We start from the raw sequence: 65,417 nt of genomic DNA, 5'->3' as shown, positions 1-65,417 counted from the left end.
TGATTTCTTTTAAGAACGAACTATGTGTGTGTTTACTGCGAAATTATAACCAGTGAGTAGTGACCATGAAAATCATGTCAGTTTCGTTCTTTTATATCTTTCCTATAGTTGGCTATTTTGCGTATGCAAATTTAATAAATATTCTCCATTGTTTTAATAATAGATTTGAATCACTTACAATATATGTTCCTGAATTAATTCTGTCACTAAATCAAATAGGTGACCTAGCTATAATTCTGTTGAAGGATGAGTCTTATTAAGGTTTCTAACGGTTTTATTGTCATTACTTTGTACATATATATTATTCTATCACTATTTCAGGATTGTTATTTATTTTCTGTTTCTGCATCAAACTGTATTGGCCAAGGTTTACACGGCGGGTGTCGTCGATGAAGTAGAAGACGCTTACTCTCCCGGAACATCTGGTCTTAATTCTTCTCGTACTTTATCAGGTGTCTCCGTGTAGCTCTTTATTTTGTTCATGTTTTATCCTAGTTCTATTGAATTTGAGTTTGGATTATAATCATATTGGCATGTTTGCATTCTCGTGTTGTCTTTACACTTAGTTAACAACATATGTCATTTTGTTCACGTTAGGTATACACGCAGGTTTCCAAGAAACAAAATAACCTTACAGACATCGGTAGAACAGCTGCGAGTTTAACTGAACAACTATATTATACCGAAACATCATTTTGATGTCTTTGGCAAGCGAATAGCAAGAAAATAGTTCCAAGAGAAAATAACTAAATCTATATTTTTATTTTGCAAATATTTCACATATATCATTTAACATTAATTATAGATGTTTAACATGTCCCTTAATACTGAACCCACATTTAGATCATATTACGGATGGTATCGAACATCTCACTTTGAGAACCGCGGTATAAACAATGGGTAAGCAACAAGATCATGTTTACTCATGCACAAGTCAAATCGCCATGTGTAAATACATGTGTGAGCTACATTAAGAGGCTATGCAAGTGTAAATGCTTATCTTGTTACTGCTAGATATGGTATGGGTAGAATGGGACAACGGAGGTCACAGGAACGTTTATCACTATGTACACGGGGCACATGACGTCACAGTTGTCGATGAGGAGAGGCAATTGGCTCCGTACCAAGATATAGCTGTCGGATGTAAAGTCAAACGAGGTATATATATATATGTGTGTGTTCTAACTTTAAAAAGCTAGTATCTGTTTACCATCAATACTACAATTCAGCAGCAAGGAAAAGATTTAAGTCTGCGTATCAACAATGAACCTGCTATAACACTAAACCAACAGGACCCTTTATCTGTCATGTTCAGATGATTGACCAGAGCTTTGGGAATAATGCTTCTTATAGTATAAACTTATTGAGATAATGAGTGTCTCCTGTCTCAGGAACACAGTAGTCTAACACCTTATTTATGTCCTTTTAAATTCAAAGGATGTTAAATTAATGTTCGTTGGTTTTCAAAACTTCAACAAAAATTTACTTTGAAAACATAGTTTTGTTTCAATAATTGGTAACGCAGATCTGATTGTATTAATATGATCGCAACATGGTATGCGGTTTGGTACCCAACAAATATGATCGAGTCTGCCCAGGTAGTGAACTTTGGTTATTCCAATGACATAAAGTGCCTCCGACAAGTATTCCAGTAATGAAAGAAGGGTTGGGGGATAACTATTGTTTATTGTCAGATTTTATTCTGTGTTGTGACAATTTTCTGCTGGGCAGGTAAGGATTGGATGTTTGAAGATCAGGATGGAGGTGAGGGCACTGTGGGCGTAGTTTGCCGAGTCATCAGCACTGCGAAAGTAGTCTATGTAAGTTAGTAGAATTAATAATGTATACTAGACTATTTCAAGTAGTTTTCTTTTTAAAATACGCATATTATCAAATAATTTCTTGATCTATCAATTAAAATATCTATGTTACATTACCAGTTACAAAAAGACAAGAAAACGCTACACTTTTTGGTGACATTTCTAAAGTCAATGTTACAGAAGTGATGCGATTTGTCAGTTTGTAAGCTCTTTTTACATTGCTGTGTATGCTCTGTGTAACAGGTACGCTGGCCCAACAAAGTAGTTGGAAATTATCGTTTCGGAGGTGGACTATTTGACGTACAGTTGGTGTAAGTATATGTAACAGAAAAACACTCTGTGATTTTGATTTGAACCTTGTCGGCGATGTTATACTCGTGTTCAGTTTTCATGTTTATAAAATATTTGGTTAAATTAATTTTGTTTCCATATTGAAAATAATTTTTGGTGCTATATTTGTACTACAGTGTTATTTATAGTGATTGTTAAATCTCTAGCATTTACTCTATTTTGTCTTGGGACCTGATTTCCAGTGACCGACAAGAATACAGTTCCTCTTCCGAGTCCATTTTACCACCCAAACGGAGTGTGAGGTCCAACGACAATCCACACCAGTCTGTTGAAAACATGAACATGCTTAATCAGAGGAGATAAACATTCACATCACAACAAAACACACATATGAGGCGTGTGGCTGGATCTGTCTTATTGTTTGTTTGTGTTGATTCGGGTTTTTTTTCTATAATGATAGTTTTACCGAGTTCGCGAGTAAGCGATTTACAAGTATTATTATCACATTATATGGCAAGTGATATAATATCTTCTACTTAGATATATATATGTATAATTTATATATATATATATTTCTCGTCGTCGCATTGATCCACATATCGTTACTGCTATGTGCACTGTCTATGAATTGGATGATAAAAGTGTTGTTATGAAGTCTTCAGCAGTTAGACCTAGCTGATGATCGCTAGTATAGCTGTTGGTACCGTTGTTCTTTACCACGTTCTCATCTGGGAAGATAACATCACTTACTTGAATTGAGCAAGATTTATATGGCGGATGTCGTCGATGAAGTAGAAGACTCCTGGCCTTATTCTTCTTCTAATTTTTAGGAGTCTCCGTGTAAATCTTTCTTTTGTTCCTATTTTCTCTTATTTTATCGAGTCTGAGTTTGTTGGATTAGGATTTTGTTGACATGTTGGTATTTTCTAATTTTTTCCCAATGGGACGTAGAAAGACGTCCGAACTTTAAACATGCAAATATTTATATGATTTCAAAATATTGTACCCATGTGATTCCCCCTACATACAACTTGTATAAACCAATGTTATAATTTGATCCTCTTCTATCATGAACACCATTTATTATCTTTGAAAATAGAGTTGGTAGACACAGCTGGTGGACTTTCCTTCTACAAGTTTTACTGTAACCTGCCGGCCACATTCATTCCAATAGCGTCACGGTTTGGCATGTACACAAGTACTTCAAGAACTTGACTTGAAAATTAATCATAATAACCAGTGTGTGAGGAAATTGAAATACATGATACTTAAATAAATGGTTAAATCATATAGGAGTGCACTTTCTGTACTGTTACCAGGAAATAATAACATCGCACAACGAAAAGCAAAACAGGACATGGCACACTGCGGTCTTCCTAATTCACATTAAATAACTGAGATGGATTGAGAGTATCAATTGAGAACTCCAGTATATGTTTATACATACAAGCACGTTGTATATAGTAATCTTAAAATATGAAACTTTCATATGTACATTTTATATCTAAGGTATGATATGCTCATATATCATATACTTGTTTCTATAAGTGCTAATTATAGCGTTTTATAGATGGTGGAGAAGGATAACTTAATATTATATGTATCTGTTGATAGATTAAATAATGTGTTCAGATGTGAAATGTGAGGGTGTGTCAATATCTTTATATATGTAATGAAATAAAAACGAACTCTTGATTGAATAAGGGAAATACGAAAAGATACTAAGTGTTATAACAGGTGTCGATTACAGGAAGACTGAAAAACAAACTGTTATAACAGGTGTCGATTACAGTAAGACTGAAATACAAAGTGTTATAACAGGTGTCGATTACAGTAAGACTGCAATACAAAGTGTTATAACAGGTGTCGATTACAGTAAGACTGAAATACAAAGTGTTATAACAGGTGTCGATTACAGTAAGACTGAAATACAAAGTGTTATAACAGGTGTCGATTACAGTAAGACTGAAAAACAAAGTGTTATAACAGGTGTCGATTACAGTAAGACTGAAATACAAAGTGTTATAACAGGTGTCGATTACAGTAAGACTGAAATACTAAGTGTTATAACAGGTGTCGATTACAGTAAGACTGAAATACTAACTGTTATAACAGGTGTCGATTACAGTAAGACTGAAATACTAAGTGTTATAACAGGTGTCGATTACAGTAAGACTGAAATACAAAGTGTTATAACAGGTGTCGATTACAGTAAGACTGAAATACAAAGTGTTATAACAGGTGTCGATTACAGTAAGACTGAAATACAAAGTGTTATAACAGGTGTCGATTACAGTAAGACTGCAATACAAAGTGTTATAACAGGTGTCGATTACAGTAAGACTGAAATACAAAGTGTTATAACAGGTGTCGATTACAGTAAGACTGAAATACAAAGTGTTATAACAGGTGTCGATTACAGTAAGACTGAAAAACAAAGTGTTATAACAGGTGTCGATTACAGTAAGACTGAAATACAAAGTGTTATAACAGGTGTCGATTACAGTAAGACTGAAATACTAAGTGTTATAACAGGTGTCGATTACAGTAAGACTGAAATACTAACTGTTATAACAGGTGTCGATTACAGTAAGACTGAAATACTAAGTGTTATAACAGGTGTCGATTACAGTAAGACTGAAATACAAAGTGTTATAACAGGTGTCGATTACAGTAAGACTGAAATACAAAGTGTTATAACAGGTGTCGATTACAGTAAGACTGAAATACAAAGTGTTATAACAGGTGTCGATTACAGTAAGACTGAAAAACAAAGTGTTATAACAGGTGTCGATTACAGTAAGACTGAAATACAAAGTGTTATAACAGGTGTCGATTACAGTAAGACTGAAATACAAAGTGTTATAACAGGTGTCGATTACAGTAAGACTGAAATACAAAGTGTTATAACAGGTGTCGATTACAGTAAGACTGAAATACAAAGTGTTATAACAGGTGTCGATTACAGTTAGACTGAAATACAAAGTGTTATAACAGGTGTCGATTACAGTAAGACTGAAATACAAAGTGTTATAACAGGTGTCGATTACAGTAAGACTGAAATACAAAGTGTTATAACAGGTGTCGATTACAGTAAGACTGAAATACTAACTGTTATAACAGGTGTCGATTACAGTAAGACTGAAATACTAAGTGTTATAACAGGTGTCGATTACAGTAAGACTGAAATACAAAGTGTTATAACAGGTGTCGATTACAGTAAGACTGAAATACAAAGTGTTATAACAGGTGTCGATTACAGTAAGACTGAAATACAAAGTGTTATAACAGGTGTCGATTACAGTAAGACTGCAATACAAAGTGTTATAACAGGTGTCGATTACAGTAAGACTGAAATACAAAGTGTTATAACAGGTGTCGATTACAGTAAGACTGAAATACAAAGTGTTATAACAGGTGTCGATTACAGTAAGACTGAAAAACAAAGTGTTATAACAGGTGTCGATTACAGTAAGACTGAAATACAAAGTGTTATAACAGGTGTCGATTACAGTAAGACTGAAATACTAAGTGTTATAACAGGTGTCGATTACAGTAAGACTGAAATACTAACTGTTATAACAGGTGTCGATTACAGTAAGACTGAAATACTAAGTGTTATAACAGGTGTCGATTACAGTAAGACTGAAATACAAAGTGTTATAACAGGTGTCGATTACAGTAAGACTGAAATACAAAGTGTTATAACAGGTGTCGATTACAGTAAGACTGAAATACAAAGTGTTATAACAGGTGTCGATTACAGTAAGACTGAAAAACAAAGTGTTATAACAGGTGTCGATTACAGTAAGACTGAAATACAAAGTGTTATAACAGGTGTCGATTACAGTAAGACTGAAATACAAAGTGTTATAACAGGTGTCGATTACAGTAAGACTGAAATACAAAGTGTTATAACAGGTGTCGATTACAGTAAGACTGAAATACAAAGTGTTATAACAGGTGTCGATTACAGTTAGACTGAAATACAAAGTGTTATAACAGGTGTCGATTACAGTAAGACTGAAATACAAAGTGTTATAACAGGTGTCGATTACAGTAAGACTGAAATACAAAGTGTTATAACAGGTGTCGATTACAGTAAGACTGAAATACAAAGTGTTATAACAGGTGTCGATTACAGTAAGACTGAAATACAAAGTGTTATAACAGGTGTCGATTACAGTAAGACTATAAATAATGACATGGATTTATATACTTGAAGATTCACTGAGTAAATGCCTAAATTTTAATTTGCAATCTATTGTAAATTGAAGATACTTTCGGATGTGACAGTTAATCACAACTTCTAGTATGGAGAATATATTGTCTTTATCGTGCTGTTTCTAACGATCATGTGTTCATTCAGTCACATCATCCGAATCTATAAATGCACTTCAATGGTAGTTTTACTAGCTCCAGTTTGGCTGTTTCAAAACGGGTTTTAATCATCTATAAGTAATGTTATGGTACAGTTGTTGACTGTGAGAGGGAAGTAATTACTATTTATTAGAAATAGTACATGTGTAATGCACATCCTTGTGTCGTCCCACTTTTTACATTGTACGACCACTTAACGTGGTGATTGAGATTAGGGAAGGAATCTTGAATACCTATCGGATATAGTATAGTGTCGATGTAGGACCTTGTTAAACTATACAATATGGTACATCAATACAGTCTTCATTCTAATCAAATGTTTGTAAAGTTTCTTGTTCTATTTTTACTGGATCTGAAATCATGTTATGGTTCTGTAAATGGAATGTTTTCTTCCGTGTGTTTGACTTTCTTATCACAATTTATTCACCAGAATACTGACATGAGACTAAATGGTCTACGGTTCTCGAGCGATTAGTATTAACGATTCCCCAGCAATGTTTCCTGTGAAGTTGGTATGTTGCATACAATGCAGGATTTTTTTAATCATTCTCCCGATTCCGCGTGATCAGTTCCACGGATTCTCGTCCTCGTCCGTTCCCGTCTAACATGTTTTGTTTGTGTGCATGTATGATTAGCTTGTCTCGTTATTGTTGGAAAATAAAGTGTAATTAGTTTTTTAATGCCGTATATTGTCGCCCCCCCCCCCCGGGTTTGGTGAAAATAGTGCACAGGATTAAGGAATAACATTTCAACATCAAATCCGATCGGATGATCTCAGCAGTTTTCAATATTTGTAATGGTACAAAGAACTACATTTTGTATTTCAATCTATTGGTCGTTCGATCTGGCCGATTTCTGACTGAATTGGTGATTTTAAAGTTTACGATCACGCCACAAGTTTATTACATTATGTATCTGTTGTACAGGTATAACATATGTATCGTTCCTGGGTGAGTAGTCAAGGATTCTATCTCAGACTCCGTATATCTTCTGGTACATTTCGTAGCTAGTTCGAGGTATTCTTTACATGTTGTAATTAATTTTACAGTGCATATTAGGGATTATACATGGTACAGAAATAAATAACAAGAACGTTACGGGCAAAATGTCAAGTAAATGTGATTTAGCAAGCACTTTTGAATATAAACAATATTTAAAAAAAAGAAAAACACTGCGGAGAGCGGCTTATTGGATCGATGCGGAATGAAAACAGAACCGAGTTGCTTCCCCTGTTGAAAATCTTTTGGGAGGGAAAAATCCGCGAATTTTGCATTTTTATTGCTGATTACTGGCTCAAGGTAATTCGGTTTCATTTGTCATTTTGTTGTACAAGTTTATGAAAGTTAATATGCGTATATGACTGCTTATTGATAAACTATGGTTTTGAATATGTTGACAGTGGATTTGTGACTATGAACAACAATATGTACGATATAGAGTTGATGAAAACTAATATGAGATGGACCACAGGCACTCGAGGCCAGGATATTATTTTTTAAACATGTATTTTTAATGACCGTGGACCTCGGATTTGTCAACCGGCACATAAACTTGAATTCTGCTGATATTTCGTTTAAATAACGTCAGTCATGAGTGCTAAAACAAAAATCAATGTTTAAAAAATAATATCCTGGCCTCGAGTGCCTGTGAGATGGACAACACAACTACAACATACTCACGTTTCCCTGAAAATCTCATTAAAATTCTCAGAATATGCTAAAGGCCCAAAACCATATCCAACCTTTTTTCTCCAAAACTCTTAATTTCTTTAATACATGTAGTGTTAATGACACAGAGCCTTTCCTGCGCGTGCCTATTAAATATTGAATATACAGGTGAAAGTATTTGACTTCTTACAAGATAAATACTGATTAAAACGTTGATTTCACTTTTATATAATTGTAGATATTTGTAATGTAACAGTATAGATGTAATGTGATTAAAGAAGAACAATCGTGACAATGCTGGGAGAAGATGGTTATGAAGATGACACAGAAGATGAGGAGGAAGAAAACTGGCTGGACACATCATGGGGTTGTACAGAAGATGGGAACATGCCAATTACAAAAAATCAGCCATATTCCAAGGGTATTAAACTATATATAATTATAACTGATGGCACAAGGATCAGGTTTTATCTAACTGTTTAACCTCATCTACTGATATGATAATCAATCATACTTTTTCATAATCCATCATCTATACCTTATGTTTAAGCAAGAACAGAATTAATACTTTGCATATTAAAGATAGTAATTGCCTCTAGCATTCATTCTGATGCAAATTCTAGGTAAGTGATTTATCTAAGATTGAGGTAAAAAAAAATATTAATGCAACTTGGAATGCATTCACTTTCTATGAATAATGAACACACAGTCAGCTGATAATGTATTCATGGATTTTTTCCAATTTCACATCACAAATATTTAAATATATACAGCGTTACTATCATGCATATGCCTAGCAAAGCAGTTTATATGTATAGATAAATAAACTCTATTTATTTTACAATAATTGCAAAACAAGCTTTAAACTTATATTAATCACTCTTGTTGGCTTGATTGGAACGAATTTTAAACAAATTTATGAAACATAAGTGAAAATATTGCTTTCTTTTTAAACTAATGATCACATCAATTTTACTTTACTCTTCACTTTCAACTGAGGAGTGTAATGTCCAGACAGGTACAATATATGTATATAAATCAATTTATAATCTTTATTTCAATTCATGGATATATCCTTTATCAATATAGAGTATATAAAATATTTGTCCTAACAATAAATCTATTTTCAAATTTTCAAAGTTTTGGAAGATTTTAAGAAATAAAATATGTACAATATCTGCAATAAAGATAATAAAAAATTCTTCTGAAAGGAAACGTTTTAGGCATTGAGAATTTTACACAGTGATGTGAAGTTTCATTCTCACATTTCAAACAGATTTGTTTATTATCCCATGGCAACCGTAGAGGGTATGTAGCATTACATATGTTCACTTTTTGTTATCACTCTAGCAACTTCATTTCCCAATTGATTTTAATCAAACTTAACATATCAGTCAAGTATCATAATGCCATAAACAAGTTTGTGTTTCAGCATGCTAGGGTCAACGCTAAGGTCACCATTACTATTTATTAAAAATCTTAGATGCAACATAGCTTGATTATAAATGAGAGATTTGTATCTTTTCTGATACCTTGTTATTTTTTGTTTCTTGTAGTTAAAGATGTATGCATGGGTCCACCTAACCCTAGCAGTACACTGAACAGCACCAATGAAAAGTTACCAGCTGGGATAAACGGTACCATGAGTACTGTGGAAAAGGATGGAGGCCTGATGAGCAGAATGCTTCTCAATGACAACAAGGCAGGGATGGAAGGTCTGGATAAGGAAAAAATAAACCAGGTTATACTAGAGGCGTCGAAAGGTATGCTCTCACGAAAAACTTTACTATCACCATGCAGGCACAGTAAAGTGAAATACTACCAAGTTATGTCCAGGGGGTCCCTACTGATAGAGGAGTGAAACACATGTTGTAGTATATTTATTGTTCTGGAATTTTCACTGTTATCAGTTAATGTGTGTATGAAGCATTACACCTGTTGTTACTTGTCGCAATAATATGAAACTTTAACATAAAAGGGCAATGTTATTATATTAGCATCAGTGGGATCAGAGATTCACATAATCTGTATCCCATTCTTAGAATTCTTGTAAAAACTGGTGTGGTTTCCTGTAGGGTCAAAGTATTTTGAGAATGAAAAGAAGAAGGAAGAACAAGTGAATAAAAAGATAGAAGAACAGATGGTAAAACTGAGAAAGATTGGTGATGTCCAACTCCATCAAGGATTGACTGAGGTATGGTACACAATATGCCGGATTTTTTTACAGATGAAAAAACAGTATTTGTGAGGTTTTACTGGACACATCAACTTCTATGACTTATAAACCAGTACACATCATATTACTTATAAACTAAAATAGAAACTTTGATAAGTTGTATATATGTATAAGCTATACATACAGTTGAAACTCACTCAAGATATTGAGTTTCAATTGTAGATTTGATATGCTTTCATGTATATATTTTCACTTTGTAATCAGTTCAGCAAAGTTTATCATGTGCAACGTAAAAAAAAGTAAATCTGTTTTCATTCATATGTAATTTTATTGGCAACTTAACTAGTGTTATAATGTCTATTAAATCTGAAAAGAATAAAAGCAAGTATAAGCAGAGTGAATATAATCATTTCAACTACATTTTCTGGAAGTTAGGACTCCAATAAAAAATATTTTTTAATCACACAACAGTAATGCTAACAATTGTAGTGGATCATTTTTGTACAGGCCGATAAACTCATAGATGATCTAGAGGGTCAGCGAGACTTGAGTCGGATTATTGTACATGTAGACATGGATGCTTTCTATGCAGCTGTTGAGATGAGAGACGACCCTAGTCTGAAGAACAAACCTATGGCAGTTGGAGGATACTCTATGTTGGTAAGGACTAAAAGGGCAGAATATTTTGATAGGTCTGTGTTCAGCATTAAATCTACTCTATGGTGACAAAAAACAAAGTCTAACTTGCTCTCCTTTCGCTATAATATTGAAAAAGAATTTGGAAACACATTGTTTATTTTTCAGTCAACATCCAACTACCTGGCCCGTAAGTTTGGGGTACGGGCAGCCATGCCTGGTTTTATTGGAAAGAAGCTGTGTCCGGACCTTATCATGGTCAAGCCAAACTTTGAAAAGTACACAGCAGTCAGTAGAGAGATCCGATCTGTCTTGGCCGATTATGATCCCAATTACTGTCCAATGAGTTTAGACGAAGCCTACCTTGATATCACTGATCACCTGGACAAACGGATTTATTCATCAGAGGCTGACCGCACATTTCTCGTGCGTAGGTCTGACATATCTGCTAAGGATAGTAACTGTAAGTGTGATGTCAATATGGTGGCAAGGGATGCAGTGTTAACATCTAGAATCGAAAACACTAGATCAGTGTCCAAAACAGAGAATAATTCAGGAGATGACCAGGGTGCACTAAGTGAAGGACCATGTCCAATATGTGGAAAGTCCTTTCCCCCTTATGATGTCGTAACTTTTGGCTTCTCAGCAGACGATTCTGTCAAAGAAATGAGGTCAAGGATTGAACAGAAAACCCAGCTTACAGCTAGTGCAGGTAAGACATGTTTTGATTACATCAAAATGTCTAGATTAGAAATTGTTCGATTGTCATAGTTGCGTGATCACAAGAAAGTGTGTTATATAAATATAATATCTGTGGTTCTTGACCAGAAAATGTTTGGTAGAATTTTTTTAAAATTCCTTTTACTGTACATGACTTTAGTTTGATATAAGGTTTTTATAACATCCATGCTTATTTTTCAGGTATTGCTCCAAATATGATGCTCGCAAAAGTCTGTTCTGACAAGAACAAGCCCAATGGTCAGTACAGAATTGCAGCCACTATGGATGCAGTGATGGGTTTTATCACAGATTTGCCCATTCGCAAGGTAAGATGGTATAGTGTCCGAATTATCATTTTGATGATGACTGGTCTATTAGATTTATTGGTGTGTTAGTAGGCATTTTTCTTCCCAGAGTACACCTGATTTTGAACATTGGAAAAGATTCTGAAAAAGTTTGTAATTCCATGTATCACCATCTTATTAAATCATTGCAGAAATGAAAATGGATACAGAGAAACTTCTGTCATTTACTGACCTAATTAATAACCTGTCATAATAAATACAGCTCATTACAGAGAAGGTAAAAAAGCCAAGTTAAATTGTAGGATTCCTCATGTGTAGTGTAATTAATATATAAACTTGTGTTATATTCCTGATCTTTGTAGATGTCTGACTTATTGTCTATCTTGTATCCAGATCAGTGGTATCGGCAAGGTGAGTGAGAAGATGCTAAATGCATTGAATATCTCCACTTGCTCTGACCTGTACAACCAGAGGGCGCTACTGTATCACCTATACTCACCCATCTCCTTCAACTACTTCATGAGGATTTGTGTGGGCATCGGCTCGGTGAATGTGGAAAGGTAAACAACACTTGTTTCAGTCCATGTTGATTATGATTTAAGTAAAATATTATATTGTGATATTGAATTAGAAATATGCTAAAGGTATGGACTATCTGCATGGTCAAGATGTGCAGACTTTTGTAAAGAAATTGTAGATAGTTTTCTGGATAATTTAGCCATGTGGTCTATTCAAATCACACTGGGTCTGTGGTCCATCCACCAGTCCGTTGGTAAACAATTTTTGTAATTGCTATTTCTTGAGAAGTACAGGATGGATATTTTTCCATTTTCATTTGAAGGTTCCTGTTGGCACAACTTCTCCTGACTTGATTTTGGATCTGATTAGAAAAACAAAATGGTTGACAGGTAGCCATTTTGAATTTTTACAGTGAAGTTTATAGCTATTTCTTGAGAAGCACTGGATAGATCTTTCCCATATTTCATATGTAGATTTCTCCTGGTCCCTAGTTATGCCTGTTTGATTTTTGGACTTATCAGAAAAAACTAAAATGGGTGACTGATGGCCATCTTTAATTTGCCAAGTAAAGTTTGTTATTAGATCACCTGGTCCAAAGGGCCAAGTGAGCTTATGCTGTGGTGCGTTGTCCGTTTGTCGTCTGGCATCAACTTTTCCCTTTAAACAACATCTTTTAGACCAATGGACCAACTGTTTTGATATTTGGCAAGTGTGTTTCTAGGATGAAGCCAGACAAAGTTTGCGAAAAGAAATTTCCTTGACCTATATGCAAGGTCACAGGGGTCAAATTTGTTAAAACCTGTTAACGACTTCTGAATAACCAATAGACAGAGAAGCATCATATTTGACTGATAGATTCCAAGGATGAAACCCGAGAAAGTTTACAAAACGAATGACTTTGACCATTATTCAATGTCACAGGGGTCAAATTTGTTAAAACCTTTATACAACTTCTCTGACTAACCCAAAAATGCAGATTGATATTTGGGTGATAGGTTCCTAGGTTGCCAAATAATATTTGTGATTTTAAATGACCTTGACCTATATTGAAGATCACAGCGATCAAATTGGTTGAAACCTGTAAAAGACGTCTTCTGGTAAACCAAAAGTCTGAGAATCAGGATATTTGGTGGAAAGGTGTTTTTAAGTCAAAACCCATCAAATTTTGGGAAAAAGAAACAGCATTTACCTATAAACCAGGTCATAACTGTCACTGTTTAGAATTGAGTATAAGAACCTGTTCATTGTGGAAATTGGTTAGAATTCATTGGATGTGCCCACTTTGAATGCCAATGGTGTACATGTCAATATATTTCTGATTTTAGCTCTGATTCTGTTTTTGATGAACGTAGAATACCAGGTGAACAATGCAGGCCCATTGTAGGTTCCCCATGGCCCCTAGTTGTGCCCATTAGATTTTGGGACGGATAAGAAAAAATGGCTGAGAGACAGCCACCTTCGATTTGAACACGGAAAGATTGTTATCTCTATATTTCTAGAAGTACTGAATATCTCTTTTTCAAATTCTTTTCATTGGATCCACTTCATAGAGAAATAGATAGCCACGATAGCTCGTACAATTTCAGTCACCATAATATTCAAAATAATACATGAATTTATGGCCCCTTATTCAATTATTGAAACAGTGTCCACTCGAAGTTGCAAGTAGTTTTCAACAAATCAGTTTCAAACTTCATAAGGAGGTTCATTACCATTTTTCCTTTCCATTCCTATTGCAAAGTGCTCATTCAACATATCAGCCGCATATCATAGAATGCTGCTGTATAGTAATTACCTACAGAATTTTAAAAGTTTGTTGTCTTTTAAATGCCACTCATTGAAGAGGACCTAGCCTCTAGAATAAATACATTAATATTGTTTTATGTTTGAGTATTGATCTTCTGTAAATGTAGCTTGTGTCCTAAATAAAGAAATTTCTTACAAGGCAGTATTGGAAAGGGAACTGCTAAGATACAGAAAATCTTGAAACTGTGATGTTTCCTCCCTTATTATTGTACTTAACAAAATTTAATAGCTGTTTATTGATACCTAATGATATACACCTCCTATAAAGAAATGTGTTTCCATACACACTGAATTGTGTGTTGTTTATTTTCCAGAGACAGTGACAGGAAGAGTATGAGCACTGAAAGGTAGTGATATTATCTTATAAATAGCTGATTTCACCATGTGATATGTACACCACGTCATGTTTGTTTTATCACTCCAGTGAAATAACACTTTTCTGTGATGTTTATTTGATAGATTTTGCGAGTATCTCAGATGGTAGAGTGTTGGCAATCTCAGATGAAGAGTTGAGGCATTTTTGGGAGTATCTCAGATGGTAGAGTGTTGGCAATCTCAGATGAAGATTTGAGGCATTTAGTTCAATGGTCCCTACATGTCCTACATGTGGGATTTTATATTTCTGAGAAAGCTGAGAAGTAAATGCCGTGTGCTGTAGTGGCTGTGTACACCTTACTGAAATAACATGTGACCGGCCTCTCTTACATTCTTCAATGAAGTAGTCACTATCTACCACACAGAACCTTAAAGTTACCTTTTTTGTTGACGGCAACAAGCCAGAAAAAAAATCACAATTTTCCTGCTTCATTGTTCATGCATTAGTGGTAAATAGTGAAAAGACTCGCCAAAAGCTTTGTGTTATATCAGTTAACTGAACTTGTGTAGTAAACTTGACATGATGTGTTATATCAGTTAACTGAACTTGTGTAGTAAACTTGACATGATGTGTTATATCAGTTAACTGAACTTGTGTAGTAAACTTGACATGATGTGTTATATCAGTTAACTGAAGTTGTGTAGTAAACTTGACATGATGTGTTATATCAGTTAACTGAAGTTGTGTAGTAAACTTGACATGATGTGTTATATCAGTTAACTGAAGTTGTGTAGTAAACTTAACATGATGTGGCAGTCTTTTGTATACCAGATTCTGTATTACTTTGTAGTTATATAAGTGTATCCCGTATATATGTAATGAAATGCCTCAGTAACCATAATCACTCATGCGTTACAGGAATAGCAAATCCAGTCAAGCATGAGTTGTAGACCTCTTGGGTTTGACTCCTTCTTTGGGTGATGTCTGCTGGGTTGGCTGTCACTGTGATGGCACAGTGATTGTCCCACGTGGTTTTCCTCCAACATTAGACATCAAATTAAGCTGCATGTATTATATGAAGGAGTGTGTGTGGGAGTGAGGAGTGGGGGTAGGGAGGACAGCTGGGTGCAGACATGATAGATATTAATATGATTCATTGTGCATGCTGGTATATGTGATGTATTTACGGATAGGTGGTGGTGGATGTGGACGTGGACTATAATATATATAAATACATCAAAATATGTTTTTATGCCACAGGCACCAAACCCAGTACTTCCCTGCAGAGTGTATGCGTCTTCTTTGTACAGCTGTATATTGGCTGGTTTTCCAAACAACAGATGAGTCTCATGCGTTCATACAGACAGACAGACACATATACCTTTTCTATTACCTGTATTCATTAAAGAAACACAATGATAGATATGAGTTTATGTCTCTGGGTATATGTGTGTAAAGGAGACATTTTATACAGAGGTATCTCTTGGAACTGTTCTACTGTTTATGATAGAATTTTGTAGTGTTTAATTCTTGTACCAACATAATTTGTCAATTTCAGAATTGTAATTCTGGTTTATTTTTTGGTGTTGTAGAACTTTCAGTGAAATCAGTAAGCCTGAAGAGTTAGTGAAGAAATGTCAGGAGCTTTGTGTATCTCTGTGTGAGGATCTCAGGGAGGAAAAACTCAAGGTAGGTGTCTTATGTCATTATACTGACTATGTCTCTGTGAGGACCTCAGTTAGGGAAAACTTAAGGTAGGTGTCTTATGTCATTATACTGACTATGTCTCTGTGAGGACCTCAGTTAGGGAAAACTTAAGGTAGGTGTCTTATGTCATTATACTGACTATGTCTTTGTGAGGACCTCAGTGAGGGAAAACTTCAGGTAGGTGTCATATGTCATTATACTGACTATGTCTCTGTGAGGATCTCAGGGAGGAAAAACTCAAGGTAGGCATCATATGTCATTATACTGACTATGTCTCTGTGAGGACTATGTCTCTGTGAAGACTATGTCTCTGTTAGAACTTCAGGAAGAAAAAAAATCAAGATTGGGACCATGTATTGTATCTATCGGTAACAATGAATTCTATGGATCTTAAAACAATATTGGTGCTGTAAAATATTGATACTTAAGACTTATCTTTAAAACTAAAACAGGCTTATTATGAAGACAGTTTTACAATGCATGGTTTTCATATACCAGGTATATGTTTTCATTGTTTTCAAGTCTCTTGATAATATTAAAAAAAAATTCTTGCAGGGTAAGACGGTGGCTATAAAATTGAAGACCGTTAAGTATGAGGTAAAAACTCGAGCCCACACCCTTCCAGATTACACGTTTGACTTAGATGTAGTGTTCTCTGCAGCCCAGGGACTGTTACAGACTGAAATTCAAAGTGTGGCACCCCAACCCCTTCGACTCCGGCTCATGGGTAATTATGTTGTCTAAATTATGCTGTTAGTTAGACAGTTATTTCTGTGTTTCTTAAGAGAATTCATGTATTGAGACTTAGTGTTGTTGTGATGTATGATATTCTTACTCATAATTACATTCTATTGCATGTATTTGACTTGATCAGATTTCAATTTGAGAGAAAAATATAAAAGTTTTAATTTAGTGTATGATGGTTGTGATGCTTGTAAATTTCAGTGATATAATTCAAGCATAATTTTGGCTCTGATTCGTTAGTTTCGTTCACTCTAATTTCAACCGTTGTTTAGGAAACTTATCAAATCTGTTGTGATTGTCATATATACCTTTACAGAAAATTGCTTACATTTTCAGGTGTTAGGATATCTTCCCTTCTGAATGAGAATTTGTGTCGAAAGAAGCAACAAAACACATTGACACGATTTGTCAGACAAGTAGGGCGTTCTGGCCCAGAGAATTCCGGATCTCTTAACACTTGTGGCTGTGACCCTAAGGAATTGAAAGATACAGAAAAGGAAGAGGTCTTGAATGACAATGTACCATGTTTAATGAAAGTTTCTAATACTTCCACCTTTGACGCCATGCAGTGGGTTGATAATGACAGTAACAGTTCAAATAAACCAATTAATCCGGAATATAATGTATCTGCAGCAGATGAAATTCAAACTTTTGATTCTCCTAAATTTAAGCTTACCGATGAACTTGAATTTCAGACCATGGCAGATTCAGGCCCTGTGGAAACACTAAATCAGGCAGATCTAGACCCAAAAATCCTAATTTTACCAACTGTTTCGATAAATTCCAGTGATTTTGTAAAATCCAGTAAGATGCTAGATAAATATGCCACAAAGTCGGAGACTTGTTCGGGTGCAGAGTCATCTGATTTGGAAAGCATAGAAGACATTCCAGACAGAATAGAAAAGGTCACTGATAAAGACATACATAGTGATTTTAGAAAAAGTGCTAATGCCGCTTTGTTATTGGACCCAGACCATTGTGTTAGTAAAAGTCTAGCTAAAGAGCAAAAGCTACAGGAATCTGTAAAGGGAGATAGTACCAAACCTTACATCTGCCCAGTATGTCAAGATGAGGTAGTGTGTGGTAATTTATCAGAGTTCAATCAACACATTGACATTTGTCTGAACAAGAAGATAGTCATGGACTGTTCTAGGTATCGTCCTGAAGAAGATATGAAAACAAAGCTGTCAAAAACACCAAATGCAGTGAAAAGAAAGCCAACAGCCAGGAGACTATCTGGATCTCCATCAACTCCAAAAGATAAAAGGAAATCAAAAATGTCTTCTCTACATCCAACCAGCTCATTTTCAAGTCCTAAAGTAGGCCTAACTTGTGACGATGGAAAGACTGCTGCAGAAAGTAGAATCCATGACATAATTGTTAAGTCTGTTACTGAATTTGATGTTGTATCCATGGTAACAAATGCCAGTGACAAGGAAGAGAAATCAGGCATCTCTTCATCACAGACTGGTGTGTTCGAGGGGTCAAAGGATGCTCAAAAAATGGTGTGTCCAGTGTGTTTCATGGAGCAGACTGGAATGAGTCTGGACGAGTTTAATACTCATGTAGACACATGTTTATCCAAGGGTACTATTACACAGATATTACAGGAGCAACGTGACAACACAAAAAGGTGAGAGCTGTACAGGGATTAACATGCACGTTCATGGGTGATGGTTGTGTCAAATATGTACATGAGCAACGTCTACATTGATGGGTGGGGGCTGAGTCAAACATGTACAGGGAGTAATGTCTACATTGATGGGTGGGGCTGAGTCAAACATGTACAGGGAGTTATGTCTACATTGATGGGTGAGGGCCGAGTCAAACATGTACAGGGAGTGATGTCTACATTGATGGGTGGGGGCTGAGTCAAACATGTACAGGGAGTAATGTCTACATTGATGGGTGGGGGCTGAGTCAAACATGTACAGGGAGTAATGTCTACATTGATGGGTGGGGGCTGAGTCAAACATGTACAGGGAGTGATGTCTACATTGATGGGTGGGGCTGAGTCAAACATGTACAGGGAGTAATGTCTACATTGATGGGTGGGGGCTGAGTCAAACATGTACAGGGAGCAATGTCTACATTGATGGGTGGGGCTGAGTCAAACATGTACAGGGAGTTATGTCTACATTGATGGGTGGGGGCCGAGTCAAACATGTACAGGGAGCAATGTCTACATTGATGGGTGGGGCTGAGTCAAACATGTACAGGGAGTTATGTCTACATTGATGGGTGGGGGCTGAGTCAAACATGTACAGGGAGTAATGTCTACATTGATGGGTGAGGCTGAGTCAAACATGTACAGGGAGTAATGTCTACATTGATGGGTGAGGGCCGAGTCAAACATGTACAGGGAGTAATGTCTACATTGATGGGTGAGGGCCGAGTCAAACATGTACAGGGAGTAATGTCTACATTGATGGTTGGGGCTGAGTCAAATATGTACAGGGAGTTATGTCTACATTGATGGATGGGGGCTGAGTCAAACATGTACAGGGAGTAATGTCTACATTGATGGATGGGGGCTGAGTCAAACATGTACAGGGAGTGATGTCTACATTGATGGTTGGGGCTGAGTCAAATATGTACAGGGAGTAATGTCTACATTGATGGGTGGGGCTGAGTCAAACATGTACAGGGAGTGATGTCTACATTGATGGGTAAGATGAATGAAATATATACTGTTCATTTTTGGGTATAACAGGGTCACTCAGGATGTAATACATACATGTATTTATGAAGTCAAAGTCCTAGAAGTATTGACCATGTAAAGTCATACACTCTACAGCGTAATGTTACACTCCCAAAGAAGGCTGGTTCATTTCAACATTTTTAATGGATAAACAGAGATGTATTGGAAATTCATATATAGTGATGCTGTTCTTTTTATTTCATTGCCATTCAACGATGCATTGTAAATTATGCCAATTGAAAGACATATTGCAGTTTTCTTTGAAGTGTTTTGATCTTGTTTCCAGATCATCTAGTGGACCTGGGCCTTCTCCACAGGCTGTCAAAAGGAAGAGGGTTGACAGTGGATCATCTGTGATAAAAACAAAATGTATAGACTCATTTTTCAAAAAGTAGAGATGGTATTACGGAGGTAGTAAAATCTAACTTGGACTTAGGTGTATAGTGTATAGATGTATCAACAGAGTATCTAAGGAGATGTTTTCTATTGAATAAACATATAAGAATCAAATTATATACGTGATTGTGTGAGATGTATTCCATCCTTTATCCTTATTACAAGAAACACAAATAAGATATTTTTTTATTCAAGGTCACAGAGGTCAAATGTGTTAAAACATTTAAACGACTTCTTTCAAAATACCGGAAGGCATAGAATAATTATATTTGGCTGGATAGTTCCTTTGATGAAACCCAACAAAGTTTGCGAAAAAAAATATCCCTGACCCATATTCAAGGTCACAGAGGTCAAATGTATTAAAACATTTAAACGACTTCTTCCAAAATACCGAAAGGCCTAGAAACATTATATTTGGCTGGAAGGTTCTTTTGATGAAGCCCATCTAAGTTTGCAAAAAGAAATGACCTTTACCCATATTCAAGGTCACAGAGGTCAAATGTGTTAAAACCTTTAAACGACTTTTTCCAAAATACTGGAAGGCCTAGAATTGTTATATATGGCTGGAAGGTTCCTTTGATGAAGCCCAACAAAGTTTGCAAATAGAAATGACCTTGACCTATTTTCAAGGTCACTGAGGTCAAATGTGTTAAAACCTTCAAAAGACTTCTTCCAAAATACTGGAAGGCCTAGAATAATTATATTTGGCTGGGTAGTTCCTTTGATGAAACCCAACAAAGTTTGCGAAAAAAATATCCCTGACCCATATTCAAGGTCACAGAGGTCAAATGTGTTAAAAACTTTAAGCGACTTCTTTAAAATACCGGAAGCCCTAGAATCAGTATATTAGGCTACTATGTTCCTCTTATGGTGTCCTACAAAGTTTGCTAAAAGAAATGGCCTTGACCAATATTCAAGGTCACTGAGGTCAAATGTGTTAAAATTTCTTCTGAAATATCGAAAAGCCTAGAATCATTATATTTGGCCAGTATGTTCCTTTTATAAAGTCCAAGAAAGTAAAAGAAATGACCTTGACCCATAGTCAAGGTCACAGGGGTCAAATATGTTAAACGTGGAACATATGCACAGATATAGTAATGTGGGTTATAAAGATCCAGGTGAGCGATACAGGGCCTCAGTTATCAGTAGGCCTGGATTTGTTCAGCATTGTACAAAGTGATAGGCAAAGGAAAAAGTGACGGTTATAGATCTCCATGCTAAGGTTTGTGTATGTCAGTACAATCACCAAACAATTTGTGGAGATGCATTGGGTCTTTTGGAGGTTTCAACTTGTAGCCTACAGCTTTTAGTAGACACAAACGTCTTCTGTGGCTGGTAGACACGTGTAGCCATCTAGCTGGGAAAGGCTGACAAGGTTCTGCCTAAGCTTGTTTTAAAGAAAGGGCAGCGACAAGAGATATCAGTGACGTCAGAAAATGAACACAAGATTAATATCAGAATCTATAAAAAAACAGTGACGTCAGAAAACGAACAAGTCAAATATAAGAATCTTCATATAAAAACTCAGTGACGTCAGAAAACGAACACCGCTAATATCAGAATCTATAAAAAAACTGAAGTCAGAAAATGAACACAAGTCTGTTATCAAGATTTATAGAAAAAAAAGTAACTTAATACCATACACAAATTTTACCTCGATATTTTTTCAAAATTGTGTCAATTTTTAACATCATTCTTTTCGAGAGAACAGACGATTTACTACCATAAGCACCAACCATAAAATGACACATGATTTCGTACACACCATAAATACAGTAGACCTTTTAACAGTGTAAATTCTATTGGACGATTCCTGCGACGTGCACATGAAAGCTGTTAAATATGAAGAATCAAACAGAGGAATGTAGGTAAGCAATGGAGTATTTGGTTGTTCCTAGCGGAGGACTGACGGGTGTAGAAATGAAGGCAGCTAGCCAGTCATAACACTGAAGGCAGGTAGGGCAAGTGATAGAGATAGTGCAGTACCTAATTGTAGACCACTGCTGACCCGCTAACTAGGGGACGACGTGGAATGGAGATCAAAACGATGCTGGTTTGTGTACTGACAATTCTCCAGAACTCAATAACATTGACCAAAGTAGCAGCTGGGTTGTTGCTAGAGTGGTGTGAACCAGGAGATACGCGTATCCTTACTATTACCTGTCAAATTAAATGAAATTTTTATCGATTAGGATAAGTTGTTTAGTAAAGTGTTCTGACCTAGGACCAAAGCGTACTCCGACTTCATTTGAAAATGGATTAATGCATATCTACATCCTTGATACTACGTGGGTTACAATCACTTTTGTTCTCTGCACCCCTGAAACATGCCATGGCAAAATTGAAGGCGCAAGCGAAGTAATTTGATTTGTTCCAGGAGCAAAATCCTGACCAATCACAGACTGATATACTCCTTTTAAAGATTACAAAAGAGCAACATCCAACTTCAAAGCCATTACAATACACTGCTATGCGACCTCGAGAGTCACTATCAAACTCGTCTTTTCGCTCTGTCCGCAAAGTGTCGCACAAGGAACTTTCAGTTTTGCCATGATACATGTTCCAGGGGTGCAGAGAGCAAAAGTGATTGTAATCCCTGAAGTATTTAGGATGGTTCCAGGGGTACAGAGAGCGGAAGTGATTGTAATCCCTGTAGTATCGAGGATGGTTCCAGGGGTACAGAGAGTGAAAGTGATTGTAATCCCTGGAGTATTGAGGATGGTTCCAAGGGTACAGAGAGCGGAAGTGATTGTAATCCCTGTAGTATCGAGGATGGTTCCAGGGGTACAGAGAGCGAGAGTGACTGTAACCCCTGGAGTATTGAGGATGGTTCCAGGGGTACAGAGAGTGAAAGTGATTGTAATCCCTGGAGTATCGAGGATGGCGTATCCATGACAAAGTCTGTGCTACATGTTCAGTTGTGAAAATGAAAGATTTAATCAGACACATTTTGATGATTATAGTGCAGTTTGATTCTATTTTCATTTATACGATGGGAGTAAGACAATGACCTTTTTCATCACGTTATGCTCTCGTAAATTAACCTTAACCTTTGGTACATTTAATTTGTTATTGGACAAACATATACCAAAGCTATAGAACATAAGATCTTGTAACACAACCACTAGAATATTATACTGGTTGTGTTATGGAACCGACATTACCAACATGAAGAATATGTTCCGAAATACAGGGTAACACACATATTTAATGCTGTTTTTACCCAGTCTATTTATTACTAGTTTGTCTTTAAATGATGTACACGGTACAAGTTTATATTTTACTTTACTGTCACAAATGTTGGGTCCTATTCAGATAAGTAATTTTCTGGAGCTGATGAACACCATCTGATAACTCCCAAGGCTGACAAATGCTCTGTCAACAATATGACGATGACACGAACAACATAGGTAATATAATGACATATGTTTCCACGTCTATACATCATCAACAAGGCATAGAAGCTTAGTTTACATGAACCCATGTATTCTTCCTCGCCCTTAAAGTCAGAATTTAGACAGTTATCTCTCTTTACATGTTAGCAGTCAGAATTACAAGGTTTGGGAACGTTTTAGGTTCTGATATTGTATTAATAAATCGTTTTGTCATTTATGATCATTTACCTGTATCGATGTTCTGATGAAATACTTCAGAATCAAACTTCTATCGAGTTCATAATGCGTAACGTTATACCAGTATGACGAAGGGTGTTTTATATATAACCAGGAATGTTTAAGTGCATGAACGTACCACAATTCACATTGTAAGTACATGTAGCTAACTGACAAACTGTACTGGAGCAAAATTCAAAGTGTACGTACAACCAATTGACAACGGTATTGTATCACAATCACACAATGTACATTTGTAACAACAAAATGATAACGATATTCTTTGTATAATCACACAGTGAAGTAGCAAATTGACGACGTTACTGAAGCAGTGTGATGATATGAACACGTGGCTGCTTTCCTGGCAACACAAATTAACAAAATTGTACTGATGTCTGGAGATACAGTGTCGCCATCATATAGTCATCTTATTTCTGATTATTCATTCAAAATCACTAATAAATGGCCATCAAGGAAAAATACCTCATATCAATTCTTAAGTACATTTACATTTCCCAACGGGATTATATTAAGTTGATATCTACCATTAAAATGTCTTTTTTTGACCTCTTGGTTAATATATAACGTAGAAACGAGTGAACCATCTGCTATAGTACCAGAGGCGAGCGTTACATCAGTATATGTGTATCATTCTCCAGGCTGTTGTCCGAGACTCTCAGTAGTCACGGAGTACTACCCTGCGAACAGTCAGACGAGAGAATAAATTGGTCGGAAACCTTTTCTCTCAACAATACATTCAAAGTAAGTATGATGCATGTCAAATTTTAGTTTTCTGCTAATTGAGTTATTCTCAACAGATTTATGAAAGCCCTTCGCCTGTATTTGTCGTCCATACATGGATTTTTTAAAAATTAATATGTCTCGTGACTGTTGGTACTAGGGAAACTTTCTGCGCATTCATGGACATGAACAAACCATTGTACCTTGTTTCTGATTGATAAATGTCATGAGGCCTAAAGGTTCCGATCATTACCAACCACCGGTTGTACATAGGTTATCGCGGTTCTTCACGGCGGTTCGTGTTTCTCAGAATGCTCGGACTAACATCACGGACCGTGCTATTCTGACATACAGTGATTTTTAATAGATCACGTTACCCCTGTCCTCTCAAAGCGCGCGACGGGCCTCTCATAGGAGGTTCAGTGAGGTAGTCATCAACTGCCACAAGAAAAATCCGCTTAAAATTGTACCTGCCTGTACAGGATGATAATCCCAGTAAATAAAATTTACAATATGGCGCCCATTTTACACGCATGTCAAACTGGGCGAAAACCATGTGGCTGTCAGGGGACCATATTAGTGGTATCTGTTTTATAAGGTCTTAAAAACTTGTATGTGTTATTGCTTAGTCGTTCTAGAGTGTGATGGTTGGGTTTTTTTATCTTTAGATTTCTGAAAGTAATCGTGTATTTTCATCATGTGTCAAGTCCTATGGAAGCATGTTTTCTTTGTTTTGTAAATTCAATATAAAAAAGTGACACTGCAGACATTGAGTTTAAGAATTTCTCAGTAAGAATGAAGACTCATTTTTCAAAACTTGTGTTCTTCCCGCTCCGTATATCAGAATTTAAACATTTTTCCAGCTCGCTGGGTCAGGGTTAGTATAGTTAACAGGGATAAGAAGTCTTTGTTAACAACTTTCATTCAAGTAAATAAGTAAAAACAAGTATATCGGATTAGAATAGAAAACTATATATAGAAGTTATAAACGTGACGACAGGAGTTGATGTACTTATGGCCTTCTGTGATATTGTTAAAAAGTTGGTGAATGATTTTTATTCTGTATTTAAAATCTCGCTGCTAATATTTTAAATTTTGCATACATCTTCTGACCGTTTTTATTAGCATTTATCAATTGTTTAAAATATTACCAATGTCATTCATTTGATCTAACTTGATAGCCCATACAGAGATTCCATAGGCCCATTAATAGCATTGCTGTAAGCGCATAAATAATATATTTTCTCAAAAAAAAAATCCTTTACTGAATACCCCCTGAAAAGTCCCAAGATAATACCACCCGTTTAATGAAAACTGGAGCGCCACCACCCGTTTAATGAAAACTGGAGCGCCAGCTTGCAAGGTCATGTGCCTGTTTATCTCATTTCTGCGAATCTAAAATGGTTCAACATTTGTTATTGGATCTGAGATAGTCCTTCACACAAGAAGTCTTTGCACCAGATATCATTTTAATACCTACCACACATTCATACTAAAGAGGCGCATATCTTGTTACTATAAATGGTCTTGGTCCGTACTTACAATAATCTGAGAATGAGCGAAATATATATACAGTGAATATTTTTATTGAGAATAAGATGTTGGTAACGTCATACTTGTACATGTAACATATTTCATTACAGATGGTACGCACAGTAGCCATTTTACTGCTGTTGTCCTGTGTGGTCTGTCTGACGTCCTCACAGTATCTGAATTTCAACGAGGTGTATGACTGCCTGATGAGGACGAACCGACATCTCCACAACTGTATTACAAACTCTCATTGTTCTTCTGACGCATGTAAAGTCCAATGCTATGAATCAAACTACCAGCGCCTCCAGTTTTGCATTACTGGTGAAAAGTGAAGGCTAATTGGTGCCGAATTTATCTCAATGGCATTTGACAGCAACTCTGACAGATGGAAATCAACTTTTCTATTTGACTGCTCAATAAAATTCCAAAAACGGAAACTTTGTCTCATTAGATCTGCCCTGACAGATGACCGAGCGAAATGATTCGATCAAACGGTCTACACATTTATTCATCGCAAATAATGTAAATGTATTTTACTTGTTTATTGACAATAGTGTATTTTCTATTACATTTAAGTAATCTTTACATGACTAGTGAATTTCACATAATAATGTCTATATTTAACTGCATTGTACCTTGTACCATAACCTTTATCAGGAACCACCCAACCTAGGAAGTGAATTACAGACTGTATTCTTAATTTGAGTAGGCTATAAGTTTATAATGAACAACCAGACACTTTTTTAACACTCATAATATATAACAGGGCTGTACTAGAAGTTTTTATCAGAATTAAAAGATATAAAAAGAATATTTTAAAAATTCCAAAGTTGTCGATGAAGTGTTGAGTAAAGCTATTTCAGTATATAAATTTGAAAGAAAACAAGAAAAAAAAAAAAAAAAAATGTGAAATGAAGTTTGATCATGTGCACTTTAAAAAATTTATTGAGAAGGTAAGAAAAATATGAATGATTTCTGATATATTTAAGCAAAGAAAAATTATCAACAATTCTTGAACATAAATATACTACAGCATCAGTTACCAGAGAAAGTATAGTGATGTCACACAATTACTGATCACTTAGAAGGCACTCGGGTCAGCATACTGTAAACTTCAAATAATTACTGACCACATATCAATAACCATACTTTGGTGAGCAGTACACCAACCAAGGCATTAATCAAATGTTGTGAATATCCCCCAGGAGGCGCCACATGTCGCCTTAATACATGACAGGTATAAACATACTATAAACTTTATTTCCTAAAACAATTTACAATATTGCAAAACACAGTGACTATACCTTGGATCTGGTTGTTAACCACAAGAATGTCAGCATCCTTCACAAAAGGAATATCACCTTCCTACATGCAACAAAATTGTCAACATTGTGTACACAACAGTAAGGTCAACATCCATTACACAACAGTAATGTCAACATCCGTTACACAACAGTAATGTCAACATCCTGTACACAACAGTAATGTCAACATCTGTTACACAACAGTAATGTCAACATCTGTTACACAACAGTAATGTCAACATCATGTATACAAGTTATGTCAACATTCGCTACATAACAGTAATGTCAACATCCTGTACACAACAGTAATGTCAACATGCGCTACACAACAGTAATGTCAACATCCGCTACACAACAGTAATGTCAACATCCTGTATACAACAGTTATATCAACATTCGCTACATAACAGTAATGTCAACATCCTGTATACAACAGTAATGTCAACATCCGTTACACAACAGTAATGTCAACATCCTGTACACAACAGTAATGTCAACATCCTGTACACAACAGTAATGTCAACAACCTGTGCACAACAGTAATGTCAACATCCTGTACACAACAGTTATATCAACATTCGCTACATAACAGTAATGTCAACATCCTGTATACAACAGTAATGTCAACATCCGTTACACAACAGTAATGTCAACATCCTGTACACAACAGTAATGTCAACATCCGTTACACAACAGTAATGTCAACATCCTGTACACAACAGTAATGTCAACATCATGTACACAAAAGTAATGTCAACATCCGTTACACAACAGTAATGTCAACATCCTGTATACACCAGTAATGTCAACATCCTGTATACAACAGTAATGTCAACATCCGTTACACAACAGTAATGTCAACATCCGCTACACAACAGTAATGTCAACATCCTGTATACAACAGTTATATCAACATTCGCTACATAACAGTAATGTCAACATCCTGTATACAACAGTAATGTCAACATCCGCTACACAACAGTAATGTCAACATCCTGTATACAACAGTTATATCAACATTCGCTACATAACAGTAATGTCAACATCCTGTACACAACAGTTATATCAACATTCGCTACATAACAGTAATGTCAACATCCTGTATACAACAGTAATGTCAACATCCGTTACACAACAGTAATGTCAACATCCTGTACACAACAGTAATGTCAACATCCTGTACACAACAGTAATGTCAACATCCGTTACACAACAGTAATGTCAACATCCTGTATACAACAGTAATGTCAACATCCGTAACACAACAGTAATATCAACATCCTGTGCACAACAGTAATGTCAACATCCTGTACACAACAGTTATATCAACATTCGCTACATAACAGTAATGTCAACATCCTGTATACAACAGTAATGTCAACATCCGTTACACAACAGTAATGTCAACATCCTGTACACAACAGTAATGTCAACATCCTGTATACAACAGTAATGTCAACATCCTGTATACAACAGTAATGTCAATATCCGTTACACAACAGTAATGTTAACATCCGTTACACAACAGTAATGTCAACATCCTGTACACAACAGTAATGTCAACATCCTGTACACAACAGTAATGTCAACATCCGTTACACAACAGTAATGTCAACATCCTGTATACACCAGTAATGTCAACATCCTGTATACAACAGTAATGTCAACATCCGTTACACAACAGTAATGTCAACATCCGTTACACAACAGTAATGTCAACATCCGCTACACAACAGTAATGTCAACATCCTGTATACAACAGTTACATCAACATTCGCTACATAACAGTAATGTCAACATCCTGTATACAGCAGTAATGTCAACATCCGTTACACAACAGTAATGTCAACATCCTGTACACAACAGTAATGTCAACATCCTGTACACAACAGTAAATGTAACATCTGGATACAGAGTGTAATCAGGATACATAGTAAATGTAATCAGGACACAACAGTAATGTCATCTGGACACAACAGTAATGTCAACATCCTGTACACACCAGTAATGTCAACATTGTGTATACAAGTGTAATCTGGTACATAACAGTATTATACAAAGTGTAATCAAAACTGATTTGTTGCTGACATAATGTAATCAGGACACACAGTGTAATCTGGATAGTTGTATCACAATAGTGTAATCACTGTCCACATAGCCTCCATTTCTGTATCTTATCAGGATACATAGTGTAATCTGGTTACATAGTGTAATAGGATACATAGTGTAATCAGGATACATAGTGTAATCAGGATACATAGTGTAATCAGGATACATAGTGTAATCAGGATACAGGATACATAGTGTAATCAGGATACATAGTGTAATCAGGATACATAGTGTAATCAGGATACATAGTGTGATCTGGATAGATACAGAGTGTAATCAGGATACATAGTGTGATCTGGATACGGAGTGTAATCAGGATACATAGTGTAATCAGGATACATAGTGTAATCAGGATACATAGTGTAATCTGGTTACATAGTGTAATCAGGATACATAGTGTAATCAGGATACATAGTGTAATCAGGATACATAGTGTAATCAGGATACATAGTGTAATCAGGATACATAGTGTAATCAGGATACATAGTGTAATCAGGATACATAGTGTAATCAGGATACATAGTGTGATCTGGATAGATACATAGTGTAATCAGGATACATAGTGTAATCTGGATACATAGTGTAATCAGGATACAGAGTGTAATCTGGATACATAGTGTAATCAGGATACATAGTGTAATCTGGATAGATACATAGTGTAATCAGGATACATAGTGTAATCTGGATACAGAGTGTAATCAGGATACATAGTGTAATCAGGATACATAGTGTAATCAGGATACATAGTGTAATCTGGATACAGAGTGTAATCAGGATACAGTGTAATCAGGATACATAGTGTGATCTGGATACAGAGTGTAATCAGGATACAGTGTAATCAGGATACAGTGTAATCAGGATACATAGTGTAATCAGGATACATAGTGTAATCTGGATACATAGTGTAATCAGGATACATAGTGTAATCTGGATACATAGTGTGATCTGGATAGATACATAGTGTAATCAGGATACAAAGTGTAATCAGGATACAGAGTGTAATCAGGATACATAGTGTAATCAGGATACATAGTGTAATCTGGTTACATAGTGTAATCAGGATACAGAGTGTAATCAGGATACAGAGTGTAATCAGGATACATAGTGTAATCAGGATACATAGTGTGATCTGGATAGATACATAGTGTAATCAGGATACAAAGTGTAATCAGGATACAAAGTGTAATCAGGATACATAGTGTAATCAGGATACAGAGTGTAATCAGGATACATAGTGTAATCAGGATAGATACAAAGTGTAATCAGGATACAGAGTGTAATCAGGATACATAGTGTAATCAGGATACATAGTGTAATCTTGATACATAGTGTGATTTGGATAAAAAGTGCAATCTGGATATCTAGATACATAGTGTAATGTGGACACAAAGTGTAATGTGGACACAAGGTGTAATCTGGATACATAGTGCTATCTGGATACAGTGTGAAATTTTATATAAATACATATAAACATGAATATATATAAAAAAAATAATGACAGTTTCTTTTGTTGTTGAATTATTCTATGAAACATGTTGCACTGTACTACACATTTCAAATTGGTTTTCATTTAAACCTTATTAATTCATATCACTCAACTTTCTTCCATTTAAATATTTGCATCCTTTCAACCTCCTGTTAGTTTTTAAAGTACAATAAGAATTGTTTTAACAAACTGCAAGTTGTCAGCTCTCTGTCTGATATCAGGAATGTAAACATATACTTGTGAAAGCAATGAAACAGAAAAAAATGGCTATCCTGGTGTCATTTCACATTGCTTTGCTTTATAAAAATGCTTATCATTCAAGCTATACTCACATAGATAACATCTCTGTAATGTATTTGTTGTAATTACTTTCTATTGGCTACTACACCAGTCTACAATTACATCTTTTGTTTTAGGTTTTCTTCCTATAGACCGTTTTATTTATATACGCCTATTTATACATCACCATGGATAGAAATAAAACAAGGATACGACATGTCCACTCCTTCAGGGTTGTACCGTTCCATTGTAATACCTAATCTTTGGGACAACTTCTCTGCAGCATTCCTGGCTTGTAGCTCCTGCAAGAGGAGACAGTGGGATATGAACTTTAATATACAATAAACACGGCTGATACAAGTACCTTCTTGCTGACTGTGAGGGTAACACTTACAAGATAAACAAATGATCATTTTTAGTAAAATTTAGTAAGGCGTTAATCTATCACCCATAATCTTAATTGTACAATCTCATAATTCTCTATGTCATTGTGGTACACATGGAATTGGGCAAAGCAGCAGTGCTAGTTATGTATAATGATACTTGTACATGATGACCAGATGACCTTCAACTTTACCAAAATCATCCTGTGCCAAAAAAACGAAAAAAAAACCCACTAAAACGAAAAAAGCACATCACATAAGCCGTTTGACTGACATGATGTCAGGATGGGGCTTTCACAGTGCAATGGTAGTGCTTTTGTTGCCATTTCTATTGAATCTCTGGTCGAGAGCTTGTTAAACATGGCCTAATCATTGCAAGAAAATTATGTTAATTGTACATATGACATATCACAACTACCATGTAACTTCATCACTCTAGAATAGGTAGGTGATCTCAATGCTCTGTCACACGGGTTAATATAATGATCTGAAGCCTGTTTATACATTTCTTTGTGTGCACTTCACACCTGAATCAATTAGAGCTCTATCTGAACTTACCTCTTGTTTAACTTTCTGTGTCTTCTGCAAATAAAGTGACTCATCGAGCGATATGAGCTTGCTCTCCTTGTGTTTGTAGATAGGGGGTGTGGCTGCAGACTCCTCCACAGCTCTAGTGACAGCACAGACAGGAAGAACATGATCCTCATCTCGTGATTTAAACTTATACTCTCTTGGCAAGTCTGAAACTTTTGATTTCTTCAGAAAGCTACAAAATTAAAAATCATGTCAAAATTAGGTGCATATAAAGTTCCAATATATGACACTACAGCTCTGTAAATCAAGTGCTGTAATAAATGGCGATTGGTCTACTTGGATAGCTACATAATTTGTTTACGTTGACTTCTCAATCAATATACACTTTGTTATACAATAAATTTATATCAGTCGAGAGAAAAGTTTGATTGAAATATTACCACACCAATCAATGTTTATTTCAGAAAAGAAAAAAAAAAGAAGAAGTATGTTGTAGTATGTTTTACTTGTTTGGTTTGTGAGGAATGTGGATTTCATCAGCATTCTGAAGCGCCTTGCTGCAGGCGTGTGTAGTTTTTTCTTTCTGAATCCTTTCTGTTACCGATACTTCTCCAGAAATCTGCAGTTTCTTCAGTGACTCCTCCAGATCAGAACTATTAACTATTGTTTTATTTTCATTTTCAGCACTTTCCATGTCCACTTTGGAACTGTCTTCACCTTGAGATGGTGTTATGGTAGTAGTTGATGAGATGGCCAATACTTGATTGTCTTGTAACCTTATATCATCTTCGGTACTGGAATTGTTTTTTACAGCATCAGCTGTCACATTTGGTTGTAGTTCTACCGAACTTTCACTCAGAGTGTGTCCTTGTTTATCCCCGAGTAGACTAGCTGGAGCAAATGTTGAGTGGAGCTGTGCGATTTGTCTAGTGGCTGGAGATTTAGAGACATCACTACTGTCTACAATTTGTGTTCTCTCTGATATCAGCTGCTGTAGCTTTTCATAAAATGCTCTTACTTTCGCTCCTTTATCTGGTAAAGACTCTACAAATTTCCTGAAAATAGTTAAAACCTGATAATTACAAGTACCTACAGATAAATAATTATGTGTAAAATCTTAAATCCAGAATCTATGATAATGTTACTCATTTACATTGTACATGCCTTTCTCAGTTCTATATATTTCAGTGATGCAAGACATGTGTTAAATCTGACCTGTAGGAGATGGTACAGAATCGATCAGCTTTTTCTGCTACACTATAATCCTATGTACACTAAGGTCGAAAAAGTGTGATGAGAACATAAACAGATTACAGACCAATTTGGCTATGGTTGGTCATAGACGTGCAAGAGTCTGTGGCCCCCCTCGTCCCTATTAAGTACTGGCCTGCTTCGGCGTATCCAGATGGCTTCCTTAACCAACTGTCTTTATTTGAACACTTGGAGCAAGAGGCAATAGCCTCCGTAGAATGCAAGCCCAGTCTTTGAAAGTGATATGTTGATGACATATTAGAAATAGTCAAAAAAGGATCACAGTAAGATTTGACTGAGCATATCAATACCTTAGATACCACCAACAGCATCAAATTCACCTGTGAGGAAGAAATCAATGACACTATGCCATTCCTTGACACCTCCTAGTAAAGAAAGATGACCGTACTATCAAAGCATTGGTCTATAGGAAAAAGATGTACACAGATCAATACCTCAACTTCCAATCGCACCACCCCTTACACCTGAAGGTGGCCATTACACAAACCTAGCTCAACACATGTGAACCGAATGTCACAAAAGAACAAGAAAAGAAGCAAGACCAAAGTCACACCGCTAGCACCATGCAAACATGTGGATGCCCTATCAGGGCATTCCAGAAAGTTAATGAATTTGATGTTAGCAAAAAGGCTAAGAGACAAAACACTAAGGAAAAGAACAAAAGTGAAAGGACAACTTGTCATCCCTTACATCAAAGGCCTGTCAGAAACCATTCAGAGGATTTACCGTGGCCATGGCTTTACAGTGGCCATGAAACCTCACAAGACATTCCGAAATATCCTAGTCCACCCTAAAGATAGAAAACTCAAAGAAAACGTTACAGAATGTGGATACAAAATTAATGTCATACAAAATTATGTGGTGTAATGATTTTAATGCTTACGTTTTCTTCAGTATTTTCTCTTGGCGTGAAAGCAACTCCATTAACTCTGCTGTTGACTTTGTTGAGATGTCCCCAAGATAGCCTTGTTTCTCGATAGGACTCATCATCTTGTTGATCTCACAGAATGTAAACAATCGTACAAGCTGACTTATTGTTCACCTGAAATATATGGTAATGTGTCTGTCATAAAGAATTAGATGTAAAGTATTCTGTCTATCAGTGGAATAATTTTCTGTGATCATATTTGCGATCGCTAGTTAGACCGACACACAAGGATGTTCTATTTGGTGGACATACACATGCATCATGATGTAAATAACGATAATATTAACAAAGGAACATAAACGACATCTGACATCTGTATGCATCAGTTAGAGCTTAAAATATATTTACATCAGAGACGTATATACGTCTCTGTTTACATGTATTAATTTAAATTGCTATTTTCAATCTTTAAACATCACAGTATTTACAGGTACCAACTGGCCTCTAAGAGTGTACGAGGATGGTACCTGTGATTTCGTAGGTCCATTACAATTAAATTTCAATGGAAGACATATCACTGTACACTGAAGTGAACGACGGTCATGTGAACTATACAACTGACATTGTGGTGTACAGGAAAGTACATATATCAATCTGTCCCTGTTGTATTGAAATAAGATATCTGATCTATCGATCATACCCTAAGTTAATCTTGTTAGATAGGCAAGGAGTTGATTGGTAAATGGCTGCTTATTTTGTTGTCGTTTACAAGGATAAGTTAAAAGACACGGCCAACTGTTGCCGATGATGATTTAAACTCCCTGTCACGAACTCATTGCTACATGTTGCGTAAAATTTTCTACCGAAACAAATGCTGTCTGGGTCATATAGACGCTTAAAATTATAGCCGCCGTGTGTTGTAGAATTAAAGCGTTTGCCTGTACATGTTATAGTGAATGGCCTGTTTATAAACAACCTCTGAAAATGGATAGATCATTTTCAGGTAAATATGCCACTTATTTGTCATCTTTTCATCAGTATTATCGACACATATAAATTATTACACACACTTTATGGCCACATATTCTGTGAATAACAAGCATGTTGTTGGTTTTTTATTTTTTTTTTCACAGAAACGATCACGCATTCATTGCATGATTATTCTGTATTACGGGTTTGTGCACTTGTGACCAATTCAATCCAAAATCCCCAAAACCCAAACTCCCAGTACATTTTTGTGTATCAACTGGATTGTATGTCCACTTAATTTTATTTGTTGACTAAGTTATACATGGGGAGGGGATGAAGATGCGAGTGGGCCAGATTTACAATTGATAGGTCTCTATATACCTGATGTATCATATTTATATGCATACTAGTGTGATAGTGTGTAGCTCATTTATCCAGCACCTTTTGATGGAATCTGTTCTTGGTTATTTACTCAGATACACTAAAGTATCAAGATATGCTCAGTCCTGTTTGATTATATTTAAAAATTCAAGCCTGTTGAATCTCCTACACTGGAATAGATGCATGTTAATTACAGTTTCTAGCTAGGAGGCTGGGTCTGAATGTTGGTACTTGATGCAGAAGTATCGGATTATATACACCTTACATACATGTTGGTTTCCTTTATCTCTGTATGGTTATAGGTGTACATTGGCTAAACTAGCTATTTAATCGGAACAGGTGGCCATCTTGGATTTTGAGTTTATTATCACCTATAAATTTTTCTTGAGAGGTACATGTACTCTATGGATCATTCTTATACGCAGTTCCCCTTGGTGCCTAGTTGTGCATATGTGATATTGAATTGGGACAAGTTTGAAAACTCAAGAAAGAAATGAATATATTTCGCTAAAGATAATTCAGAGAATAAAATGGTGACTGCAAAGAGCCCTCTTGTATAGTTTTGGGTGTAAATGATACAGTTTGGTTCATCATTAACTTGTCAATGCAACAACTAATTGTATCTCAAGTCCATAGTGACAAAGAAATGTCAGGACAAATTAAAAAGGGAGAAAAAAAGAAAGTATATTCTACAAACTTAAATAGAACAAATAATGATAAACTGATTTTTGTAACTCCTCATCTATTTGATATATACATATGGATTTTGAAACCATGACTACCAAATCAATAACAGCATAAACTTTTTTCTTTCAGAGGATGTTAAGTTAGAGACTAGCCCGACTGTTGGTCAGCACTTCTCCTTCTCCAGGACAAGCAGCACTGGTTCTATACCAGCAGGATGTGCATCATCTGCTTCGTCAGCACATAACTCAGGTGAGCATTTCATTAATCTCTCATTGTTCAACATCAGAATATAATCATATGACTACAAGATTTTGAAAAAGCAGTTTCTATAGCAAGTAAATTTCACATTTGTTTTAGTTTGAAAGTCCATGCATCAACAATACCAGAATGATATAAAGTCTGTTATATGTAATTGTCTATATCTAGTGTCACTCCAAGTTCTCTAGTTCACTCCAAGATATCATGAAATTGAGTTAACTTATGTTGTTGATCTATCAACACACCACTCAGTACTGACAGATATTTGAAGTATACTGTTAGATGCTTTTTCTTCACAAATGCATTAATGTTGGATAACCATGTATATTGCTTATGGTGAGAAAAAGTTCTGTTTAGACAGCTTTTTTCAAGTTTTCAACTCTCAATGTTATTTTTAAAACAAGATGCAGTCAGTTAATGTAAATGTAATACATCTATTTATTTGTATGATCTGTCCCATCTGATGTAATACATTTCATGTAATTGGTTTTGCTGTGTTCAGATGATGAGGACAGTGATGGTAATAAACCAACCCTGAGTTACAAGGATCGTCGTAGAGAGGCCCACACACATGCTGAACAAAAGCGTAGGGACCAAATCAAGGTGTTTATAAATCTGTACCTTTATGGAGAATATTTGTTGTTTCATTTTACGCTGAATTTGTAGAATATTGGAATTGTCTTTTTCAAAATAAGATTGATGAAATAAAACCTATTGACCTTTAAGATCAGATTTTTTTATGAGAGGTGTAAATTTAACCATTTTATAGTTTTTTTCTTAAAAGTATGTAGAAAGATACTTTTAATTATCAAAACTAAAGAAATTTAGTTCATGAAAAATAAGAAAGATTGTAAACTACATGCAAAAGAAGTGGTAACAGATTACAGTTAATGCAATCATGTTGTTGCAGTGTTCCATTGTTTGATAATCTGCATGTAATGTAGCCCCACTGTTGAAGTATTCCATTGGTGGGGTGTGGTTCTACAGGTAATGTAGCCCCACTGTTGAAGTATTCCATTGGTGGGGTGTGGTTCTACAGGTAATGTAGCCCCACTGTTGAAGTATTCTGTTGGTTGATTGTGGTTCTACAGGTAATGTAGCCCCACTGTTGAAGTATTCTGTTGATTGATTGTGGTTCTACAGGTAATGTAGCCCCACTGTTGAAGTATTCCATTGGTTTATTGTGGTTCTACAGGTAATGTAGCCCCACTGTTGAAGTATTCCATTGGTTTATTGTGGTTCTACAGGTAATGTAGCCCCACTGTTGAAGTATTCTGTTGGTTGATTGTGATTCTACAGGTAATGTAGCCCCACTGTTGAAGTATTCCATTGGTGGGGTGTGGTTCTACAGGTAATGTAGCCCCACTGTTGAAGTATTCCATTGGTGGGGTGTGGTTCTACAGGTAATGTAGCCCCACTGTTTAAGTATTCCATTGGTGGAGTGTGGTTCTACAGGTAATGTAGCCCCACTGTTGAAGTATTCCATTGGTGGAGTGTGGTTCTACAGGTAATGTAGCCCCACTGTTGAAGTATTCCATTGGTGGAGTGTGGTTCTACAGGTAATGTAGCCCCACTGTTGAAGTATTCTGTTGATTGATTGTGGTTCTACAGTTCATGTAGACCTGCTATGGAAGTGTTCCATTAGTTCATCATGACTCTACAGTTAATGTAGTCCTCTATTGAATTATTGCATTTGAATTTTTTTTATCTGTTTCAGAAAGGATATGATGAGTTACAGAGCATTGTTCCCACTTGTCAGCAGGCTGACAGTATTGGGTCACAGAAACTCAGCAAAGCGACTGTCCTCCAACGATGTAAGCAAAGATATTTTAGTAAACACGGTCAGGATAAATTTAACAGGTGTTTTTGTAATGATACATTGTATATGAAATCTGAAGAGGTCAAAGATTTGTTCATACTGAAGTAGTTATGATAAATGAATGAAATAGTTGGTTCAGAAAGTGTACATTTCCATGTTTGTTGTTATAATGATCTAGTTTTATTTTCTTGCCTGCAGCCTGGGTGCTGTAATGCTTTTTCAGAAAAATAAGATATTGGTAATATTTTGTAAATATTGTTCCTAAAATCCTAAAAAAGTTTCCACATGTTACAAAATCTCACGTGATTGGTCAGTGTATTGATTGTTAGAAATAGTTATATAGAAAAAAAAATTCTTGAAAATGAATTGGTAGCCTTTCTTAGTGTGATATTTCAGACATGCAAGGTTAGATCCAGTCTACTAGTATAACTGTTGTAGGTAAATTATTTCCTGAAATGAAATGCTTGGTTTATTTACTAATGTAATCTATACATACCATCAACTGAGTAAATTATGTTGCATTTAACAGTAAATGAAGTTATATATCTTTGGAAAACCTCTATCTTAAGGTTGAATTCTATGTATGTTTGTACATGTATGTATTTATCCTGTCTTTCAGCCATCGACTACATCCAGTTCCTGGCCCATCAGAAAACCAAACAGGAAGATGAACTAGACTCCCTCAGGAAAGAGGTTATGGCACTTAAGATCATGAAAGCGTGAGTTCTTCATAAAGAATTCCTTAATGTTAAATATCAATTACAGTTAACCTAGAGGTTAAGCATATTGACTTTACTTTGGAAACATAAGGGATGAATACATGGGCGAGTAGGTATTTGCTGGCATGAAATTGGCATGGGCAAACTAAAGACCAGATTGAAAACAGAAATACCGGGATACAGGCAGTATAATACTGATATGTGTACATAAAGGAATTTATCATAGCAAGGGTAAATTGATATACATGTAGCTATATATATAGAAGCCCAGAAGACTAGAACAAACATACTACAAGGATTGATTTCAACTATTACACACAACTTCCTTACCAGCCTATGGAGAGGTAAATACAGCAAGTGATAATCAGTTAGGGAATGATGATTACATGTATACATTTTTTGTGTTATTAGGTGATCACACTAGAGTGTGTGCCTTAGTATCATTTATGTTTGGTATCTTGAGTTTCATTTTATTATTCATAATTTTTGTATTCCAGGAACTATGAACACATTGTAAAAACCCACCAAAATACACCAGTACATGGCCAGAACCTTGTGTCCGACGAGGTCAAGTTTCAAGTGGTCAGTATTTTAGTACAATGCTGAGACTTAATATCTTATTTCATTTAGATAACAAATCGACAGCATTACGTCTTGAAACCATGTGTATACAACTGTCATGATTGCTAGAGTTGAACTTTGAAGTTGGCAAACTGTACTTTTTAAATGATCAGTGTTTGCTTTTCACTATAGATCATAAAGTCATGAAAAATATTAAAATAAGAGTATCAGTGACACTGAGGAATGCTCCCCGAAAATGACCTTATTGGACAGAAAATTTTAAAAAAGGGGAATAATTCATCACGATGTCTGGGTTTTTGTCAGTATGATCACATTGCTATGATTTGGGAAAATGTACAAATGGTTCCAGTGGACTAGTTTATTTGATGTAACACAAAAACAGATGTCCCTTTGATACAAAAGATTTATTGACACACCTCAGTAAATTTAAGATACTAGATGAATTAAATCACCCCAGACATTTTCATTCTTCATTTGTTCAGTGTTTGTGACAAGGTGGGTTTTTTATATACTTGCTACATTGTCTCTTCACATTGCATAATGAGTGTGAGTGATGAGAACAGTAAATACATTTCTACTGTCAAAAGCATATCCTGCTTTTTTCTGCTTGATGTGAATTACGCTTAAGTATGTCTGAGAAAGACATTGATGTTTTCAGTATTAAAATTATATGTATATAAATGTAGGCAAATACGGACCAAGGGAGACAATCCATCAACAATAAACCAAGTTTTCATTGTAATAATAAGTCTACATAATGAGAGTATTCTGATTAAAACAACAACTATAATTTGATTGACATGATCTGTTTGTTTCTGTTAACAGTTTCAAGGCATCATGGACACACTATTCCAATCATTTAATGCGACCATCTCTGTTGCCAACTTTGCTGAGTTGTCTGCCTGTGCCTTCAGTTGGCTTGAAGAATACTGCAAGCCCCAGGTGAGTATTGTCTGATAATACAGACAAACCTTTAGAAATACATGCAAAATGTCAAAATGATGACGTACTTCTGAAGGTTGAGTTATAGTGTTGCCTGTTCATGTGTGCGGATAAACCCATTTATAAGCTTTGTAAATGTAAACTTTCAGACATAAGTCAGAAGGAATGTGCTTATAATGATACATGCCTCATCAGACTTCCACAAGGATTGTCAGAAATTTTAAGTATGATCTGTAGGTCTGTCATTATTTCATAAGTGAACAGCCATAATCCAATTGTTAAAACTGATAAATTTAAGCAGCATGGTCATTTTAGGTTAGGAGTCCACTTATCTTCATAAAATACACTTTTAACAATATCCTCTTGAAATAATGTTAGAAATGAATAACAAAGATTGATCATGATTCATGAAAAATGGTTTTAAAAAATGCATAAAGTATTTTTAAAAGGGTTTTAAAAGATATGGTATCAATATAAAAAGTGGCATAGATTGAAACCAAATGTTAAATTATGTTGTACACACTTAATATGGTTTATCAGTAATACATCAATTCAGAATGACCTTTGGCAGCTGTTCATTTCTCACAAAGGATGGGTATCATGTTGGGAATTAGGTAGTGACCTTTTGGAGTTGTAAAAAGATTAAAAACATTTTAACTGAAGGAAATTTTAATTCTTATTGTTAAGAAATGATGTTTGACCTAAGTGGATTAGAAACACCCTTAATGTAATACGATTATGATATTGGTAAACAAGATTTTTGTTTGGTCTGTTGATTAGAGTAGGATGCAAATTATTCGAGTTATCTTTCTTCTTTCATGTATTTCATCTGCTTTCTTTTCAGTCCTTGAGAGAAGTTGTTCTGGGTATTCTGAGGCAGCTTAACAACCAAATCAATCAATAAAAAAACATCTTTTTGGACAGTTCATGCATTATATATAATGTGTAATCCTTAACGTGATGTATAATCAGTAGTGTCTTTGTAACACCTGACATAAGTCTCTGTGACACCTTACATTACAAACCATGGACAGAGGAAACATTATTGGTCACTTTACATCACAAACCATGTGGTCACTTTCTTTGTCACACTTAATGTTACAAATCATGGTGAGGAAACTGCTTTTTGTTTTGTATATAATGTACTTACATGTGAAACCTTCAGTGAAGGCATGAAAACAAATGACTCTGATGTAGAACAGGGCCTCCATAGCTGCAATGTAATGTTGTTGGCATTAACATGTACTAGCAAGACACTCTGGCATTGGAAAGAATTCTTGGATAATGACTTCAAATAAAATGTACAATGACTTGCTTACAAATGCTAAGTACCTACTTCATCAACCTATTGATCAACTCACAAGATCAGTCTTATTAATTACCATGCCTTGAAAGTTGTGCAAATATTTTTTTAAAGGACATGATCTGATTAATTACTTAATACAATTGTTTAAAAAGTTATAAGAAATCATATCAGTCAAGCTATCATTACTTATGAAGAAATATGTGTTTAGAAAGATTGATGAAGCACTAACGAAGTTTAATTCTTTTGTCTATCATGTTAGTGATCTTTTAAAGAGTCATGATAAAACAGTTGATGTAATTTGATAATGATGCCTGAAAGTTTGATATTGTAGCAATATTGATATGCATGCTGCCATAAATACTTAAAGAGTTTCAAGCAGCATAAATAATGTGGGGAAAATGCAAACAGATGTCGGCAGGAAGTTACATTTCTTTTCAATTGTTAATTTTTTCCATATCAGTTTGATCATGAAATATCATTTCTGACTGATACAGTGTCATACCATTAGAGAATTGGTGTCAAAACTAGTATTTTGATTGGATAATATTCATGCTTTTTTACAGCTAATTATCAAGTTTTGTTTAGTTGATACTTCTCTTGTTGGTCACATGATCTATATCAACTAGAAATGTATGTTTAACAGTGTACTTTATCCAGACTTATTTTTTATCGCAGTGTAATTTTCATTATATTCATGGATTAAAGAAACCTAAAAATCAAACATGAATGTGAAATGTGCTCATTTACAATTACCAATTTGGCATGGCGAGATATTGCTCTCATCTTATAGAATTAGATATCTTCATACATATAATACCATCATGTCATATACTATATTCAGTATTTTCTATTCTTTTTATTTTTGCTAACATTACCATGCAAGTCTGAATTTTTTGAAAAAATGCAGTAATTTCATTTTGAGTTTGGAATTCGTTAATCTATCTACTAAATGGAAACATATATATCTATCTTCCAATATTTTTAAAACTTGTTGGGGAAATTGTTCAAGTCAGATAAATTTTGTATGTTAATTTCCTATTTTATTGCTTGTGGTACCAAATTTCTTGTTTGTATAATTAAAGTAGTGGTGTAGTTGACTTTGTTGTTACAGTTATTTATTGTCAATTGTTAAGTTACAGGTCGGATGGAGCAGACTCCAAAAGTTTCTCAGGAACGAGACTCAAATCCATGCAACTTATCTCAAGTTCAAACCCAATTTCATGCTACAGTATAATATCTTTATATGTCCATCAAAATAATTGACAGGATATATTATGGAATGTTTTTTCCTGTCCATCCATCCTAAAACTTTTTTACGATGGATGGACAGGATTTATCCTTTTCAGACGTGGTAGACTCAATCATCATGACGGTAGACTCAGTCATCATGACAGTAGACTCAGTCATCATGACGGAAGACTCAATCATCATGACGGTAGACTCAATCATCATGACAGTAGACTCAGTCATCATGACAGTAGACTCAGTCATCATGACGGAAGACTCAATCATCATGACGGTAGACTCAATCATCATGACAGTAGACTCAGTCATCATGACGGTAGACTCAATCATCATAACGGTAGACTCGGTCATCATGACGGTAGACTCAATCATTATGACGGTAGACTCAATCATCATGACAGTAGACTCAGTCATCATGACAGTAGACTCAGTCATCATGACAGTAGACTCAATCATCATGACGGTAGACTCAGTCATCATGACGGTAGACTCAATCATCATGACAGTAGACTCAGTCATCATGACGGTAGACTCAATCATCATGACGGTAGACTCGGTCATGACGGTAGACTCAATCATCATGACAGTAGATTCAATCATCACGACAGTATACTCAGTCATCATGACAGTAGACTCAATCATCATGACGGTAGACTCAATCATCATGACAGTAGACTCCGTCATCATGACAGTAGACTCAGTCATCATGACGGTAGACTCGGTCATCATGACGGTAGACTCGGTCATCATGACGGTAGACTCGGTCATCATGACGGTAGACTCGGTCATCATGACGGTAGACTCAGTCATCATGACGGTAGACTCAATCATCATGACGGTAGACTCAATCATCATATAGACTCAGTCATCATGACAGACTCAGTCATCATGACGGTAGACTCGGTCATCATGACGGTAGACTCAATCATCATGACGGTAGACTCAATCATCATATAGACTCAGTCATCATGACAGATTCCATCATGACGGTAGACTCGGTCATCATGACGGTAGAATCAATCATCATGACGGTAGACTCAATCATCATGACAGCAGACTCAATCATCATGACGGTAGACTCAATCATCACGACAGTAGACTCCGTCATCATGACGGTAGACTCAATCATCATGACGGTAGACTCAATCATCACGACAGTATACTCAGTCATCATGACAGTAGACTCAGTCATCATGACATATAATGACGGTAGACTCAATCATCATGACAGTAGACTCAATCAAGTAGACTCAGTCATCATGACGGTAGACTAAATCATCATGACAGTAGACTCAATCATCATGACAGTAGACTCAGTCATCATGACGGTAGACTCAATCATCATAACGGTAGACTCAATCATCATGACAGTAGACTCAATCATCATGACATGTTGATTTTTACTGAATGGCAGTTTGATAAAGCTATACTTAGAATGTTAGTGCTTCTAGTTATTTTAAAAATGTTAATCTTGTTTACAAATCTCCTCTCTCAGATTGCAACCGATATCTTTCAAACGAAGGCATTATCACCATGACGTAATTTGGTTGGATATTTGGAAGGGTTAACTCTCCTTGTCGTTTTCATATATCAATCTTGTCCATATATATGTTTTCGCAAACAGCTGTTTGATACAACATTTTTTAAAGGAGTTATTGCCCTTTGTTTTTCTTTTAAATATCATTTTTATTTTGTTGGAGATCTCCCCCTCATTTCCTCCCCAATTTCTCTGAAATAGCAGACTTTATAACCATTACATAGAAATGCGAATTACTCTCTATATCATAGATTTAACAATGTTGTGAAGTGGTATCGCCCACTCTTTTTCAACAAAATCTTTTCCATTTGTCTGCTCCCACAGGTTTTTACCAACTCATTGAAATTTTGTAGGCTTGAAAACCACGTATTGTATTCTTTTGAACAGCATCTTGGTTAATCTTTCTATTTTACCTGATACCGATGTCTGCATCTTCCTCGGATTCCTAAACTCCTCTAGAGTCCATATTTAAAACGATGTTATAGCTGGCGGCTAGACCAGAAACAAAATGTGACAGCATCGACTTTATTTTTTGCAATACAAAAACCGTTAATGACTGCAACAATTAAGGAAAAAATGTCTTTAAGTCACGATACAAATTATTTACAAGGAAACGTGACACAGATTGGGAAGTGTTTGAAATAACCACAAAAATACATGAAACCTGCCACATTTTGAAAAAAAGGTTATAAAGATTGACATTGAAGCGGTCTATGAAGTCGCTTGCTTATCAGAAAAACCAAGACATTTATCTACGTTTCTCTCGAGTCTCGGCGTAAATCTTTCTTCTGTTCATAGTTATCGATTTCGAATTTAGATTAAGATTGTGTTGACATCCAGTATTCTCAGAAATTCAAAGAGGGCCCGGCCACGTGTATGTTTCTTCTGTTTTGATATCATTTATATTGTTCTGCTGGTTCGCACTCGCCCAAATAGCTATAACAAACTGACACAAGAACAAAAATCAATGGACTTTGTTGTCTACACACAAAATGCCACCTAAGGGTTGATATTCCAGTCATTATAGAAGGTATATAAAAGGTTGGGTAAGCCATCAGCCTCGTTTTAAAAGCTCATTACATACAAAGGAAATCGTACCCGTGTCAATGATATGTTCTCAGTAGTGGACAAAACAATAGGAAGTATCAACATCAACACACTTAAGAGGTGTTACGGGATTAAACGCATACCGTTTCCATCCGTGGCATTTAAAGGTTTGGTTAAAAAATTACAACGTAAGAGTGCACTGACGAGATATGTGTCTACAGAGATGGCGATAAGACTACGTGATACTGGAATCATCTATTACAGAAAAAAGTAGAGAGTTTCATTCTGGCTTCTATCACGAATAACGACTTGTTTTAGATCTGTTAAAGGCACAGTAATTGCTGAAATGTTAAATAAGACAATACGAACTTACTTTTTCTCAATAAACCTCAATTAGCGAAAGAGGTTAATTACGCTGCCGAAATGTAAATGAAATTGTGTTTCCTTAAATAGCAACGTTTACGTCATTATATTCAGATTGCTACTCTACTCTAGGTAAAAAACAGAGGTATGGTAAGAATTGTATATCAATGAACTTTTTTTTATGAAAAAACACTTTTTTTTTAAAGATAATTGTCATCATACACTAAGGTACAGCATGAATGCCCACGCACCCTGTCGTTTATTGGATGGACGAAAAGAGATTTAGACAGACAAATATTACAGACATATGCCCGAAGGAAGAATGGGATCTGATGACAAAATTGTCGACGATATAGCCAAACTAAAAAGTCCTGCTTTCCTAAACAGCACAGAACCTTGATACTTAACAGACAAATATATAAATAAATATTTTGTATCCGTATGGGTTTAATGTCCGATGGTCTTATTGCTGGGAAATCACTGACAATCTCATCATTGTACGACATGGTCAAACTGCTGCGGTATATTGAAGGGATGATGATAAAGTGGGTTATGAATGGCACCGCAATGCATTATGAGTTGAACGAGTTGTTTGAGGATTTGAATTTCGTGTGTTAGCCATTATTTTGAGGACACACACCACTGGATATGTACCACACAATCCTATTTATTGTATAACCTTTATCACTACAATGAAATGCTCGCATAAGTGTGTCCAATAATTATACGGTGTGTTTGGTCAAACACCTTATTGAATTAATGCATTTGTTTGTGTTGATGGAGACCTGTAAAGAGAGAAAATTTCCTTTTGTTGTCATTTATATGGATTGTTGTACTAAACAGTCCTATGTTGTATTAAATAGTCCTATGTTGTATTAAAGAGTCATAAAGTGTCCTATGTTGTATTAAAGAGTCCTATGCTGTACTAAACAGTCCTATGTTTATTAAAGAGTCCTATGTTGTACTAAAGAGTCCTATGTTGTACTAAAGAGCCCTCTGTTGTACTAGAGAGTCCTATGTTGTACTAAAAAGTCCTATGTTGTATTAAAGAGTCATAAAGTGTCCTATGTTGTATAAAAGAGTCCTATGCTGTACTAAACAGTCCTATGTTTATTAAAGAGTCCTATGCTGTACTAAACAGTCCTATGTTGTACTAAAGAGTCCTATGTGTTACTAAAGAGTCCTGTGTTGTACTAAAGAGTCCTATGTGTTACTAAAGAGTCCTATGTTGTATTAAAGAGTCCTATGTTGTACCAAAAAGTCATATGTTGTACTAAAGAGCCCTATATTGTACTAAAGAGCCCTATATTGTATTAAAGAGTCCTATGTTGTACTAAAAAGTCATATGTTGTACTAAAGAGCCCTATATTGTACTAAAGAGCCCTATATTGTATTAAAGAGTCCTATGTTGTACTAAAAAGTCATATGTTGTACTAAAGAGTCCTATATTGTACTAAAGAGCCCTATATTGTATTAAAGAGTCCTATATTGTACTAAAGAGACCTATGTTGTACTAAGAATGAAAAGATGTGCACATAAACACCTGGATCTGATGTACATTGTCATGGCAACCGATTCGAGGAGATGAGTGAAGATACAATATGCAGGTATAATTCAAGAACTGATGGGATTCTGCCTGGTTTTGGATATATATCTCTGTTAAACATGATACGTCCATGGTTCGTAAGACGGGATGTTTAGTGATATCTTATAAGTAGTGTCTCGCTGATCTGACGTTGAATAATATAACTAACATAATTCTTATTGGATTTTATACAATAGATTAAGTAGATTCTTCTGCTGACCCGCGTTTTATTTCACTCAAAACTAAATCATCTTTCTTGATTTTATGACGTTCAAAGTTCGTAAGAAGAATTCCATAAACGCTTTTTGTCCTACTGAGGACAGCGTAAGCTTGTCCATCCTGAAATCATCCACTGGTGCTCCTTGTAGTCTCATACAGTTGATACAGACAATTGTTTTCTCGAAACGTTGTTTCGACTAGTTTGACAGGAATTCTATCTGGATTATAGCTTGATAAATCGAATGGTGACATAATATGTACATTTCTATCGACACTGCCGACGTAAAAAAAGAAAAAAAAATACCAGCAGCAGAAAACTTGAAGTCAGTGATTGTCCCCAAGATCTATATGTCTAAGTCTTGAATCTATGGCAAAAGTAATGGAGACTCTTCCAGCAAACTCTTCCGCCATCAGAAACATGTAAGGTATAATCCTTTACAGATAAGACATACTTGATCGATGGTGTTTACATGTCGCTGTTGATTCGATATTCAAGGGTCTCTTCCTGATATCACAATTGCAAGATATCGACAACTGGCAGACAATGAACAGCACAGGGCTTCGAGAGATGGAGGTTGTTGAAAACCACTGCAAAGTTTTAAGGTCGTCATGATGATCTCATTAAGAAATAGTTCATTCATGAAGCTGGACACTAAGCTTGTTGGTTTTTCGATTAGATGCACTTTTCTCATGTTGAAACACATTACTTACTTGGATTGACCGAGAGTTACACGACGGGAGTCGTCGATTAAGAAGAGGACGCTTACTCTTCCGAAACACCTGGTCTTATTTCTCCTTGCACTTTTTTTTAAAATTCTCATTGTGATCTTTTATCCGTATTGTCCTTAGTTTTATTGATTTTGAGATTTGATTTTGATTATGTTCACATGTATCTGTTGTTTTTGAAGCCACACACCAAAGTTCAGTCTCCAGGCGTATCGGAAGGGAGTTCGGAAGACTGTAGTACACATTATTCGAACGGGACTCACTCTGTAACGATAACCCTTTAGATTGAAGCACCCAATCTAAAGTATTCATCCCCAAAAAGTTCAGAAACTGTAATTTTGTAATATATGGTAAGTGCAAAAGGCCATAACTCTACCTAAATTTGCAACCACGAAGATTGTAACTAAACACCAATTTTTTAATCATTTTCTCTGAACATAAGGGACGAAGTCCAGAAAACTGCCGTCTTTTACAATATTCTAAATACACAGGGGAATAATATCACTTAATTCTTGATTTTTGATCGGGATTGGAATTTGATCGGTAACCCTGTAGTTTTTCGGGACTGACGGACGGACGGACTAGTTTAGATAATGAAAGGAAGAATCGATCGAAGTAAGAACGAACTCCCAGTTGTAGAAGACCTTGAATGTTCTCATTCTTGACCAACCTTACATAATTACACTGACGAAGCAACTCGCAAGGATCAAGGTTAACTACACTGTAGGTAAGTAATATGACTGTCATTTTGTTATAATGTAGATGCCTATACATACAATTAAGTTTGATGATGTGGTAATAGTCCGGCGGACGGGACTTTAAACGGTGGCCTGTGTGAGAATTGTCTAACCTCTCACGAAAACGATCCTCCTGCGGTTATTGATAATAAGAGTAGGCGCTTAACGCCGCCCAGGAGCCCGAATAAGCCCAAATTAAACTTAACAATTTTCGGCTCTAATGGAAGGACTTCAAATATTCCCCAATCTAAAATTAATAATCATAGAAAGACAGCATAGAGATTCGACAGGAAAAGAAGACAATGACCCCTCTACCACCGGGAGTCGTCTCCAAATTACAGACCAGTCCATTCCCAGACGACTCTTAGCCATGAGGGGAGTACCCCCATCACGTCGCCAGAGAATCGACTCACGTCGATTTGTCAATGCTCGAGGCGGGCAGAGTCACGGAGAAGATAAACCATCATCATCATCATCATCATCATCATGTGGTATATGTACAAACAAATTTAAAGATAAGACGAGGTGACCATTACTTCTGTACCTTAGGGAATTACCATCTATTTGTTTTGGGATTGTATCACCCCGTGAACATCCATCATTTTCAGGCATGGTCTCTTTGTAGTAGCTCTGAAAAATACGAGACGTTCCACCCCATGCTATCAAAACTACTAGAGTGAAATTGTCTAGACCAGGGTCACAAACAAAACAACAGAAGACGGTTTGTGATCTGAGATAAACACAAACTGTCGTGGACTGATCGACCTCGGATATCCATTCTCTACCAACTGAGCTATCATGTCAACTGTCTAATAAATATGTAAACTTTAATGGAAAGTGAATTGTAGAATGTAGAAGAAATTGCAGCTTTTATCGACAAAGAGAAAATTCAGTTTAAAACTAGTCAATCGTTTCAGAAGTAGAGAATAATGCTCTTTGATTCTAATTTCCGTGAACATCTTTGCCGTTGTATAGATATAGCACTGTTTGTTTATGTATCTCTGGGGCGTACATCATTCCGGAATGCTTGGGAGGATAACGTGTTTTTGAAGTATTTTAATTTCTGTGTGACAGAACCACCATTGGTTTTATTGTTCTATTTGATAAAATGTAAAATGATTGTTAGGTGAGAAATGCTTGTGACACTGGAAAAAACATGAAGACAACACCAACATTGCAACATGATTCAAACTCAAATTCCATAAAACTAGAGCAAATATTAACAAAATAAACATTAACACGGAGACTTCTGAAAAAGTACAAGGAGAGTAAGACCAGGTGTTCCGGAAGAGTAAATGTCAAACATTGGTCAATCCAAGTAAGTAATGGCACGGTCTCAAATGAGAACAAGATAAATGACCATAGAGTGAGATCTTCATGGCGACTATAAATTCCCCATAATTCTCATCAACCTGCATCTTTTCAGCCCTTGTGTTACGGGTTTGTCAGTCAGTTGATAACTTCGTGCTCGAAAATCGTGATAATGGGAACAGGCCCTTGGCTATCGAATCAACTGTAAATAAAATGTAAATACCATAGGTTTAAGATGCAGGGATATTGCTATCCAGAAATTGAAAATACACAATAGGGAAATTGAAATAATCACATTTATCATACAGCTTCGTGGAAAGCTGTCGGTTACGTTGTAGGAGAAATCCAGATAAGCAGGTAATGTTGAAGTGTCTGTCGTATCTTTGATTTCCAGTTCTGGTGGATATATACGCTGGACGTAGTCAATAAATTTCTTGTTATTTAAAGACAAGAAGTCATCAATATATCTGAAGGTGAAATTAAACAACTTAGCAAGGTCTTTGTGATAAGCTCTTCAATAAAGTTAACCTCGTATGAAAATAAGTCAGCCAACAGAGGGGCGCAGTTGGTTCCCATATGTATGCCAATAGTCTGTTGAAAGATTTTACCACCAAACCAAATGAAAATGTTTTCTACCAGAAACTCGATCATTTTTATTATTTCGTCTTCTGTATATTTCTTCTTTTATTTGGATGTAAATTTTGTGAAATACGCTTCAGTATAGTTCACTACAATATATCTATACCGCCGTTCACTTTTCTCGGACAAGCTCTCATACCAAGAGAACGAAGACGTTCCTTCGGTTTAGGGTATGGTGGCGTACAGGGTGGAAAAATCAAATGTTCTTATAGAAATTTTTTTTAAAAAGAGAGTATTGAAAATTGAACAGAAGCTCTTTGAAGTTCTTTTAATTCCACTTCTTGAGTAAACAGTACCACAATAAGACTGTAACCCATATTCGATAGTACTGAGAATGGCGGTAAGTGGTTAAGACAAAGGCTTGACCGAACAGTTGGACGAACCAGCTATAAAACGTTGTTAATATGGATTCTTGTGAAGTTTAGGGATCTGGTATAAACGGGGGAGGTCCGTATCCTCATTTTAAACAGGCAATCTAATTTATTGTAATACCAAAGCATGACTAGCCAGGATTTCATCTGTAGAAAGATTATTGCATAATGTATATTTTGGGTGTCCTTCGTTATCAAGAAAGCCCAGTTGAATTCTTCATCACTTTAGGCTTTACATTTGTAGGAAAGAAATTCGATTTGAAGATTGGATTGTAACCATAGTAACTGTATGATTTGTGTGTTGTATCGAATGATACCTATTTGTAACACAGTGCTGGTATAACACCTATTTCACTATAATACATTATTCGTTAAGGGTCTCGTATGGGCAATGCAGCCAAACAGGTGTTTATTGGATGAGTACTATAAAAAATGAAATAAGCAGATTACTATCATTGAAAAGATTCATGACTTTATCAAATTTGTGATGTAATCCCAAAAGATGGACACAATTATCAACTAGATAGTCAAAAGAAGATATCAGATTTAGACCTCCTTTACGTTAACACTCCCAGCAGACAAGGGTCCTCTCTTAACGTCAAAGGGCTGATCATTTGGCAGACATACCGTAAATTCAATTGACGACTGGGCAGAGATGATTTATCATTTCATTTCCTTTCCAATATCCCTATAAAGCATATATAACATGAAAACATGACAGTCTAATCTTATATATCTGCCGGAAGGTTAACTCATGTTGTCCCTCACGACCTTGCAATGATACGTAAAAATCATGCATGACACTGAAAACTGGGTTGAACGTGCACATAGAACATATTGTGATTCTAGTGAAAAGCAACGTCTTATCAGATATATCCCACAAGCTTTCCATTGGTTTGGCGGGGATACTACTATATAACATAAATCATGACTACAAGATCGAAGGTCCCCCACTCCGCCCATATCAACACAGGATACATTTGTTTAAGACAATAACAGATGGGAATATGAAATTTCAATTGCAACTTTGGGAAACAGCAAGTTAATGTTAAAGAATGAGTAAATAAAGAATTATAAATGTCAGTAGAGGCTGATTTCAGACTACAGCTGTTCATGGCAAGGGGGCCAGAAGTATCGAGGAGAGCAGTTGGGTGTAGTAGGCGAATACTTTGATCTAGTATGAGGAGCAATGAATGTGTGTTATCCCCATAACTCAGTCCACTTGATAGATTTCATTATTGGCATCAGAGATTGCAATGCTATTATGTTGATTTCTGTCGTGACTCCCATGATGTATGACCTGATTTCCCGAATGAGATCCACAAGGTAATCATAGAGAGACATTTCAGATGGGAACACGTTTTAGACACCTGCTCCACGCTCACTCAAAGAAAAAGTCTGCATTGTTCTAGCCCCCAGGCCAGCGACGTCGTCAAGACATAAAGTTAACAATTCTTCTAAAACGACCTTTAGGAGAACTAGATGATGGATAAATTTTACTCCCAGAGGTCTTCTGAACTATTAGCGATAATAGGAACAAAACGTCATCTTCATTAAATGCCAACACTTATTTCAATGTGGTGAATATATGTTAAACTGTATCATAAGGTTACCTGTAGGAACATGTGTTACACTGTATCGTGAGAGTAACTGTAGGAATATATGTTACACTGTATCGTTAGAGTATTTATAGGAATATGTGTTACACTGTATTGTGAGAGTAGCTATAGGAATATGTGTTACACTGTATCGTGAGAGTATTTATAGGAATATGTGTTACACTGTATCGTGAGAGTATCTGTAGGAATATGTGTTACACGGTACCGTGAGAGTATCTGTAGGAATATGTGTTACACTGTATCGTTAGAGTATCTGTAGGAATATGTGTTACACGGTATCGTGAGAGTATCTATAGGAATATGTGTTACACTGTATCGTAAACAGTATCTGTAGGAACATGTGTTACACGGTATCGTGAGATTAGCTATAGGAATATGTGTTGCACTGTATCGTGAGAGTATCTGTAGGAATATGTGTTACACGGTATCGTGAGAGTATCTGTAGGAATATGTGTTACACTGTATCGTGAGAGTATCTGTAGGAATATGTGTTACACGGTATCGTGAGAGTATCTGTAGGAATATGTGTTACACTGTATCGTGAGAGTATCTATAGGAATATGTGTTACACTGTATCGTAAACAGTATCTGTAGGAACATGTGTTACACGGTATCGTGAGAGTAGCTATATGAATATGTGTTACACTGTATTGTGAGAGTATCGGTAGGAATATGTGTTACACTGTATCGTGAGAGTATCTATAGGAATATGTGTTACACTGTATCGTGAGAGTATCTGTAGGAATATGTGTTACACTGTATCGTGAGAGTATCTGTAGGAATATGTGTTACACGGTATCGTGAGAGTATCTGTAGGAATATGTGTTACACTGTATCGTGAGAGTATCTGTAGGAATATGTGTTACACTGTATCGTGAGAGTATCTGTAGGAATATGTGTTACACTGTATCGTGAGAGTATCTGTAGGAATATGTGTTACACTGTATCGTGAGAGTATCTGTAGGAATATGTGTTACACTGTATCGTGAGAGTATCTGTAGGAATATGTGTTACACTGTATCGTGAGTAGGAACATGTGTTACACGGTATCTTTAGCTATATGAATATGTGTTACACTGTATCGTGAGAGTATCTAGGAATAGGAATATGTGTTACACTGTATCGTGAGAGAATCTGTAGGAATATGTGTTACACTGTATCGTGAGAGTATCTGTAGGAATATGTGTTACACTGTATCGTGAGAGTACCTGTAGGAATATGTGTTACACTGTATCGTGAGAGTACCTGTAGGAACATGTGTTACACTGTATCGTGAGAGTATCTATAGGAATATGTGTTACACTGTATCGTGAGAGTATCTGTAGGAATATGTGTTACACTGTATCGTGAGAGTATCTGTAGGAATATGTGTTACACTGTATCGTGAGAGTATCTGTAGGAATATGTGTTACACGGTATCGTGAGAGTATCTGTAGGAATATGTGTTACACGGTATCGTGAGAGTATCTATAGGAATATGTGTTACACTGTATCGTAAACAGTATCTGTAGGAACATGTGTTACACTGTATCGTGAGAGTATCTATAGGAATATGTGTTACACTGTATCGTGAGAGTATCTGTAGGAATATGTGTTACACGGTATCGTGAGAGTATCTTTAGGAATATGTGTTACACTGTATCGTGAGAGTATCTGTAGGAATATGTGTTACACGATATCGTGAGAGTATCTGTAGGAATATGTGTTACACGGTATCGTAAATAGTATCTGTAGGAACATGTGTTACACGGTATCGTGAGAGTAGCTATATGAATATGTGTTACACTGTATTGTGAGAGTATCGGTAGGAATATGTGTTACACTGTATCGTGAGAGTATCTGTAGGAATATGTGTTACACTGTACCATGAGAGTACCTGTAGGAATATGTGTTACACTGTATCGTGAGAGTATCTTTAGGAATATGTGTTACACTGTATCGTGAGAGTATCTGTAGGAATATGTGTTACACTGTATCGTGAGAGTATCTGTAGGAATATGTGTTACACTGTATCGTGATATTATAGATTGTCTAATCAACAAATAATGTATGTCATTTGTATCTGTATTCATAGTCATGTGGACATCCGAAAGTCAGCTATAGTCCGATAAACAGTTACGAAATGTGAAAAAAAAAATGATATAATGAACGCTACATGCATTACATAGCTCTTCTATCTTCTTAAAACGGAAATCATCATCAGTTTGTATAGAACTTTATAAAATGTCTTTCGTTTTAGTTGGTATTTCAAAAATAATGTTTGGCGACGTATTAGCCTTGTCTTTACTGTTTTCATACAGTGTCGGTCTATATCTTAAAAAAACCTTGTCCATTAAGGAAAGCCTAGCATGGATTTAATTGGTTGAAATAAAGACAACATTGTCTGCAATAGCTAAGTTACTAATATTATGTCCTAAATCCTGGCTCCTCCTACCCAATGTTCGAGGTTACTTATATTTCTGTCCTTAATCCTCCTCCCTACCCTATGTTCTACGTTACTTATATTTATGTCATAAATCCTCCCTCCTACCCCATGTTTTAGGTTACTTATATTTATGTCCTAAATCCTCCCTCCTACCCCATGTTCTAGGTTACTTATATTTATATGACAATGGAAGCTTGAGACGACAAATCCCTGTATAGTTCCTGATTTAGCACGATAGTCTTGTACTTTGTGTAATAACTGAGCTACATATGGCAGAGTAAAGATTTGTAATGTAAGTTTGTATTTTGAATCGCAAAAGGCCGCGATTCCGCGCAGTGTCGAAAGCCTTTCACGTGTCCAAGAATGCCACGAATACTTTATTGTTTTATCTCAAGTTGTAATAAATTGTCTCCCTCAAACTGAAAGCGGCCGTGGAGAAACTGAGGTTTTATGCGAGTCCTAATACGTAAACGGCTGTGCGGTATGCTATCGTTTAGCACTTTTTCTAAGAGTTAGTAGAAAGTAAGATCATCGGGCTGTAATTATCTGGATTATATTTGGGATTGTGCCCTCCTTTATAAAATGTTATGACCATACCACATTTCTGTGACTTTGGAATAAATTGTTTTAAAATACAGAGCAAGAAGTTGACGTCCTCTTTGGCGCAAATGTTTTTGTAGATATTGTCAAGTCCGATGTTTTTTCGGGTACATAGTGACTTCTTTCAATTCTAAAGTTTGAAATTGAGTTTTTAAATTTTGATTTTCCAAGAATGATCATCCCCACCAGCTTAAGTATAAATCTGTACACGAAATACAAAGTGGTTCGTTCAAGTCTCAGAGATAACTTTGGGCTTCCGATTATATTTTTCGTCATAGAATAATTCGGAGCTTGGCCTAGTTTGCTTAGATATAGGTCACGCGGTAGATCTTTTAGAACAGATGTGTGCCAATTTACGCTCTGCATTCTAGTTCTTGTTGGCATTCATTTGTAAGGGTTTTCTGTCCGTTCATGTAAGAGTTATAACTTTGATCGACAAAGTGGTACATTTATAGGTGTTTACTTGGACATGCTTGATGTTCATTAGTTTGCCTTTGGCTTCGTTGTTGTATACCTTGTTCTCATTTGAGAACCATGACATTACATAATTGATTTAACCAAACTTCCCATTATCATATTTGGGTTTGGATTATGTTAATGTTGACATGTTGATATTATTTGTGTCTGTACGGTTTCATTACGATCTTTGGCCTTTTTATTATCCGCTGTTATTACCGACATTGTCGTAATTTTAGCTTAAGTATCTAAACGTTTCTGACGTCATAGAATATCAGGTATTATTTTCAGTTTGTCTGTAAGCGCTAATTGACGATGTATTACATCGTTTACTGGGGCTTTATTCTGGTGCGATACATGTGGTCGTCGGACCATTTCGTTCTATCAGGATAATTAGGTTCTATCGGCACGTTAAATACACTAATTATCAAGGGATGGTCTGATGATATGTCCATTTATCTCGCAGTAAAACTTTCACAATAACTAAGAAAGCTAGCGAAGGTTCTATCTATGAAATTCAGCTTTTTCTGACAGGTAATTAATGTGTATTCGGAGCTAACGCAACTCTTGAGACAGTTTAATATAATTTAGTTGAAGTCTGGAATTACTTTTCTAAGTGCTGTAGATTTGTGTTTTGATATAAGGCATTCATGGGTAATAAACATATGCATCACGTAGTTATTTCGGTCGTATTACGGTAAATTACTGCCACTTCACATACAAATAACAAATACGGTGATCATTAGTGCTAACAGTATATTATAGTTGAAGCATTCAAAGAGTGTAACACTATAGAAATGTATTTTCTTTAACAAGTCACAACTCGGCGGTTCTTAATTAACGTCTTTTCTCACTTTTATGATTCCGTAGTATCGATTATGAATTCTATGTAAGAGTTTTACATTAGTTGCATAACTAGTGGCCTCGTAAGAATAACAATGTCACTTTGACATCCCTGTATAGATAATAGACGTTCAATGCATGCTACGGAAATGTTCCTTACATTCAAAGTCGGAGGCATCCAATTCAGTGTGCACGCAAAGCGGAGTACACGAAACATGATGCAATTTAACCCAATGTTTTGTTGTGTTTTTTGTTTTAAACAAGGTCCACAAATCAATTGCATGTGGGTTCCTCAGAAATACCACTTATGTACTCGCCACTTTTTGGAATGTTCATCGCTAATATTTTCCTGCTTTATCACCATATATAACGGACTGGACGACAAAACAATCTTTAGCATGTTTACAGGCTACTGTATCTTTTTCTCCGGAGAGCTAGTGTTTTTCTTTTGGTGACAATCCAAAGGCGATGCAAAGCCATCTACTTTCATTTTTTTCTCCTGCTTCACGCACTTACAAAAATAAACCTATTTATGAACACTTATAATAGTGTTAGAGTTATCTGTGTAAAGAGTGGTCACAGGACTTTGACCGGATTTGCCACAACTACGAATTTCACTTCTAATATCACATTCACTTTACACCACGTTCATATCAGTCAGTTGTGTATTGGAATTAGCTTGGTTACCTGAGAGCAGATCTATCTATTGAGGTGTATGCACACGTCTTTGATATCAGACCACAGAAACAGCATTTGACATTACGAAACACAAATATGGACAGGGAACCAATGGAACCTCAAGAGGGCATTAAAGATATTGCTGGGCGATGATTTGCAGGCATACAGATAACACTGCGTGGCTTAATCGTCACTTAAATTGAGAGCGATCTTGTCCTAGCCTATTAGGATTTATGATCGACTTTTTTTAAAAAAAGATATTACAGTTAGTGAATGTTACATCAAACGATGTTTCTTGTCAATGAATGAAGTAAGAGATATCACTATCACCAGATTAAGTTATCTCAAATAACACCATTAAAGTTCAAGGTATCTAGATTCTGCTTTCTCCCTAGACACACGTGTTAGTTTGATTAAATGTAAATGATTATTCTGGGCTACTACTGTTTAATTGATGTTATTTCAGTTTGGACACGGGGAAATTGCTGAAGATCAGATATGAATGTGAACTATACTTAAGCGTATTTCGTAAAAAATACATCCAAATCAAAGAAGAAATATACGGAGGACGAAATCATAAAAATGATCTAGTTTCCGGTTGACAACATCTTCGTCGAGTTTAGTGGTAAGATCTTTTAACGGACTATTACCAGGATAACCAACGAGAGCTAATTGCATTCCTCTGTGGGTTGACTTGTTTTTGTTTTCATACGAGCCTGAATTTATTGAAGAGATTATCAAAACAGGTCACAAATACCTTCTTAAGTCGTTTCATTCCACATTCAGATATATTGATGACGTCTTGTCTATAAATAACAAGAAATTTATTGACTACGTCCATCGTATATATCCACCAGAACTGGAAATCAAAGATACTACAGACTCTTCTACATCAGCTACTTATCTTGATATTTTCCTCTAACGAATGTAACATGAACAACTTTCCACCGAACTATATGGCAAACATGATGATTTCAATTTCCCTTTTGTGAATTTTCCATTTCCGGACAGCAATACCCTGCATCTCAAACCAATAGTACTTATATGTTACAGTAGATTCGATATTCAAGAGCCCGTTACCATTATCGCTATTTCCGTGCAAGAAGTCGCCAACTGACGGACAAACTCGTAATACAAGGTTTCAAAAGATGCAGGTTGATTATGATGTTATGGGAACGTTTTTTGTTGCCATAGTGATCTCATTGAGAAATATTCTATTTCTTTATACGATATGAAGCTGGACATGCTTGATGCTCGTTAGTCTTACTCTCCTTATACTTTTTAAGAAGTCTCCATGTAAATTTTTTTTGTTCATATTTTCCCTTGGTTTTATGGAATTTGAGTTCGCATTATGATTATGTTTACATGTTGGTATTTTCTTGCTTTTTGTTTTTTTTTTGTTTTTGTTTTTTCTTGTCAGAATGATTACCATCTTAACCTGCATCTCTTACCGAAACAGGTGCGCCTCCTATTGAGCGATCCATTAGAGAAACAAATTTTGCGCTTATTCCATGTCAACCGCGTTTATATGTTTTTACGTCATCTGGCACCGTATCTCTTGTCCTAGATCATTTGTCTGTCGTACATACCATGATGTCCGCTTCCTCTATCATCTGATATTGATCGTTTGCTTTTGATAAAAATTCGAGAAACAGAATAACGATGCATGTTACGTTAGTAATGTCTTTTGATGCTTGACGATGGACAGTGTTCAAATTAAAGAAGACAGAAATATGGGTCTACAACATGTAAATAAAGAGAAACATGAAATTGTGTCTGACCAACTTTTGCACTGTCCCCTGAATCGTATTGGCGGTATGTTTGTGCAACAACAAACAAAACAAATGCGCAGAAATACGGTGTAAAATGGGATTGGTAAATAAGGACACATAAAAATATACATGCACACATCACCATAGGCCATCATATACTTAGATAAACAAGGATCAACAACAAAGGCCATCATATACTTAAATACACAAGGATCACCAACATAGACCATTATATACTTAGATACACACGGATCAACAACAACCATTTAAGTATGTTGTTGATCCTTGTGTATCTAAGTATATGATGGTCTATGTTGTTGATCCTTGGGTATATAAGTATATAATGATCAATGTTGTTGATCCTTGGGTATATAAGTATATAATGGTCTATGTTGTTGATCCTTGTGTATCTAAGTATATAATGATCTATGTTGTTGATCCTTGTGTATCTAAGTATATAATGATCAATGTTGTTGATCCTTGTGTATCTAAGTATATAATGGTTCATGTTGTTGATCCTTGTGTATATAAGTATATAATGGTCTATGTTGTTGATCCTTGTGTATATAAGTATATAATGGTCTATGTTGTTGATCCTTGTGTATCTAAGTATATGATGATCTTTGTTGTTGATCCTTGGGTATATAAGTATATAATGATCAATGTTGTTGATCCTTGGGTATATAAGTATATAATGGTCTATGTTGTTGATCCTTGTGTATCTAAGTATATAATGATCCATGTTGTTGATCCTTGTGTATATAAGTATATAATGGTCTATGTTGTTGATCCTTGTGTATCTAAGTATATAATGATTCATGTTGTTGATCCTTGTTGTTGAATGTTGTTGATCCTTGTGTATCTAAGTATATAATGGTTCATGTTGTTGATCCTTGTGTATATAAGTATATAATGATCTATGTTGTTGATCCTTGTGTATCTAAGTATATAATGATCTATGTTGTTGATCCCTGTGTATTTAAGTATATAATGATCAATGTTGTTGATCCTTGTGTATCTAAGTATATAATGATCTATGTTGTTGATCCTTGTGTATCTAAGTATATAATGATCCATGTTGTTGATCCTTGTGTATCTAAGTATATAATGATCAATGTTGTTGATCCTTGTGTATATAAGTATATAATGGTCTATGTTGTTGATCCTTGTGTATCTAAGTATATAATGATCTTTGTATATGTATCTATATATAATGATCAATGTTGTTGATCCTTGGGTATATAAGTATATAATGGTCTATGTTGTTGATCCTTGGGTATATAACTATATAATGATCCATGTTGTTGATCCTTGTGTATCTAAGTATATGATGGTCTATGTTGTTGATCCTTGTGTATCTAAGTATATAATGGTTCATGTTGTTGATCCTTGTGTATATAAGTATATAATGGTCTATGTTGTTGATCCTTGTGTATATGATGATCTATGTTGTTGATCCTTGTATATATATAAGGATCCATGTTGTTGATCCCTGTGTATCTAAGTATATAATGATCAATGTTGTTGATCCTTGGGTATATAAGTATATAATGGTCTATGTTGTTGATCCTTGTGTATCTAAGTATATGATGGTCTATGTTGTTGATCCTTGTGTATCTAAGTATATAATGATCCATGTTGTTGATCCTTGTGTATCTAAGTATATAATGATCAACGTTGTTGATCCTTGGGTATATAAGTATATAATGGTCTATGTTGTTGATCCTTGTGTATCTAAGTATATAATGGTCTATGTTGTTGATCCTTGTGTATCTAAGTATATAATGATCCATGTTGTTGATCCTTGTGTATCTAAGTATATGATGGCCTATGTTGTTGATCCTTGGGTATATAACTATATAATGATCTATGTTGTTGATCCTTGTGTATCTAAGTATATGATGGCCTATGGTGATGATCCTTGGGTATATAACTATATAATGGTGTATGTTGTTGATCCTTGTGTATCTAAGTATGTCAGGTGTCAGGAATTTCAGGCCTCATTATCATTTACTAGTCCTATAATGAAGAAACAGTTATATAAATGTGATTATTTTGCTCATTAACTAAGTCTAAATTGGCATGAGAAGTGTTATTTAATAATATACAAGCGTCCACGAGTCCATAGACTTAAGATTCTACTACCTACATTGATCGTCATGCTTTGTTGTTCCCGTCAATAGATTACTGCCTTCGGCTTAACCTTTACTGTCCGACTTTTACAAACAAATGCCTTCTGTATCAGATAAAACAATCTCCTTTCAGGGAATATATTATTGAAATAACCCACTAAAACAGATTAAACTGCGTGGGAAGAAATTGATACATTTTAAGGAAGGTTAAAGAGACTGCAGCATCTCCCCCGCACGGTTTATATCATCATGTTGACATCAAAGTGTGTCGTTGTTTAATAGCGTAACATGTCGTAGACTGACTGTCTGAATTCTTTCATAAATATGCATCAGTGTTCCTTTCAAAAGCGTTAAGTTGTTGTTGTCATAGCATGTTATCAGGAACTCCTTTACCAGATATCGATATTCTGTTAGTCTTAATACATTTGTTTCCTAATAATAGCGAGCTCATTAAATCATTGTAATATTTTTACTCTTAGTATCATCTCGGCGATACAATGCCAGCAGTTTTATCTGTTTTTTTTTTCAAAAGAGTACCATTTAAACAATATAATGTTACCAGATGGGGTATATAGTTTATATAAAGCCGGGTGGAAGATAAATAGAATGGCGCCTGTTTGGACGGCAAGCATATCTATCTTCATCCCGATTTCGCTTCATATCAATTATATATACCTCGTGTAGTAACATTTTATTGTTTTTATTTCAATTCTCAAATATATAACATATATATAAACAGGGAATACATTGTTTAAATATCCCGCTTGACCAGGTTGGTGTTCATAGCCTGTTATACTCCTTTAGGCTTAAAAAGAATTAAACGGGAAATTGGTGGTAGATTGGAAATATTTGTGAATAGAGTATCTTGGGCGTATTTATAAATATTACGACTATGACATGAAAAACAAAGTGATAAATCGATATTATGTACATTGATAAAATATCACTTCAGAAAACACAACAATATTATGACGTTCTAAAAATTTATAGTTTCACCATGGTTAAAGATTAACAGTGCTGTAGGCTTTGGTTGTCAGATAACAGTAGTGTTTGTATGTTGGGATAAAGAAGAACGGATTTCCTGGGATGTTGACTACACACATAATATGTATATATAATGACCGAAATAAGTCGTCAGATAGAAGCCCACGTGACACATTATGTATATATACATTCGTACCCGTATTTTACACGTTAATACACCCGTGATTACCGGATACATACTCGCGCGCGCAATGATACAAACGTTCACCTGTTATGTCTACAGAAACATTTCAATAAGACATGTACGTATTATGTGTTTGTTAGCAAATTATTATTCTATTTTTTTAACAGAGTATTTCAAACAGTTTTGTATTTTGTATCCTTGATAATAACACAGAACTGTATTTCCACGTGCGTGTCCATACGGACTAAACAGTTGGAGGAGAGGTACATCATTTTGAGCATCGCCTGACAAAATATAATACAATAATTGACTTTGGCTTTGGAAGTGTATTGTTGACATTGATTTTTCTAAACAAAGTTTGTTTGCTAAATAGATGTATGGAAAATTGAATTTTGCTGTTATTGTTTAAACTTTTGAAAAATGGCAACCTCCTGAGTTTTAGCGGTGATGGCCCAGACAAAATTTTTAACATCATAAATTTGGAAAGGAGAGAAAATGCTCCTTCATATGTGTGTAACTAGGAAAGGCTTCTTCAGGGTCACACAAATGTGGTACCTCATTTTGTGGGTCTCGGGTGGAATATTGCTTTTCTACAGTCACACATATGATAGATTCATTTTATATTTCAGATTTCATAACATATAGATATATATCAGAATAAAATACTAACCCACGATAAACACCAGATGTCACTGGAAACATTTACGATCGATATGGCTGACACTTGTCGTGTTAAATGTAATCTTGATGTCATATCAACGCGTGTCTAGACAGATTTTAAAAAGAAAAACATGTCCTGACGCCAAACTCAGTTTTAAGAACAGTCGGTCTCTATTGTAATAAACCATCAGAAAGTAACTTAAATATGACATTTTGAACCAAAAAACCTCCCGATCTCTGTCGGATGTATAGTCGTCATTCGAGTATCTATAGAAATAACCAATAAAAGATAAAAAAAACCCGAAAAGAACCTTTTGTTTTACGACAAATAAAGCTCTAATATAACATTCAAGAACTAAAAAAAAAAAAGAAAAAAAATAGCAAAAAAAACCAAAAAACTCGATCAGATTTAACATGTCTTAAAAATATTTTGGATTATTATTTTTTGTTTGTTTGTTTGTTTTTGTTTTGCAGGAAAAAAATCTTGACCTCTACTTATTTATCCGTCACGCTAATCTTGACCTCTACTTATTTATCCGTCACGCTAATCTTGACCTCTACTTATTTATCCGTCACGCTAATCTTGACCTCTACTTATTTATCCGTCACGCTAATCTTGACCTCTACTTATTTATCCGCCACGCTAATCTTGATTGTTTGAAATAAGTAATCTCCAGTTCTAAAATGACAGCAAGGTAAACAACAACTACAACAAACACATCAGATAACACAATGTGATATGGTGGTGATCGTGACATTTCCTGATGAAAGGTTCACGATAAATCGATAAGAATGATTTGGCTGTAACTAACTAGGTCCTGAATCCATTGCCGATTGAGACTATCGACTTATGATTATGTAAAAGTGTGTCTAAATATCTCTTTATTTGCTATTACTCTCATTTCTCCGGACTACTGAACTATTCTGGATCATTGCTTCATCTGTGTAGATTTTCCACGTGACCATTTGCTCAATTTCCTTATTTGGCACTTGTTTGTATGCTTTAATGGGTATAAATCCCAATGTGGCCATTCAGTCACTGATATTCCTATAATTACGACAGACGATTTAGTTTTATATTCTATAACATGTACCGATCTCACTACTTTACACGCCCTATAATGACCTTACAAGTTGATCAAGGACCGTTGTAATGGTGCTGGTTAACCTATCCACACATGCTAACATAAACACTTATGTTTCTTTTTTCTTATCCTAGCCTGTTTCTATTACGAGTGGTCAATTGCTGGTCAGTACAGCAAGGTCATTATCCGTTCTTAAGGGTTTTCCTTCGTCACTAAATTGTAACGATGTCTA

General features: G+C 35.6%; 3 protein-coding genes across 3 annotated transcripts; 2 read left to right on the top strand and 1 right to left on the bottom strand.

Moving 5' to 3' along the window:
- The first annotated feature begins 8,426 nt into the window (after window positions 1-8,426).
- LOC132562038 (DNA polymerase kappa-like) lies at window positions 8,427-20,279 on the top strand. The gene is made up of 12 exons (XM_060226761.1): window positions 8,427-8,579; window positions 9,715-9,921; window positions 10,234-10,352; window positions 10,842-10,994; window positions 11,139-11,682; window positions 11,892-12,016; window positions 12,389-12,555; window positions 14,635-14,667; window positions 16,229-16,325; window positions 16,899-17,070; window positions 17,424-18,720; window positions 20,075-20,279. Exons 1-12 carry the CDS (start codon window positions 8,453-8,455, stop codon window positions 20,181-20,183), a joined length of 3,150 nt encoding a protein of 1,049 aa, XP_060082744.1. The 5' UTR covers window positions 8,427-8,452; the 3' UTR covers window positions 20,184-20,279.
- Window positions 20,280-31,423: 11,144 nt separating this feature from the next.
- Window positions 31,424-34,869, bottom strand: LOC132562031 (DNA-directed RNA polymerase II subunit GRINL1A-like). Its single transcript, XM_060226753.1, has 5 exons — window positions 34,832-34,869; window positions 34,320-34,478; window positions 32,671-33,219; window positions 32,189-32,396; window positions 31,424-31,549 (listed from the first exon to the last, which is right to left on the bottom strand). Exons 2-5 carry the CDS (start codon window positions 34,424-34,426, stop codon window positions 31,424-31,426), a joined length of 990 nt encoding a protein of 329 aa, XP_060082736.1. The 5' UTR covers window positions 34,427-34,478; window positions 34,832-34,869.
- A 386-nt stretch (window positions 34,870-35,255) lies between these two features.
- Window positions 35,256-43,064, top strand: LOC132562036 (max-like protein X). The gene is made up of 8 exons (XM_060226759.1): window positions 35,256-35,307; window positions 36,471-36,590; window positions 37,102-37,202; window positions 38,317-38,413; window positions 39,038-39,137; window positions 39,635-39,719; window positions 40,545-40,661; window positions 41,506-43,064. The coding sequence occupies exons 1-8, from the start codon at window positions 35,289-35,291 to the stop codon at window positions 41,563-41,565; spliced, it is 699 nt and encodes a 232-aa protein (XP_060082742.1). The 5' UTR covers window positions 35,256-35,288; the 3' UTR covers window positions 41,566-43,064.
- The last annotated feature ends 22,353 nt before the right edge of the window (window positions 43,065-65,417 follow it).

This window comes from Ylistrum balloti, unplaced genomic scaffold, assembly GCF_031769215.1.
Source record: "Ylistrum balloti isolate Yb309-2 unplaced genomic scaffold, AGI_CSIRO_Ybal_v1 Utg371328, whole genome shotgun sequence".
NCBI lineage: Eukaryota > Metazoa > Mollusca > Bivalvia > Pectinida > Pectinidae > Ylistrum > Ylistrum balloti.
The sequence above is the reverse complement of the archived record's forward strand: the minus strand, read 5'-3'. Positions and strand labels throughout refer to the sequence as shown.

Bases quoted from the DNA above. Each gene is read 5' to 3' on its own strand.
- LOC132562038 (XM_060226761.1), top strand. From the start codon at position 8,453: ATGCTGGGAGAAGATGGTTATGAAGATGACACAGAAGATGAGGAGGAA. The intron at 8,580-9,714 runs GTATTAAACTAT...TGTTTCTTGTAG, and splicing joins AAATCAGCCATATTCCAAGG to TTAAAGATGTATGCATGGGT. The intron at 12,017-12,388 runs GTAAGATGGTAT...TCTTGTATCCAG, and splicing joins CAGATTTGCCCATTCGCAAG to ATCAGTGGTATCGGCAAGGT.
- LOC132562031 (XM_060226753.1), bottom strand. From the start codon at position 34,426: ATGATGAGTCCTATCGAGAAACAAGGCTATCTTGGGGACATCTCAACA. The intron at 32,397-32,670 runs GTAAAACATACT...TTAATTTTGTAG, and splicing joins ATTCCTCACAAACCAAACAA to CTTTCTGAAGAAATCAAAAG. The intron at 31,550-32,188 runs GTAAGTTCAGAT...CTCCTCTTGCAG, and splicing joins CACAGAAAGTTAAACAAGAG to GAGCTACAAGCCAGGAATGC.
- LOC132562036 (XM_060226759.1), top strand. The intron at 38,414-39,037 runs GTAAGCAAAGAT...CCTGTCTTTCAG, and splicing joins AGCGACTGTCCTCCAACGAT to CCATCGACTACATCCAGTTC. The intron at 39,138-39,634 runs GTGAGTTCTTCA...TTTGTATTCCAG, and splicing joins GCACTTAAGATCATGAAAGC to GAACTATGAACACATTGTAA.